At 34.3% G+C, this 72089-nt stretch overlaps 1 long non-coding RNA gene across 4 annotated transcripts; it reads left to right on the top strand.

Moving 5' to 3' along the window:
• Window positions 1-4895: 4895 nt before the first annotated feature.
• On the top strand, window positions 4896-43220 carry LOC132666482 (uncharacterized). 4 transcript variants are annotated; one of them, XR_009604684.1, is made up of 4 exons: window positions 4896-5239; window positions 37903-38084; window positions 39865-39983; window positions 43171-43220. It is a non-coding gene; the product is annotated as an uncharacterized LOC132666482 (long non-coding RNA). The 4 variants fall into 4 exon arrangements; XR_009604683.1 differs by lacking the exon at window positions 43171-43220 and having other exon boundaries at window positions 39865-40089; XR_009604682.1 differs by lacking the exon at window positions 43171-43220 and having other exon boundaries at window positions 4896-5157; window positions 39865-40089.
• The last annotated feature ends 28869 nt before the right edge of the window (window positions 43221-72089 follow it).

A 72089-nucleotide genomic window follows, 5' to 3' on the forward strand; every position in this document is an offset into this window, starting at 1 on the left:
CTTAATGTTGACATTTCTTTGGAAAAGGAAAAGTGTTCCTAGAATCTATTCAAGCATTCTTTCCCTCATATGCCCTATTAGTGAGAATTGGGTCATGTACCCATTTTAAAACCAAAAGCCAGCAAGAGGAATGGGGTTTAGATCAAGCAAGCCCAAGGGATTGGTCTGTGGCCAATTGGTTGTTATTCACCATGCTCCCTGAGAGCTTATAAGTAGATAGTTTGTTATTCCTAATGAGTGTCAGAATTTCTATGCTAGTTCATTTTTTCAAAAGGTTGTTTTTTTTTTCAAAAGTTGGTAGATGCCCTTCTCCGTACTAGGTCACAAAAAATGTTTTAGCCCCATGCCATCACAAAGGGTTTCAAGGGTCTTTTAATGAAAATGAATAATGAGTAGAAGAGAGAACTGTCATGAAGGGAAAATATTTAAACTATAAGGTAACTTATTGTTGCTTTTCCAGAGTATTGTGTAATAATTTGGGCAATGAGGAGAATTTTTGCCTACTTTGGTTCTCATTTTGTTTGCTGCTACTTTATGGTAAGCTGAGCAAAGGTATATCTATGGATGGGTGAAGATCGTTATTATGAAATACCATTGGAGTGGGTTATAATTTTATACGCAGGCATTTAGTTATATAGTATGTTTTTAAATAAAATGATGACTCTGTTAAGAACATTTACTTGGGATAAATGATAATTCTATATAATGATATCCAGCTCATATTAAAAATATATTTTATGTCATTGATAAATATGTTGATTCCAGAGGCTTTCCATTAATTCCATCTTAAGCACAGATGGGCTTCTTTAAACTTTGCATGTTTGATAAAGCTTAGGATGGCTTTCATAAAATCCTATCAAAATTACTTGTTTTCTGTACTTAAAATGTTTAGATGATTACGTAGATATTTTTTTTTCTTCTTAAAGTGTGATACCAAATTGTCTAATATGTTAGGAATATCATTTTTGTTATTATCTGATATGTGCTTCAAGAAGTAAATTATTGTGAAGAGTATTGCAGTAGAAACTTTTAAGATCAGAAGAAATTTTTGCTTTAAGGTCTTTAAAAATAGATATTAAACATGTACACGTTGTATATGAGTGGTAGATATATGTTTCTCATAATTTTGACTTTAAAAGAAGGTAGATAGGTATAGTATGCTAGGAAGAATAGCAGAAGAATTGTAAAGTGAATTTTCTTATCATTTTCTCTCATAACTTGCATGTTAGACCAAAAGATTCAGTAAGGCCTAATTATCAAGGAAAGAACAAAAAGTAGAATAAGCAATTGAGACTCTGGAGAAAACTAATCTTACATTTTACAAAGGAAAATGAGCAGCTCACATATTGTCTGAAAGGGTACAGCACTATTGAAATTCAAAGAAAAGTTAACAAGGTCTTAGAATATTAGGGCAATCTATAAAACTCAAATGTATTCTATATATTAATAAAGAATTCAAGTTGAATTTTAACTCTTTTTGTAATATGAATGAAAACAAGGAATACTTAATTATTAATTTTAAGAATATATGTAAAAGATCTATACATAGGAAATCACATAACATTGCTGAGAAAATGTAAAGAACTAAATAAATTGGGATATATACTATGTTCATGGATTAGATGACTCAATATTATCAAAATGTAAATCCCCTCCAAATTGATCTAGAGATTAAATGCAATCTCAGTCAAAATCCCAGCAGACTTCTACAAAAACTGACATACAGATTCTAAACTTTTAAAGTGCAAAATATTTCTCAGAATAGCCAAAACAATTTTGGAAAAAAATAAAAAGAACAAAATTAGATACTTATGCTACCTAATTTCAATATATAAATCTATAATCCTCTGATATAGGCTTGTGACCTTCAAATCATAGGACTTTGGTGTCTATGAAATGTCTGTCCTACCTCAAAGCATGTCAAAGGCATCAAATAAATACTGAGAGCACTTGGAAAAAAGATTTAAGGCATTGTTTTATTGACTTAAGTCTGAACATATGGATCAATGAAACAGAATATAGTGGCCAGAAATCGGCCATTTATTTTTAAAACACCATGAGAATAACTTAATGGAGAAAATATAACATTTTAAACAAAGGTTATAGGTATCCACAGAAAAAGTAAAAAATAAAACCAAAGACCACATCACACTATGCCCCAAAATTAATCTTATATGGGGCTTGTACCTAAACTGTATCCTTCATAGGGCATAGACCTAAACCAAACTTCTTGAAAAATATATAAAAGAAACACTTTGTTAGATTGGGATAGGACAGGATTTCTTTGATTGGATTAAAAAGCACAATTTAAAATAAATTTATAAAATGCATCCTAGCCAAAGTAAAATATTTTGCTCTGCAAAAGGTACTGTTAAAAGAATGAAAAGACAGGCTAAAGACTGGCAGAAAACGTTTGTAAATCATATTATCTGATGAAGGTCTTACATCCAGAATACATGATAAACACGCAAAGCTTAACAATAACAAAACAAACCCAATTTAAAAATGGCAAAATATTTGAATAGACAGTTCACCAGAAAAAGGCATACAGATATCAAATAAACATGTGAAAACAAGTTTAACACCATTAGTAATTGGGAAAACACAAATTAAAACCACAATGAAATGTTGCTTTGCTGAAATACCATGCCCACCAATAGAATGGCTAAATTTTAAAAGAATGATACTATTAAATGTGAATGTAAAATGGAACACTTGATTTGGAAAACAGTTTGATTGTGTCTTGTAAAGCTAGATGTATACTTAGCATATGACCCAGCAAATCCATTCCTAACTATTTATTCAAGAAAAAACATAGGTACAAAAAAAGACCCATACACAAATATTTGTATCCAGTTTATTAATAAAAATAAAAAAAGAAAAAGAAAACAATCCAAATTTCCATCACCAGGTGAGTAAAAAAAGAAAGAGGGAAATTCTCAGAAATAAAAAGTAATGATACATAAAGAATTATGCTGAGTGAAAGAAGGCAGAAACAAATCATACATATAAACTCTAAAGGTTGAATTTAATCTATTATGAGAGGATGCAGATTGGTGGTTGCCTAGGGAAAAATGCAAAAAAAAAGTGGATAGGGCAAGAGAAATAGCAAGAGATTCTGCCTTCCCTGATATGATTCTGGTCTTATTAGATCAACATTGTACTTTATCCTTCAGGATGAGAAGTCTTTCTCAAAAGCCTCCTCTGAATTTAATTAACCTGCTGCTCTACAAGCTTTCTAGACATATCCTAGATAAATTTAAATTCCAACAGTGAATGCATGGTTAAGTTCATTTGGAATATTGTTGACATGGTTACATACCAGCGTTCTACTTAATAAAAATATCCCAAGACACCTTGAACATCACTTTGAGTTTTAATTAGGGTGGAAGAAAACCTACCACATAGTAGGGAGATGAAATCCAATGACAAGACTGTGACCAAAGAAAGTATGTACAAAAAAGGGCCTTAGTACCCAGAAGTGATTTAATCTTTTAAAGAAGGGAGAGGGGATTTTTATTACAACGACCTTCACATTCTAATACTATAATTCCATATTAATATTCTAAAGTAAGTTTTTACTCCAAAAGTTAAAGTTTTGGGAATATTTCATAGTGTAAATGAAAAGCAACTTTTGTCTTAATTTCTATGATTACATAGAAATTAATGTCACAGGATTTTTGTACAAATAACTCCTGAATAAAACTTTTTTCTTTTGCGGGTGAAATGTGTTTTCCAAACCTTCCCATGAGTGCCCAAAATTCAATGGGGAAAAAATGCATATATTACCTGATGTTTCTACTTGAAACCTCTTTATTGCCTAATTTTATCCTTATCATCAGTATTGTCATTAGCTTAACATTTTACTCATGTTCAACTTAAACCCTCTGTTACTTTCTAAATCCTATTGTTTTAATTTCACATAACTTTCCCATTTCTTGTCGTCAGTAAAGCATTCATTATATTCTTACCTTCACATAATTAGGTCTCAAAATTTCTCTTGTCTGGTCATTTCTGTCTAAAGTTTGTTCTTAACTTTCTTCACAATTATTTTGTATGCTCACTGTTTGGGCCCAATTATTTTTCTTTCTGAAATTCCATCAATGAAAAATTGCTATCATTTAGATTAAATGCAGTCTTCTGTCAGTAAATGTCAAGGACCTTCTGCACTCTTATACTTTATATCCTATTCCATATTGACTTTTAAAATTCCTACCTTACACAAAACTCAGCATGAAGCTTCCTTTTAAGGTGAGTACCCATGAGCTGTCTCCTCATCCTTCTGGGTCTCCGCCTTTACGAAGTCATTCCTCATTAGAACTAATTCCTTATAATGTGGCCACAGTGAACTGACAGTGCTGATTTGATCTATTCAGGCTTTGGCTTTCTTTGGCAGCTCTAACAGAAATTCAAATTTTGAGCAGCCTGGGGAAAGTAGAAGCAGCAATTTGCAGTTCAATCTCAAGTTCACTCAGTTGCTAAAAAAAGAAAGAAAAAAATTGTTCATTTAAGACTTGTTCATATAAGACAGAACGAATAAGTCAACTGTAATCTTTCACTTCTGATTTTGTTTTTCAGTGTATATTCAGTTTTAAAGACAATATTCTAATGAGTTGGGTGTGATTTTGTTTTTTCCCTTTGTCCTTTTTCTCTCTCTTTAGCCCATTCTCATATTTATTCAGCAGAATGTGGGCTGAAAACGTGTACGCATACTACTTATAGATGTATTTCTGCTTCATCTCTTAAGTAGTGGTAGGATTTTAAAAGGTATTTTTTAATACTTTCCTTTCTCATTCTGTCATAAGTGAAATAGTACCTATAATGGACTGGATATTTGTGTTTTCCAAACTCATATGCTGCCCTAGCCTCCATTGTGGTTATATTTGGAGATAGAGCATCTAAGAAATAATTGAGGTTAAATGATGTCATAAGGGAAGGACTCTGATCTGGTAGGGTTAGTGCTCTTATAACACACACCACAGAGAGATTCCTCTCTCTTTCTCTCTCTCTCACTCTCTCTCTCTCTCCTCTCTCATTCCCTCTTCACACTTAGGAAAGGCGATATGAGCACATAGCTAGAAGTTGGCCAGGAAGAGAGATCTCACCAGAAGCTAACCATGCTGGCATCCTGATCTCAGATTTTCAGCCTTCAGAACTGTGAGAAAATGAATTTCTCTTATTGAAGACACCCAGTCTGAGTTGTTTTGTTAGGGCAGCCCAAGCAAACTAAAGATAGTGTGTAAGTTCCTGCAGGCTATTTTTGAAAGAATGGTATTTGGTTAGGGCCTAGCATTCCTGAACTTATTCAGTCCTTCCACAGCCTGTCCTTATCATTTAGGAAAATTTATATATGTATTTGGTATATATATATTTGGCAACCAGGAAGACTAAAGATTTGAAGTTTTGAAAGCCACTGAACTCTCTTGATTACCTGGGCTTGACCACAGAGAGGAGCCATTCAGCCTTGTTCATGGCAGACCTAAGCAGTGTATAATATTAGAGTATGCTAAGCAGTCCCAAGCAAATATAGAAGTCTTGACTTTACCACACAGGTAACAAGGCAAGGAAAAGAAGAATAAAGGAAAAGGATTATGTGCAGAAAGAGTATTTTCACTACTATTTTCTGAGGGTTACATTTTGATAATATCATGCAGACTGGATTTACACTCTGCCCTGACCTACTCAGCCACTTTCCAGCTCAGTCCTGAAATGTCTCCCATTAGACAGGCCTGGGCATTTATAAACTCGTTTTGCACAAGCACTCTACTGGTTCCCTAATGTTTTCTAGAAACTTTTTTTAGACAGGTAGAAATTATCAAACAAAATGAATTGGCCAAGGTCTATGCATTCTTGCTTCTTTGGAAATTAACAGTATGTTGCTTGGGTGGTGTTCTTGATATTTCCTGATAACAAAATTCACATTGTTTACATATAAGGAGCTCCAAGAAAATCATGTCATTGTGACAAAGTTTTGAGATTTTTAATTCAACACATGTGAGCTTGCTGAGAATTTTTGGTAAAGTACAGTAAAGTGTAGCTAACTTGTACACTGTAGGGTCCCAGGAAAACTAAATTTATTAGAATCCTTTTTCCCTGTTTGTCAGTTTCCTGTGTTTTTCTATTTATAGGACTCCAGAACTTTTCCATTTATCTCAATCGATTCTCGTTAGTGTGCCCTATGGATTTGAGCTTAGTTAGTGAATGTTTTCCTTTTATAAAGTACTGTATTAGCATCTGCTTTCTTATAGGACACAGAAGAATAAACTGTACAGATGATCACCTGAAAAAAAAAAAAACCTTTGAAAACACATAAAGATTTAGTGGAATTATTTAAAATTTACTATATATCTTTTAAAAAGATAGTAAACAATTGACTTCAAAAGGAACTTAGATTTGCATTTCCTCTTGTAACACAAGGAAATTCTAATTGACAGCTTTGTGGTTTAAATTTCAAGAAGTGATAAAAATTGCTTTTTTACTTAAGATCTTTTATTGTCCATTTAGGTTTGGGCTCACTGTACCCAAATAAATGTACAATATTGTACCCAGCCAATAGGAATTTTAAGAGAATGAAAAACAAATATGCTATACAATTAAAGTATAAAAATTCTTGACTCTAGGAATGTTCACAATAATTTATCAATGTTGCTAATATGTAGAAGTGCAAGTAATGAAATGACTCAATTTTATCATCCCGGGTTTATTGTTCTTGCTGGTAAATAGCTAGGTGAAAAATAAATTTTATCTAGGAATACAAGGAAAATTAGAATACATTTTGGTATGATTTTCCAGAGGGAAAAAAGAAAGCAAGATAACAGTCTTAATTCAAATTCAAAGAAGGTTATAATTGATGTAATTTTTCAGAGGTGTTTCTAGCAAGCATCACTCCTGGGCTTGGAATATAGAAGAGAACAAGGTGAAGAATATTAAAATGCTTAATTATAGTTCACTGGATTAAAGGCTCATTTATTCAAGAAAAAGTGAGAACCATCATTTATGCTACATTCTTTCTTTCATCTTCCTGGGATGCAGATAAACTTAACCTTGGAACAATATTATCAGTGAAGCCAGCTCTGAAAATGCGCTCTCTGTTTAGCATGGTCACACAGAAATTAGAACTATTTTCATGTGTCATTTCTTTAGTAGATGAGATGGAAAATTAATTTTGAAACAAAATTTCATGAAGCATTGGATTCACCCTTATTTCATTCTATAGGCTAATACTTAAAGAAAATAACTTAATTCCTCCTGTGAATAAACATTTTATCTGAATGGTATCAGAGGTGTTATTAGAATACATTTCATCTATTTTTCTATTATGATATTTTGTCACTCTGTCATTATATAATCATACTAAATTTGTTAAATGTTTTGTCATTAGTAAAGCAAAGAATACAAAAATAAAGTTTATCATTGTAATAGCCTTGTGCAAGGTCTGGATGAATTTACTCCTGTTGATAAAATTTTACAAAGAAAATTAGTTTGAAAGAAGACAGACTAACTGGAAAATATGATATACAAGAATAAACATTCTTAATTGAACTTGTCACTTGAAACCGGTAGCCAAATAAATTCACTTATTCTGTAATGTATCATAATTTATGCAAGATCATATTGACAGAGGATATTTTCTGTAAGTAGAAGAGATCTGAATAAAGCCCTTAGTCTTCAATGAGATGGATGACATAAACACTAATTTTTTATGATAAGAGATATCACTATTGTATCAAAGCCATTGTACAAAGGGTATATATTTATGTTGAGATTGCTTCTCATAATTTAGATGGTGATAAATGTATCAGTAATAATCAAGTGAAATTGAGGAGAAATTATCAGATATATATGACTAGGCTTGCAATATTTTAGACAAGTGGCATCCTATTGGTGATAACTCATCCAAAACAAATGATAAAATGCCAAAGAACTAAATATCTCTAAACTAGACCTCTTCTGGGGCACCCGAGTGGCTCAGTTGGTTAAGCAGCTGACTTCAGCTCAGTCCATCCTCTCACAACTTGTGAGTTCAAGCCCCACATTGGGCTCTGTACTGACAGCTCAGAGCCCAGAGGCTACTTTGGATTCTGTGTCTCCCTCTCTCAGTTCCTCCCCTGCTTGCATTCTGTCTCTCTCTCAAAAATAAACATTAAAAAAAATGTTTTTAAATTAAAAAATAAAATAGATCTCTTCCAAAATCTTTCTGACTTAAAATTGGTATTAGTCTAATTTTTCTTTTGCTTGTTTTTATTTGTTAACCAAATTATGTTCCCCTTTCAATAATAAACATTCAGCACAGGAATCCAATGCAATCTCCTCTACTGTCACCTACACCCCCATCACTCTTCCCATAACATATACAACTCCAAGACCATGAGGGAAATGGCCAATGACACTTGTCAAAAACTGTAAGTCCTCCTGAAAATTTAGGAAAGGAGTTTTTCATATGCCAAAAAGTTCCAAAAATTCCTGTGCCTAATGGTAGTAATCTGAATAAGAAATCACTTAGGAGGCGCCTGGGTGGCTCAGTTGGGTAAGGGTCTAACTCTTGATTTTGGCTTGGGTCATGATCCCAGGATCATGGAATTGAGCCCTGCGTTGGGCTCCATGTGGAGCATGGAGTGTGTTTGAGATTCTCCGTCTCTCTCTAAAAAATAAATTAAACATGAAAAAATTAAAATAAAATAAGAAAGTACTTAAGCCTAACTAAAAAATCCTTAATCCTGAGACAAACAGCATCTTGAGAAGTCAGTAGAAAGGATGTGGCAAAACCTAACTCCTATTTGAAGGTTGTAAGGCTGGAAAGAAATGTGAGTCATGAGGCTGGTATGAGCCCTACACCTAGAATCCATTTTCCACCGAGGCTTAGAAAATATGACAACAGTTTCATTGGAGGACCATAGATTTCTGCAGCAACCATAGTAACAGAAAACTGGGAACAGCGGAACTTCTCTCTTGTTGATGGGCAGACTTCCCCTGCAGCATCTGCATAAAACACAGAAAAGACAAAAATAGTGAAATGTCTGGCTCTGTTTCCCTCCAGATTACATAGGAATCTGTATAAAACTCAATCTCCGAGGTAAATTTGCATCAAACACCCATCCAGATTAACCTTAAAGAAAATGATACTAAAAGCAGAGAGAGGGACAGTGAAAGTAAACAATGAATGTTTGTTTACAGAAAAACATGAAGTCTTAAGTAAACCCCCTCATTTAAATATTGGTAGGATTGTGCAGCAATTAAGAGTAATACTCTTCATTTAGGATATGTTCAAAATCTGGATCTTCCACTTAATAGTTATGTAATCATAGGTAACATATTTAATTTTTTTGCCTGTTTTCTTGTACATTAATGCCACCAGGTATTTCTTCTCTATTTGTCAAGAAACAAAACAAAAGAAACTCTGAAGTCCCATATTGTCCTTCATCTGTGACCATATTATACTAACACACATAAGGCTCACACATCCTTTGTTTTGTTCCGTTTCCTACTTACCTCCAACACATAAAACCATTACACTATGTTCTTTGGAATATGTGTTCCATGTTCCATTAAAAGCATCATGCCTACTCAACCTCATCTCTGAAAATAGTCTTTATCATATTGCTCCAATAGAAGCCACCATTTAAAATAGAGGTAGGCGAAAGACATGGGTGTTGTTGCTCTTCCTTTATGAAATAAAATATCTTGAAAATTTTTTCTATATTAATTCTCTGATTTTCTCATGAATGCACTGTAGTCAGGTTTCACCATGTCATTCCACTGAAACTGCTTTTGTCAAAATCAGCAATGATTCAGTGTTACCAAACACAATGCTTGATTATCAGTCCACCTTTAATTTGATCAATAAGCAACATTTTTAACAATCTATCACTGTTTTCTTCTTTTTTTTCAGTTGGCATTTAAGTCACCAAACTTTATTTCCTAATACACATTTTATACTTTCTCCATCTCCTTTCAAGTTTCTACTCTTCTTCCTTAGATCTTTTATCTTCTCTATATACACATACTATCTTGGTGATTTCATCTGACATCATGGCTTTAAATACTATCTGTATTCCCTAATTTCCAGACCAGACATCATTCCTGAAGTCCAAACCAATATGTATAACTTTTAATTCAACAGTACCCCTTCAATGGCTGAGATATCTCAAAGTCAAAAGAACCAAATCCAAAATTCTCATCCCTTCCTATTCTTCTTATTTTACAACCTCCCTCAGCAGTTCATCATTCTAGTTCCCTAAGACACTTGTCGTCTTCACTGACTCTTTGGTTTTCCTCACAACATAGATCTCGTCCATTAATAGCAAAGATGTTATTAATTCTATTATCAAAATATGTCCAAAATCTTGTCAGCTTTCACTATGTCCAGACTTTGGCCAAGCCATTGTCTTATTTAATGAGCCAACTAGTGTACTTTCTTCAAATAAGAAGCAAAGTAAGGTCAATCTAACATCTGCTCTTGAGAGTGGCCAAGGTGCTTTTAAGGAATAATTCATATCATGCCAACCCTTCTGTAAAACCCCTATAACTGATTCTCAATTTCATTCTGTAAATGTCATTGTCCCAACAATGCTCTAAATGTTCTCATATTTTTCTGGCTCTGATACCAGTTGGACCTCAACTTTTATTACTTATCTCTTACTACTATTCTCAAATTAGTAGGAAATACGAACTTACACACTTCGGTTTTATACAGTATTTATTGGGGATAGAGGATAGAAATTCGGCAGTGGATAAAAAAGAAAATCGAATGTGGTTATTCCATGACCAAGCAACTCTACTTGCACACCATAGCTGGGTTAAATGCACACTGCAGCTGGGTTAAATAAGAGGAAATACACACTGTAGCTGGGTTAAATAAGAGAAAATGTTAACCTGATTTCTAGAATCATCTGGATAAACTTTTTAGCCTCAATTACTCTGCGTTAAGCTCCTAAGTGTTCTTGGATAAGTCTGAATGTGTCTGGGAGTGAGGTTGATGGCAAAATTGAGTTTCTAAGTATTTTCTGTATGCTGTACACTGACATACATATTTTGCATTGTATAAATGAAATTTGTGCGTTATACAAGCCCCAGTCAGTTGGTCTCTAGCATGTATTCAAACAGGGTATGTATAGAAAATTCACCTAGCTTTATGTCTGAAAAGAAGGCTTGGCATAGAAAAGTAGATATAACTCTAAAGTTTCAAGGGTCACCCTCATCTTCACAACTGTTATCCTCTACGCTGTGTAACTACTGGTGATGTATAAACTCCTTGACACTTGCACCTCTTTTTGAGAACATTGTTGACCTCTGTGCAGTTAATCTTGAATGTCTTTTTTCCTCAGTGTCCTTAAATAAGCAAACATATTTGACTTACACAGGCAGTTTCTGGGCCTAGATTTTCTCTTAGTCCTTTTTCTACTATTTATATCTCTCATAATCATTTTCATCAAGAAAAGGGATTTATGCAAAAATATCAAAATCATTTTAGCAATTTTCCTTGGGGAGTGAACAGGAATAATGAAGACATAAGAGATGATATTGTGGTTACTATTTGAGATATATATGTTGAGATAGTCTAGTTTCATAGATAGATGACAAGAGAAAAAAAATCTATCCGGGGTGTAGGAAGATGATACTTTTAGTAACTCCTAACTGGGAAGGAAAAACTGAAAATGAGAAGGAAGGTGAAAGTTTTACAGTGGTTTTGTGTGGCGTATTGTATTATTTACTAAGTATTGTCTATTCAATATAATAATATGTTTATACTAATATATTAGTAGTGCCACATTAATAATATATTAAAACTATTTCATTATTTTCTGGGCAGGAAACAGATTGAGAAAGGGTCTCAGGTGTCATGGATGTTTTGCTTTCCAGTTCCCCCTACACATCTATTCAAGGAATATAATGTGAGTAACAGTTTCTCCCAAAAGCAAAATCAAAGCCATAGAGAACAATGGGCCAGGGAATTGCTCTCAAGGAGAAGAAAAAGTGCTACGTAGACAAAATATTGGAGAGTCATTTCTCTTTTGACTCCAGCATTTTAGAGTGAGTGAGAGCCAAATAAGTTATTCCTTTATACAATAAATAGGTAAGAGCTGTTTGATTTACACAAGATTCTCAATTCGATGTGGCTTTCATGCATGTTTTGATAAATGAGACTGTTTAGTGAGAGAGGTGAAGGACTTCATTCTTGCCATTTTTAAAACTGAGTTGGGAACTCATCATGTTTAACATTAAGGGGAAATTTTGCTCAAAGACCCGACTGCACAAAAATGGGAAATACCTTTTGAAGTGCTGTATTACAATTGAGGACAATTTTTCAAAAGATAAGTAACAATGTTTGAAGATTATGGTGGCCTAAACATGCCTTTTATTCAGTCTTTTAAATAATCATTGTAAAATTATTTATTCATGTGCTCCAATGATAATTTTATGAGTTATACAAGAAGCATGGTTTACCATGTTTGACTGTTTACTAGTTTACCCTGCATAGATTCAAATTACAGAGAAAATATTGTTCTGACCTTAAATTCAAAGAAAAATAAATAACATGAAGTTGATTTTAATATCTAGGACAAAGGCTGACTTGCTTTAAATATAGAGGCTGGGCCACTATTTAGGAAGGTTGTAATAATGATTATGTGTTTTGGGTGAGTGATGTTTGGGCACCCAAAGAATGGATATAAAAGAGGTTATTTATAGATATAAGGTTCCAGTTGAGCTCCCAAACCTCAGACTTATATTTGGGATAAATCATCATAGAAATGGTAACACAGACCACGGTAATAAATAAGACCTCCCAGGACCATTGTTAAAAATGAGAATCAGAAGCGTTCTCATTTGAGATATATACTGATATGTGAGAAACCTGCAAAATAGTTGAAGTGGAAGTCAGAATATGCTGTCATGGAAACCAAGGAAACAGAATTGAAAAAAGAGGAAGGATTAACTATGTGAAACACATTGATAGTTAAAGGAAGATGAAACTAAGAGCAATCCATTTTAATAACAAGGAGGTCCTTGGTGACCCTGATGAGGGCAATTTCCTTGAAGTGGTGAGGGTTGAGGGAGACTATGGAGTACTGCAGAATTCTCAATGGTTGAAGAAATGGAGAAAGTAATTGTAGATAAATTTTTAAAATAATTTTGCCTAGGAGAGGGAAAAGTAAGAAAAAAATAGAAGGAAACATAGGCTCAAATATTGTCGTTCTTTTCATGTATTCTTTCACACAAGACAGACGAGGATATTTAAATACTGATAGAAAGGATAGACAGAGAATAAGAAGTCGATAAGAGAGGATACTTGTTGAAAAGGGGCATCTGTTGGGGTGGACAGCACATAGTGCAAAATGAGGGATAACAATTCAAACTTTAAAGTGGAATAACTAGGATGGATACAAGTGCAAGTTTGCTGCCAGGAGGATCTCTTCTCTATGTCTTTTACCTCTATAATGTACAAATGGAGGGGGGAAAGTATAGGTGAGGTATTTGTGAAGAACAAAGGCAATTGGAATAATGACTGGGGAGAGTGTATCTCGTTTGGAACAGGCATTTTGGAAGATGAATGAAAGATATAAAAAAGAAATCAGAGAAGGATTTTCTGGAAGCATGGGGGACTAGCTTTAGTATAATGAACATGAATCTTAGTGACAATAATGTGATGGTAATTCCTGTAGTGTCTGGCAGCTTGGATGTAGGCTCTGAGAAAAATAGACATTTGGATAGATCCAGTGTTGTGGCTTTGTCAGAAAAGGGAGACAGGAAAGCAATGGGAACAACTACATGATTTTGGCCAGAAGGTGATTTAAATGATGGCTGATTCAACCTCAGGGGAGAAAATGAAAGCAGACTTCATTTGATAGGTAGTAAGTGGAGAAGTCAAAGGAATGGAGACCCCACTACTTAGCAATAAGACAAAGATGAAGGTGAAGAGAAAGAAGAAGATGAAGAAGAGGAGGAGGAGGAAAAGGAAAGAAAAGGAGCAAAATTAGGGGAAGGAGAGGAGGAGAAAGCAAAAGAAAAAAATCAGCTGTAATGCAAATAATTGGTAAGAAATCTGAAAGGAGAATAGGTGTGGCAGAGTTCAAAGTGTCGGAGTTTACTATTTTGCAGGTGTTTCAGAGTCCAGTATTTAGCCATTGGTGAGGATAAATGAAGTGCAGTGTGGGATGACAGATTCTTGCAAGTGATTAAGTGAATGAACTACAATTCTAATGGTCCAGTTCCCCCAGACTATTCATCCTAAGGAGGGAGAGGCAAGCCAGAAAATTGGTGACATCCAAAAGCTGGTGTGCAGTGGATAACGTCTGGAGCTGGGATCTGGGACCAGGCAAGGACTGCTCAGAATACGTATCAGGAATTTTCTTTGAAAGCATCAGAAGACCACTTGCTTAGACTAAGCAAAAAGAGTATTCCAAGGACACAGAGCTGTCTTCTTTGATCTTCAATCAGAGCTATCGTGACATACTCAAAAAGAGGCAAGAATGAGAAATTTTCACGTCATCTGGAATTTCCTTCGTACCGTTTTATACCTCCTTTTGTAATGTTTTCTCTGTTCTTCTCTTCGTGAAGGCTGTGTTTCTCTGCTTTCCTTTCCAACAAGAGTTGCCAGTTTAATATTCTCTGTAATCAAGGGATTACAACAATGGCAGGTGGATGTTATGTGATACATAAATCCCTCTTTAAAAGAAATCTAGGTACATTAAACTAATAATAAACACACTTTTGAATTCATAGCGAAATATGAAATAAATTAAAACAAATTCTTAGTAACCAGATTAAGAAGGAGTTGAAATAGGGGCTCCTGGGTAGCTCAGTCTGTTAAGTGTCTAACTTTGGCTCAGGTCGTGATCTTACAGTTTACTAGTTTGAGGCCCATGTAGGGCTCTGTGCTGACAGCTCAGAGCCTGGAGCCTGTTTCAGATTCTGTGTCTCCCTCCCTCTCAAAAATAAATCAAAACATTAAAAAATATTTTTAAGAAAAGGAGTTGAATTAAAAGGAATTGATGTGCTACTGAAGCTGTAGGTTCCCTGGGGGTGTTCGTTATAATCACATGAGGTAGATGTTAAAATGAAAGTACTAGAAATATATAGGATCTTGAAGAAATATACCTTTAGTATCTCTGTGTGTAAATTCCATTAGCTGGCAAAGGGATATTTAAAGAAATCTTGTCTGATAATGATCTCAGATCCAAGTAGGAAACACATCACTTCTCTGAAAACTCTTAAAATCTCCAACCTCACATATCTTGAGGCTTCAAATATACATTTCTTGGCCAATAGTTAAGCTAAAATGGTTATATATTGTTATCTTACTAAATATCTGGAAGAAGCAAAAATCCATTATCTCTGGAGAAACATATTTTAGGTCTTACAGAATGTCTATAGGTAAAGCCCAAATATTCGGAATAAATAGCACAAGAAAAAATAATACACCATCAGCAAGAGTCATCAGGAAGACATGCAAGTAATAGACTCAGGTTTACAATGACCCAGTGTCTTGACATTTCAGACACAGAATGTAAAAATAAATAAATGAGGAAATAGGAAACAGGAAAAGAAAAAGAAACCAACTTTCCGAAATGACTACCAAGATTTTTGAATAAACAAATAGAATTTCTAAGAACAGTGGATATAAGAACACAAAGAATAGGTTAAGAGCACAAAACACGTTAACAGCAGAATACATATGAAGAGAAAACTGTGAATTGGAAAATAACTGTGACAAAATTACTGTTAAGCCAATTTAGAGAGACAATGAGATAGACCCTATCAAGGACAGATTAACGGAAGATGCGGAAGGCAAAATTGATAAGGTGTGATCTCTGTCCCCTAAAAATATTTTAAAAAGAAGAACAATGATGGAGGACTCACACAACCTGGTTCCAAAACTTATTATAAAGCAACAGTAATCAATATAGTGTGATATTGGTAAAGGGATAGATAAGAGATTAATAGAAAAGAAAAAACAGTAAATTTTCAGTGGATTTTTCACTTTCAGAAAAGTTTTGCTTTTCAGTGGATTTTTCACTTTCAGAAAAGTTTTGCTCAGTGAAGAAAGAATAGTCTAATAGGTCATACAACAATTGGAGCTGGAACAAATAGGTATCCATATGCAAAAAAAAATCATACCTCACATAATACACAAACATTAGCCAATCTGGATCATAGAGTCAAACTTAAATCCTACAACTATAAAACCTCTGGCAGAATATGTGGAATAAAATCTTGGTTACCTGGCATTGGTAAAGATTTCTTAGATACATCAGCAAATACAATCTATTAAAGAAAAAATTATAAATCATACTTGATCAAAATTAAGAGTGTTTGTTCCTCAAGAACCACTTAACAGATTGTAACAAGGCACAGATTGAGAGAAAGTATTTGCAAACTAAATATCTGATAAAATACTTGTATGTATAATATACAAAAAACTTACCAAACAACAAGAAAAAAGGAACTTTGCAAACTCAGAAATAAGAAAACACGCAACTAATAAAAAAGGAACAGGCAAAAAAAAATCAAAAAGACACTCCAACAAAGAAAATATATACATTATAAATAAGCACATGAAAAGGTGAAAATTGATACTATAATAAGATACCACTGTACACCTATCAGGATGACAAAAAAAAAATAATAAGGGCAAGCTGACATTGTCAAATATGGGAAAAGATTTGGAACAATAGAAATTTTCAAACATTGGTGACTGGATTACAAAATTGTATAACCACTTTACAAAACAGTTTGGCCTTTTCTTTAAAAGTTAATCATACATTAACCATATAATTCAGAAACACAGCGTCTAGGTATTTATCCAAGCAAAAGAAAATTTTATACAAATCCTAATGTGAATGTTTATAGCCATTTTTTATAACTGCCCAAACTGGAAACTATCTAAATGTCTTTCAACTGGTAAATGATAACATACTGTGGTATATGTATATAATATAGTATTATTCAGTAATGAAAAATGATACAATTATTGGTACAGGACAACATGGGTAACCTCCAATGCATTATGCTAAGTTAAGGAAGCCAGACTCAAAAGGCTACATAAGATTACATTTACATAACATTCCTTAAAGACATAATGAAAGGGACAGAAAAGAGGTCAATGGTTGTCATGGATTGAAGGTTTGAGAAAATTTGAATTACAAGCAAGAATAGAATAAGAATTCTGGAGTAAAAATGAATACTCTAATTAAATTGATAGTTACACAATTGTGCCTTTGTTAATATCTCAAACTGCTTGCTAAAAGGGATGAATTTTACTCTATTTAAATTATGTATGAGTAAAACAAATGAAAAAATGTCTGATAATGTCCATAGTATTTAGGTTTAATTATATGACAGTGTCATTATTCAACCATTTTGATTTACAAAAATTTTATATGGCTAAACCAAAAACACTTCAAAACTTGATGCATCTTGGTCATGATTTGAAGAAAATTTATAGCTCTTAATGCTTATTTTAAATAAAAGAAAGACTAAAATTTAAATAATTCAGCCTCCTACTCAATAAACTATGGTAAGATATGAATAAATCATTAGGTGCCAAGATTATCTTAAAATAACTACTCAACTAAAGACACCTTTAAAAAGTGAAAAACATTGCACACATTTTGGAGATAATATGCATGTCATACAATGTTTACAATATGTTATATTCCCAAATAAATGAACAAGTTCTACCAATCATAAGAAAAATTCCAAGAATGTAGTGGAAAGTTGTGAACTGAAAATTCACCGAAGTGGAAATATGAATGGGCAATAAAACATGAAGTGACACTTTTCTTGATATGAAATCAGTAAATGCAAATTAAAACTACAGGAATTTCCTTCTGGATATGACAGAATGTCATATAGAAGATGGATGCTTCTGTCACAAAAAGAGAAAAATGGATTTAAAAAAAAAATCTCTTTGAAGTTACATTAAGAGCTGCTGAGGCAATCAGGGCTTGAGGAGCAAAGATCCCTGAGCAAAAAAGGAATTTTTGTGTGTGTTTGTTAGGCATGACACACTGGCATTGCCTTTGCCTTTGAATCATTGGGTGTTTTTTTTTAATTTTTTTTAATGCTTATTATTTTTGAGAAAGAGGGAGAGACAGAGCATCAGCGGGGAGAGGGCCAGAGAGAGGGGGAGACATGGAAACAGAAGCAGGCTCCAGGCTCTGAGCTGTCAGCACAGAGCCCGATGTGGGTCTCGAACCCACAAACTGTGAAATGACTTGAACTGAAGTCAGAGGCTTAACCGACTGAGCCACCCAGGTGCCCCTCATTGGATGTTTTTTAATGGAAGCAAAGCATCAAGCAGAAAACATAATCAAAAGGAGGATAAGAAGCAGAGACGCCACCAGAGTTGTTTGTTGGCAACCTCATGGGGATAAAGACACAAACATTGGAAATTGACTCCATTGAAAGTAGCCAAGGCTTATAGAAAAGGGAAAATCCCAGAGAGAAGGGAAATGTAGAGAGATGATTGTTAATAATTTTATAATCTGTTTCTCCTTTAGCCATTTTACCACTTTAATTCTAGTACACATGGCAACAACCTAAGAAAGCAGTAGAAATAGCTAGAAAGCTGAGTTAACTTTATATACCAATACAATGCACAATTGACTAAAAGGGACTACCCAGCAAAAAAAATCCTGGTGAAAACCCTAGGCTCTCAGCTGGGACAGCTGGAGAGCCATATGGCTTGGAATTGGTGTTCGCCAGTAATAGAAATAATCTCTGAATAGATGGTAAAAGATGAGTTTGGATTTAGCAAACAACAGAAAACTAATACAGGAAAAGCAAAGAGACACATAAGACCCATAAAAATGTCAACAGTCTGTGTAATTGAGGCTCTGGAAGAAGATAAGGAAGCACAAGCAATATCTGAAGAGCTGATGATTAAGAATTTGTCAAAACTGATGAGAGACAACGATCCAACAATCCACAGACACAAAAAGTACTATGAACTCTAGTAAAATAAATGTGAAGAAATCCCAACCAGGCACATTTCATAGAAAACTTCTAAAATCAAAAGACAAGGGGAAAACATAAAGATTGACCAGGGAGCAACAGTAAGACAGCTGGCCTTCTAACAACACTAAATTACAAAAGCAGAAGATAATTGCATAGGATAAAGTGCTAAAAACAAAAAACAAACAAACAAAAAAACTGCCAAACTAGAATTGCAAACCAAATGGCAGTGTCCTTCAAAGCAAAGATGAAATGAGGGTAATTTCAAACAAATAAAATTTGAGAGATTTTGTTGCTAGCATGCTAGCATTAGAGCAAATAACAAAGAGAGCTATTAGGTTTGGTTGAGTTTGGTGTGATTTTACCTCAGAGAAAAGGAAAGTTATCCTAAAATGAAATATAAAAGTAAATGAAGTAATGACTAGCTAAACAGCAACGGAACTAGTAATTATGTAGATATGTCTTCAACTCTAATCAAAATAAATAACAAATAGCATTGGGCACACACACACATATAAACAAAACATTTTACTTATTTTGTTTATTTATTTATTTTTGAGAGAGAGAGAGAGCACAAGTCAGGGAGGGTCATAGAGAGGAGAGAGAGAATCCCAAGCAGGCTCTGCACCATCAGCATGGAGTCCACCACGGGGATCGAACCCACAAACTGTGAGATCACGACCTGAGCCATAGTTGGACACTTAACTGACTGAGCCACCCAGGTGCACCAGCAATGCATTTTATATGCAAAACAATATCACAAAAAGCAGGAGGGTGTAAAAGGCACAAAATTTTTGTATTCCTAACATTGTTTCTAATACATTAACGATATATAAAGTAATCTCAAGGTAACAAATAGAGGAAGGATACAAAAATGATTTCTTCATCAGTGTATAGCAGAAAAATGCTAAAAATATTTGAATATTGCAGATAAGGAAAAAAGATCATAAAATGGGAGGCAAAGGAAAAAACAGTTCAAAGATAGACATAAATCTAGTGTGTTGAAGTTATCATCTTATGAAATCTAATTCTGAAATATTGTGACTGACTTAAAAATAACAGTAATAATAATGACATGAAAGTCATGGTTGTCATATAGTCACAAACTTTTCTTGCTATAAAAGCCTTGTAAACTGTTAATATAAGAATTCATTTTTAATTCTGTGAGATATTAATCTTCTGGATTAACAGCCCTAGTATTACAGTGGAAGTAAGGATATTGTTGAAAGAAGCAGCTAACTTGGAGGAGCTGGGCTTTGAAGCTTAACAACCCCCAAAAGCATTAATGTATTACAAAACAACGTATATAAAAAAATAAGTTTTGGATGGAATTTTAGGACTAGCAATCCACTTCCCTCACTTAAGACCAAGAAAGTCAAAAAAGTTTTCGAGATCACAAAACTAAATAATGAAATAGAATTTTTAAAAACTGGTGTTGTTTAGTATTTTTTTAACTTAAAAAAAGTGCTCACATGTGCACTTGAGCAGGGAAGGGGCAGAGAGGGGCAAGAAAATCCCAAGTAAGCTCCATGCTGCCAGAACAGAGCCTGATGCAGGGCTCGAACCCATGAACCCTGAGATCATGACCTGAGCCAAAATCAAAAGTCGGACACTTAACCAACTGAGCCACGCAGGTGCCCCCAAAACTGGTGTTCTTAGATTTATTTTCAGTTCCAGAAAATAATTTGTTATGTAATAACAGATGAAGAATATTTCCATTAAATTTAATAGAATATTAATTACCAGTAATATTATTAGACTATATTCAATTGCTATTTGAATGAGGTCCTCTGGCACTTCTCCTTATATATAATAATATACTTCCAAAGAACACAAATAGTTTTGAAATGGTTTTACAATGATGTAAATAAGGGAAGGAATGCATTATCCACACACATATACCCCCAAAAAGCATTACTAAAAACGTTTCAAGTGACAATTCTTACCTGTATAATATATGTGACACACAGGGCTATTTTCTTTTCTATTGTAGTTTGTGATTTTATTTGCATTAACATGCTTGTCGTGTCCCACTAAATTCATCTAAGGATGCACTGAATGGCTTGAGACCTGCATTTGAGAAATGGTGCTTTAGATACAATTATTTTTCAAACCTGCATCCTTCCTTTTTCTTTCTCCCTCTTTCTCTCTCTCTCTCTCTCACAGTCATACACACACACACACACACACACACACACACACACACACACACACCAGAGTCAACCTTCAGTGGACACTCATGTAAATAAGAGATAAAGTTTTATTTCTAAATAAAATCTTTGGGCTTTTGTGTTATAGGTTTACTAATTTTAGGTTTGTTAATCCTAGATTTGTTAATTCTAACTAATAGGTTTGGTAATTCTAACTAGGAGAATGACACTAACATTCTGAGAATCTAGGTCACCAGAAATTTCAGTAATCATAACCATTAGGTTATCGTTGGGTTTATAGTCAAACAAATAATTATCTGGAAATCTGATGACTTCTTGTTGAGAAATGCTTGTAGAGAAGAATTGCTAGCAATCTTTCTTTTTGTAAAAGAAAGTTCATTAATCAATGTTTAATTTCCATGCATAAATTCCACTAACAACAAGGAAAAGGGCATTTATTAAACTAGGAAATTATTAAGGTTCTATTCATAAAGTATTTCCAAAATGTCACTTAGATAAATACTACACATTATGAATGAAAGAACAAAAATCTCAATCTAAATGTGACTGACCTTTACAGTGGCAACAAAAATCCTGAGACAAGTATCATAAGGATAATTTAAAGAACAACAGGATTATTGTATGAAATGATATTCCTGTGATTCATATATTGGACCTCATTAGTTTTACATTTCAGGTTATTGATGTATTTGTTTGTATATTTTAAAAAATATAGTACTTGTTTAATGAAATGTAAAATGATTAATCTTTGCTAAACTGACACTTAGAAAATAATGAATAAAATTAATTTAATTTTTCTCAGCTATATCATGTGGTTAAAGCCAACCAGTGTGACACAGAAATCTACTGTTAAGCAAGACAAAAACTCAGGAAGTCACTTACTATCAATTAAATATTAAATTTAAAATGTTGATTTCAAAATTAGAATCAGTTAAAATAGACTCTTGTAGTTTCTCAGAAGAATTTTTTTAATCATAAAAGATTTTTAAGACTATAGACTAAAAAACTATACACTATTTTACTTCATATCTCTTTATAATATTGGTCAGAAAAACAGCTCTTCTAGAGGTAACTCTCTACACTAGACTTTCTAACTAAGTTGTTGGGAAATTCAGAGAGCTTCCTATTTAATTTCCAGAGCAAACTTTATGCTATGATTTCTGTATTTAACATGGTTGAGACTTGAAGAAACAGACACAGCTTTTAAGGAAGTGTAACCATGTTTCTTCTGTATGTTTCCAGAAATGAGTATGATGATTTTGAGAGAAGAAACACAATAGAAATTTTTTCCTATTGTCTGGACATTTGTAATTCTGGAGGGTAAACCATTTAAAACTGAAACGCAATGTCCTATGAATAAGAGATACGCAACACATTGTGTATTTACAACTATATTTAACAGAAAGCCTAACATTTAGTGGCTTAGTCTCTTTTTAATCAAAAAGAAACTATTTTAATTATTTTAAAATTTCATTCTGCCAATTTCTTTTTTTTTAATGTTTATTTACCTTTGAGAGAGAGATAGACAAGGGGGGTAGGAATAGAGAGACAGGGAGACAGAATCTCAAGCAGACTCTGTGCTGACAGCACAGAGGCTAACATGGGGCTCAAACCCAAGATTATGACCCGCCAAAATCATGAGTTAGATGCTTAACTGACTGAGCCACCCAGGCACACCTCACTCTGCCAAATTCTAAAATATTTTCAAAAAATAAACATGAAATCATTTCAATGGCCACTGCAGTTTAAATTTCTTTTATTTAAAAAAATATATTTTCTTGTTTAAATTAAATTATTTGAATTTTAATTAACATTAAAAATGTTAATTTTTTAGTGTTTATTTAAATTCTAATCTAGTTAACCTACAGTGTAATTTTAGTTTTAAGTGTACAATATAGTGACTCAATACTTCCCATACAAAGCCTGGTGCTCATCACAATAAGTGTACCTCTTAGTTTTCAGAGTACAGGTCTTTCACTACTTTGGTTATGTTTATTCCTAGATAGCTTGGTTTTGGTGCAATTATAAATGGATTGATATTTTAATTTCTTTTTATTCTGCCTCATTTGTGTTTAAAAATGTGACACGATTTATATGTGTTGATTTATATCCCTTATTTGTATATCAGTTCCAGTATTTTTTTTTTGGTGGAGTCTTTCTGATTTTCTATATTGAGTATCATGTTGTCTGCAAATAGTGAAAGTTTTACTTCTTCCTTGCCAATTTGAATGTATTTTAATTTCTTTTTGTGGTCTGATTGCTGTGGCTAGGACTTCTAGTACTATGTTAAATAACAGTGGTTAAGATTGACATCCCTGTCTTGTTCCTGACCATAAAGGTAAAGCTCTCAGTTTTTCCCCATTGATGATGATATTATCTGTGGGTTTTTCACTGATGGCATTTCTTATGTTGAGGTATGTTTTCACTAAGTCTATTTTGTTGAGGGTTTTTCTCATAAATGATATTGTATTTTGTTCAATGCTTTTTTTTTGCATCTATTGAAATGATCATATGGTTTTTATCTTTTTTTATTAATGTGATGTATCATGTTTATTGATTTGTGAATATTGAACCACCCTTGCAACCCAGAAATAAATCTCACTTAATTGTGGTGGATGATTTCTTGGAAGTTTTCCTTCTTTTCTATTTTTTGGAATACTCTGAGAAGAGAAGAAGCTCACAAATAAATACAATCATAAATGAAAGAGGAGAAATAACAACCAACACCATAGCAATACAAATAAATAATTATGAGAGTATTATGAAAAACCATATGCCAACAAATTGGACAACCTGGAAAAAATGGATAAATTCCTACAAACATATAAACTACTAAAACTGAAACACGAAGAGATAGAAAACTTGAACATACTGATAATCCACTAAGAAATTGAATCAGTAATCAAAATTTCAACAAACAAAAGTCGAGGGCCAGATGGCTTTACAGGTGATTTCTACCAAACATTTAAAAACATTTAATACCTATTATTCTCAAACTATGCCACACAATAGAAAAAGAAGGAAAACTTTGAAATTCCTTTTATAAGGCCTGCATTACCCTGATACCAAAACCAGATAAAGACTCCACTAAAAAAGAGAACTACAGGCCAATATCCCTGAGAACATGGATACAAAAATTCTTAATGAAATACTAGCAAATTGAATCAAAAATTAATTGTATTTAATATAAATAAATAATAAATGAAATATTAATATAGATAGCTTAAAATATAGTTCTCAATTATCTAATCTAACATTTAAAAATCATGAGATCCTTGAAGTGATGTGTCTCTGGACCAAATATTTATAAGGGATAATTCCTTTATGTACTGTCTTTCTAATTAGAGGTCAAATAAAATGGCTTATATTTGTATGTTTTAGTGATCATCATAATATTTAACATAAGCCATATATCTTCTGGACATTCAATAAATATTTAACTGAGCATAATAGCTCTGCCTATTGTTGTTAAAATTACTATTACTGAATGTGGTTGAAAGTTCTACTCCCATGCATTATATCAGAAAGGGTTAGTTTGTTTATAAGCACTTGATCACTGTTCTGTTATTTTCTTAGGATAGGTTTTTAAAAGGAAAACTGAATCAAAATACACAAATAATTTTAATATTCTTGGCATATAGGTTCAAATTTTTTTTCTAGAAACTTGCATTATTTTGTAAATAGCTACTAGGAGGAAACAATTTTCATATATGTCTCTTCGGTGAAAAACATAAACCTACAGATTAAAGAATATAACTGAACCCCAAACAAAATGGAATCAAAGAAATCCATGCCAGACACATCATAATCAAACTGGTGAGAAATTTTCAACATGAAAATTTGAAAACAGCCTGAGAAAAATAGGGGTACTATGATTTGAATGACAGTAGATTTCCTATCAGAAACTGTGGAGGATAGAAAGAAGTGATGGAATAATTTTAGAGTATTTTTAGAAATAAGCTAACAATCTAGAAATAATACGCACACATGTAAGAATCAGAAAGCAAAACAACAACCATGGTGGTTTACTAGAAACTTATTTTGAAAATATTACCATAGATAGCTTAAAAGATACTTCTCAATTGTCTAATCTAAGATTTTCTCTGATGACAAAATTATATATATATTATTAAAAAAAGAACACTAGAGACCAGTCCCTCATAGACACAGATGAAAATACAAAAACAAAGAAAATAAAGATTTAGACCAATTTATCTAGACATGCACATATAAAATATTAATTTATGTTTTAACATTAAAGGTGTAAATAAAAATTCTTATAATTAATATTTAATATTTCAAATGTGCTGTTTGAACCCAAATTTAAAATAATTTGAAAATCTGTTTTCATCTTACTGAGGAAATTATTTTATTATTCTGTTAGTTACTGACCTTTTGGTATTACCATCTCTTATCCAAATGTCCAAAATGATGCAAATTCTGGCCTCTGTGCTACATCTTTCAGCTATTTGCAAAATTGACAGGTGCCAGGGATTTTGAACAGGGAAACAGTTAAAAAGTATATTCTGAGAAAGCTGAAATCATTGTCTTAAGGCACAATGTAGTATGAAGAATAAGGCAGTTTATGTATTTTTGGTGTGAACACTTTTTTCAAAGTATGGTATACTAGTCAAATATTCCATCCTTAGTCATCCTTCCAAGAACAATACTACTCCAAGGTGCTGATATTCTGAAGTTTAGAACTGAGCTCACTAGAATGCACTTATTGATGTGCTTATTGATTTGACTTCCACCAGTTTGGCAGTTAAAGAGAACAAATTGTCTTCAAGATAGACAGACTAAAATACAATAGTGGATCCATCTTATGAAGATGATGAATTCATTTTACAAGTAGAGGAATCTCTAGAATGTCATTTGATTTGGAGCTTAATGTTTTGTGTTTAATATTGTGTTCAATATTTAAAAACAGCATTTTAAAATATATTAGCTTCCCCCCTTTTCTTTTTTAAATTAAGACTTTATGTTTTTAAAGTAGTTTTGTTGTCCACAAATAGAAATAAAAGTCATCCATACTGGTAAAGAAGAAGCAAAACTTTCACTCTTATCAGATGACATGATACTCTGTAGAAAATCTGAAAGACTACACCAAAAATTGCTAGAACCGATACACAAATTTAGTAAAGTTTCAGGAAACAAAATCAATGTACAGAATTCAGTTGCATTACCATACATCAATAATGAAGCAGCAGAAAAAGAAACCAAGGAATTGATCCCACTTAAAATTGTGCCAAAAAACCATAAGATACCTAGGAATAAATCTAACCAAAGGGGTAAAAGGCCTGTATTCTGAAAACTATTGAACTCTTATGAAAGAAATTGAAGATGACACAAAGAAATGGAAAAACATTCATGCTCATAGATTGGAAGAACAAACATTGTTAAAATGTCTATACTACCCAAAGAAATCTACACATTCAGTGCAATCCCTATCAAAATAACACTAGCATTCTTTACAGAGCTATAACAAACAATCCTAAAATGTGTGTGGAACCACAAAAGACCCTGAATAGCCAAAGCAATCTTGAAAAACAAAAGCAGACCTGGAGGCATCACAATTCCGGACTTTAAGTTATATTACAAAGCTGTAGTCATCAAGACAGTATGGTACTGGCACAAACATAGACACATAGATCAATGGAACAGAATGAAAAACCCAGAAATGAACCCACAACTATATGGTCAACTAATCTTTGACAAAACGGGAAAGAATATCCAATGGAAAAAAGACAGTTTTTTCAACAAATCGTGTTGGGAAAGCTAGAAAGCACACGCAGAAGAATGAAACTGGACCAGTCTGTAACACCATACACAAAAATAAATTCAAAATGGATGAATGACCTAAATGTGAGAAAGGAAACTATCAACATCTAGAGAAGAACACAGGCAGTAACCTCTTTGACATTGGCCATAGTAACTTCTCACTAGATAAGTCTCTGGAGGCAAGGGAAACAAAAGCAGAAATAAACTATTGGCAATACATCAAAACTAAAAGCTTCTGCAGAGCAAAAGAAACAATAAACAAAGCCTTTTATCCACCTTCAGAAAAGATATTATTTGAAAATGACATATCTGATAAAGGGTTAGTATCCAAAATCTATAAAGACCTGATCAAACTCAACAGTCAGAAAACAAATAATCCAAGAAATTTCCATCAAGAAATGGATGGAAGATATGAATAGACATTTTTCCAAAAAAGACATACAGATGGTTAACTCACACATGCAAAGATGCTCAATATCACTCATCATCAGGGAAATACAAATCAAAACTACAAGGAGATATCACCTCACACCTGTCAGAATGGCTAAAATTAACACAGGAAGCAACATATGTTGGTAAGAATTCAAAGGAGAACCCTCTTACAATGTTGGTGGGAATCCAGACTGTTGCAGTCACTGTTGAAAACAGTTTGGAGTTTCCTCAAAAAGTTAAAAATAGAACTACTATATGACCCAGCCATAGCACCACTAGGTATTTACCCAAGCAATACCTAAATACTTATTCAGAGGCACATGCACCCTGATGTTTATAGCAGCATTGTCAACAATAACCAAATTATGGAAAGAGCCCAATTTCCATCGACTTATGAATAGATAAAGAAGATGTGTTACACACACACACACACACACACACACACGCACACACACACAATGGAATATTGCCTGGCCATTGAAAAGAATGAAATCTTGCCATTTACAGTGATGTGGATGGAGCTAGAGTGTATTATGCTAAGCTAAAAAAGTCAGAGAAAGACAAATACCATATGATTTTACTCATATGAGGAATTTAAGAAAACAAAACAGATGAACATAAGGGAAGGGGGGGAAAGAGGAGGCAAATCATAAGAGACTTGTAACTATAGAGAACAAACTGAGGGGTACTGAAAGGGAGGTGAGTTGGGGGGTGGGCTAAGTGGGTGATATGTATTAAGGAGGACACTTGTTGTGATGAGCACTGAGTGTTACATGTAAGTGATGAATCACTAAATTCTTCTCCTGAAATCAATTTTACACTGTATGTTAACTAGAATTTAAATAAAAACTTGCAACAAACAAAACAAAACAAAAATTAGTTTTAAGTTTAAAGCAAAACTGAGGGAAGATACAGAGATTTCTCACATACCTCCTGCTCTCCCAAATGCACAGCCTCCCCCATTATTGACATTCCCCCTCCAGAATGATACATTTGTTACAACTGATGAACCTAAATTAACACATCATAATCTCCAAAGTCCATAGGTAACCTAGTTTCACTCTTAGTCTTCTACATTCTATGGATTTGACACAGTGTAGAATGAGATAAATCCACTATCGTAGTATTATACAGAATATTTTTATTGTTCTAAAAGTCATCTGTGATCTACCTGTGCATTCCTGCTCACTCCAATACTTGGCAAACACTGATCCTTTTGCAGAATGTCATATAGTGGGAATCAAGCAATGTATAGGCTTTTTGTATTAGCTTCTTTTACTTAGTAATATGCATTTAAGTCCCCTCCTTGTCTTTTCTTGGCTGAATAGTTCATTTCTTTTTAGTGCTTAATGATATCCCATAGTTGGGATGTACCACAATTTATTTATCTTTTCACCTGCTGAAGGATATCTTGGTTGCTTTCAAGTTTTGGAAATTATGAAAAAAGCTGCTGTAAACATCTCTATGCCTTTTTATGCTTAGATATAAAATTTCAGCTCTTTAGGGCAAATATTAAGGAATGTGACTGATGAATTGTATGACAAGAGTGGGTTTAGATTTTGTTAGAAACCACCAGACAGTTTCCAAAGTGACTGTACCATTGTGCACTCCCACCAGCAATGAATGAGAATTCATGCTGTTCCACATCTTTGTCAGCAGTTGGTATTGTCAATGTTCCAGATTTGGGCCACTTTGTATAGTGGCATCTCATTGTTTTAATTTGCATTTCCCTGATGACATATGATGTGGAGCATCTTTTCTAAGCTTATTTGCCATCTATATATTTCCTATGTTGAGGTGTCTGTTAAGGTCTTTGGCTCACTTTTCAATCAGATTGTTTTCTTATTGTTGAGTTTTCAGTGTTCTTTCTATATTTTGGATAACCATTCTTTTTTTTTTAATTTTTTTATAACGTTTATTTATTTTTGAGACAGAGAGAGACAGAGCATGAACAGGGGAGGGGCAGAGAGAGAGGGAGACACAGAATCTGAAATGGGCACCAGGCTCTAAGCTGTCAGCACAGAGCCCGACGCGGGGCTCGAACTCACAGACCGCGAGATCATGACCTGAGCCGAAGTCAGACGCTTAACCGACTGAGCCACCCAGGCGCCCCTTGGATAACCATTCTTTATCAGATATATCTTTTGAAAATATTTTCCCCCAGTCTTGACATTATCCATTTTTTTCAAGTAGTAAAATTAGAGGAGGTTTCCTTACTTATTGTATTTTTCCATTAATCTATTTTATATCATTGCTAATTATAAAAAAAATTTGTGCTCATTTTTTTCAAGTATGTGAACATTATGCTTGTCATATATACATTTCATTATATACCCTGAATATAGAATTAGTAAACTGGAAAAGAGTAGTAGTTTGGGCTAAGGTTTGTTCATCCTATTTGGAGAGGAAAGCTAGGGGAGGGAATTACCATTTAAGTATGCTAGTTTACTGTGGGCTAGATATTGTCCTTATTCACAAAATACAACACCTCATTTCATCTTCATCCCTCCATGAGAATGTATTATTCCCATTTTTAAAAAATAAGATGTTTTTAGAGTAGCTTTAAGTTTGCAACAACTTAGAGGGAGGTACAGAGATTTCCAGATATGCCCTGCCCCTAGACATGCGTAGCCTCCCTCATTATCTGACATGACTCTCCAGAATGTACATTTTTTCCCTAAGGATGATTCTACATTGACACATCACAATGACCCGATGTCCATAGTTTACCTTAGGATTCACTCTTTATGTTGCATATTCTATGAGTTTGGACAATGTATAATGGTATATATCCTTCATTATAATATAATATAGAATATTTTGCTGTCCTAAAAAGACATTTCTTTTGCAGAGCAGAAGGTTTTAATTTTAATAAAATCCAGCTTATCAATTATTTCTTTCATGGATTGTAACTTTGGTGTTGTATCTAAAAAGTCATCACCATACTCAAGGTCATCTATGTTTTCTTCCTGTTATATTCCAGAAGTTTTATAGTTTTGCATCTTATTTTTAGGTCTTTGACCCATTTTTGAGTATGCATTACCTTTTTCAGGTCCATTTTGGTTCATGAGACTCTTCATTATTTAATTCCTGGCCTCCTTTCTCTACATTCCTCCAATTTTTCCCTATGATTTTCTTGAATTACTCTTGGTGATACTACAATGCACCATTTTCCTTGGGTCATTTAATATGCTGACATATTAGTCAGAAACCTGACAGGAACAGATGAAACTTTCAAAGTAGTATTTGAAGACAGTTTAAACAAATAGAGTTTATAGCAGTGTAAGCAACAAAATCGGAAAGATGGGATCCAGCAACAGTGGGGAATGATCCCCACTCCCAGGCTTGAAAGGTCAAGGGGAGGGACAATCACTGCAACCCAGTGAAAGCTTTGTTCTTGAGAATGAAGCCTAGACAGAAGCTATAGCATGGGGAGAAGAATGCAGCGACAATCAGACTACAGAGTGAACGGTAGAAAGCAGAAGGAATAAATACCGATCCTCTCTATCCTCAAGAGGCTCTTATTAACTGAGTTCAAATGGAAACCCTGGAGGCCAAGCCATCTTGTACACAGTGAAAAGGCAGAGAAGGAATGAGGATAGACGTAGAGGTGCAAATAGAATATGCAATACAGTATACAAAATGTACTCCTTAATATGTGCTCTAGCTTTTTTTTTTTTTTTTTTTTTTTTCGAAAACTGATCCCTCAGTATAGGGAAACACAGGCCTGTGGAGAATAAGCTTAGGAATTCCCTGAGCTTTCACTGATGGGTTAACAAGACATAAAGAATTAGAAAACCACAGGATGAACACACCCAAGATTGGGTAAACAAGATTAGGTAAACAGGGCAAAGGCCCCCAGTATAGGACAAAGATATAGGAATAGAAAAGCCTCATGAAGAAAGCATCAAAAATAAGATAAACAAGTATAGGTATTCAGGGCAGAAATGCCCCCACCCCCCTCTCCCTACTTGTTACAATAGCAGAAATCTGCTTTCACAGGAAGGAAAGACCAAATTAGGTAAACAGGGCTATAGACTACAGCAGGACGAAGTTGCCCAAAGCAGAGCTAATTATCAAGAAAAAGGTGCCTTGTAGACCCTGCGGTAGCATGTTCTTTCTTTCTTGTCCCCTGGGCCAGTTTAGGTAAACAGAGGTGGCGCTTCAAGTCTGCTGTAAACAACCTTCTGCTCAGCACCAGAATTTTATTTTGTATTGATCCAAACCCCTAACACTGCATATCTTCAAAACCCCTTTCCCCCATGCCCATGAGTTAATGTTCACGGTTTCATTGTCTCTTTGTGCACTGCCATCGTGTTTGTCAGCCTTCTGATCCTAATAAAAACGGAGCAAGGACTCTTACTTGGGGGCTCTTGTCTCCTCCCTGACATTAGTCTGCCTCACATTTTAATCCTGCATCCCTTCTCTTGCTGGATAAGAGAGCACTTCAGACCCAGAGTTACAGCAAAGGCCTTAGTAGTCATATCATCATTGTGTTTCCACAGTTTTCCACTGATAGTATTATCAGGCATGAGGAATACTAAGTGGCAATGAAGTCAATATTCTGATTCTAGACATTGTTCCTCCTGGCCCCCAATTTTCTATCATGACTGGTAGTTAGGATCATTCACTAACTTCTCTTTGGTTTAGTGCTATGAAGATCTGAAAAATTGCAAAGTGGCTCTCTCAATTTTTAACTCATTAGAATCAACTCTTTGCTTTGGTAGAAGCATTTATCTCTTAGGCATCCCAGGATTATGAGGAAAAAAACTTTATATTTATTATTATTATTATTATTTATAATTATGAAGAGGGTCACTTTTACTTCTATCTTTTGGTTCCTGGATCTGGGCAATCTGCATATGAGGGAAATGCCATCACATACTGACCAGTGGTTTAAGGCATAAAATGTATCCTATAGCACAGTGCTTCAGCCTTGTAAGATGTTTTTTCCTAGCACATTCTGCAGTTGAGCCTTCACCATTCTGCCTTATCTTTCTGTCAAGCTGCATGCATTTAAGAGCACATGGTAAGATGATTGAATACCTTGAGTATGAGCCTATAGATGTACTTTTTTTCATATAAAATACAATAAAACCTTGGATTGCAAGTAACTTTTCTGCTTGTGCAGATGAGCAAACATTTCTAATAAATGTTAACTTGATGAATGAGAAATGTCTTGCAATCCAAGTAGTGTGTGACTCTGAATGTCACATGATCACAACTGAGCTAATGGTTCCTCTCTGTCTCTCTCTCTGTCTTTCTCACTGCGGGATTGTGGGTGATTGTCTCCAATGCTCGGATGCTCAGTCTCAGGCTGCAGTGTTTGGCAGAAATCAGTGATTTTTCATAATGTTAGAAGGTGCTCACAACTGGCACTAGTGTATTTTTTGTGACTTCAGAGCACCTAAGGCCACTCCTTTGCTTTTCCATACAAGAGTAAGCTTAGGAATGCTTTGCTTCATTCTGGGTTAGGCTGCCTGCAGATATAGACCCTTTCCTCTACTGCCTTATTGCCAGTTACATTAAATACAGTATAGGACAAGAGTTTATTAATACTACACTGTAGTCAACATCCATTAATGATAGTGAAAGTTGTCCTACACATTTACCCTCTACTCTCTTGCCTCCCTCACACCAGCCACGAAGGTTTTCAAAGGTAAATGCCAGGTTAATTTGTTTAGTTTTCTTTGTATCTTGTATTTTCTTTATTATTTTGTATTATATTACAGTATTATAATCGTTTTATATTAATATTTTGGGGTTGTGGAATGAATCATCTGGGTTTCCATTATTTCTTATGGGGATATTCGTTTTGATATACAAGTGCTTGGGATTACAAGCATGCTTCAGGAACGAATTATGCTTGCAAACCAAGGTTTTACTGTATGTACTCTAGTCAGCAGCAATATTGTGTGGTGAAGACTCAGACATTCTGTAGATCCGCAAATGATGATGTCAGCATATGCAGTGAGGCAGGAAAAGCAAATTTATGTCCTGTTTATATGTTACGTTGAGTGTAAACTCTGCCCCTTCCAAGATGGAAACCATTATGTAAAATAAGCCTGACAACATCCTGTCACGAAGGGACATGTTGACCCTCCATCCCCCAGTGAAGAGTGTCATACAGACTCAGTGTTGGTGCCTTATACTTTGTGCCCACTCTGGATGTTCAGCCTCATATCTCTCTCCTAAGATACCTTGTCAGCAATCTTATTTTGTCTTATTTAACATCCTGATATTGTCTCAACTATTTCTCCTACTCAAAAGGCACAACCAGATATATGCACTTAAAGTCACAAGACAAGACAAAGCCCACTCTATTCTTTCTCCGTCTTTTTCCTCCATCCTTATGGCCTATAGATATCTCCTCTCAAGTTTCTAAAGCAACTCAACTTTGTGGAAATGACAAAATATCTCTTTATTACAGCTGAAACTGTTCTGATATGAATACCAAAATTATCTTCTCACTGTTTTACACAGTGAATATATGATTGAATCATTGAAAGAGAATTTTAGTCACATTTTCAGAAGATATTTTATCCAGACTCTGCCTGACATTAACTGCAATGTTTCTTCTTCATGCAGCTATATCTGCTATATTCTGGTTTTTCATAGCAGCGGATGAAGTGTGGCAAAATGTGTATGTTTAGCTGATTAAAATTTGCTATAAAGATTCGGGCAATATGAGCTGTACACATTGATTTATGAATTTATCTGCACATGGAAAATGTGACATTTGCTGTGTAAACCCTAAGGAATGGGAACCAGAATTTCTCTGGGATGAACATTAATGCATAACCACTGCCTGAGGAAAGTTGCTAAGAAAAAAGTTTACCAAATTACACTCACAGTGATGAACAAAGTTCTACTTTCCTTTTCAGCCAATTATCATCTTTCAGTAATGAAATTAGAAAATATTTAAAATGAACTTTACCTGTTACATAAAATAAATCAGTAATACTGGATGAAGATTAGGAATATAATATTAATATTCAGTTCTTTACATTTGCTGATCTTTAAAATACATTTATAAGCTATTTATAAAGTATAGTTTATAACAGTTTATACATTTATAAACTATAAGTTATAAAAATCAAAACTTCCATTAGACATTTGAAATCTGGCATTTAATTTTGTCAGCAGGAAAAGAAGATGTGCTTCCTCCTTTCATCTATAGGTATCGCTGAGCTATCTTGAAATTTAAGCAGCTTGGAATGTGAAATTTGGGCAAGATTTTCTAATTTTTTATGAGACATCACCTCTGGTTAACAGCAGTAAAATGTTAATTTAGTCTTTGCTAGGACATTAGCACTATAAATCAGAACAGTTTGGGTATGCTAATTCTTAAATTAAAATGGCTCTGATTAATGCATGAATCAATATAAAAACTATTAGTTGTCTGCAGTGACAAAGCTGATCAAAGCTGCCAAAGTGGTATGGGAATGTGCTCCCCGTGTTATGGTGCTAAGTGATTCAGGGAACTATTAATGAAACCTCTAATTGATAACATCTGAAAGCATGCACATTACACCATTTTCCATGCTATCACCTGGCTATTACACATTTTTAAACTATGAAAATAAATATTTTGAAATTTATTGTTCTACTCTGCTGACTTTAGTTTGCAAGTGATAAGAAACAAAACCTGATGAAAAACATAAAATGTTTTCTTCAGTGTTTGCTGGTTAAGATCATACAGTTTTTAAATAGATTGTTAATAAGAAAATATGAGGCTAACAATAAAATATTTTCTCCTGCTTCTGGTTAGTCGGTAGCTAAGAGAGACTTATTCAATTGATTTTTTACTGATATCAAATTGTCTCATAAGTGTAGGAAGAATCTAATAGCCATCATGTGTTTTTTCTTCTTTACTTTTTCTTACCTCACTCTTACATTTACTGTACTTTTCCTTATTCAATGTCATACTTTTAGAAATGTGCCATAAGTCATGTTCATGGTTATTTCTTTTTTTTTTTAATGTTTATTTATTTTTGAGAGAGATAGGCAGAACATGAGTGGGGAGGGGCAGCAAGAGAGGCTCCAGGCTCCCAGCTGTCAGCACAGAGCCTGATGAGGGCCTAGAACTCATGAACCACGAGATCATGACCTGAGCCAAAGTCAGACACTCAACCAACTGAGCGCCCAGGTGACCTTGGTTATTTCTTTCTCATTCAGAATATCCCTCAACCCTAGTGTATTTCCTGAAACATTACAATCATTGATGGTTGCTAGCCTTATTTACTTTAAACTCTACTGCTATGTCTTAAGTCTGTATAAAAACTTTTCACTTTGGATACTTTGTATGAGGCAAATGTTTGTATGAAATTTAAAATTTAGTATTTCTAGTAATTCTTTATCACAGCTTTGCATTGGATTTATAGGTTTATGTTAAAGAGTTATTTCCACCTCAGCAGAATCCATTCAATTCTACAATATTATAGTTAATCTTCACAGTACTATTGGTAAGGGTATTCTAGTCACTTCAATCTTAAAAGTCACACAAAATAGTCACGTAATTCAATGTGTTTTTCCCTTGAATTCTCTGTCAGCAACAGTTAGGATCTTATTTCTCCTGTTAATAACATTCTTACTAAGAGGAAATTATCTGAAAACTACATGTGCTCAGATGATCAGGGGGCATGAAAAATGAATGGGCTATCGAAAATGTGAAAGTTAAACAAATTACTGTGTTACAAATGAGACTTAAAGGTCTGTACCTGCAGTCTTCTTTTATGGGGTTGGGGCTTATAATATTAATAAAATGATCCTTTACTTTGGATGTTTTTCTGAATAGCTCAAGAAATTTTAAATTTATACTCAATTATCTGACCTTTTGATTATTTCCACTCTCTCAGAACACAACATAAATTCCACCCTCCTCATAACACCTAATAGAATCACATATTCTATGTACTATTTTTATATCATAAATATATTTATTTTCTATGTGACTTGTTTGATACATGATTATCTGGGTTCAATCTTAAATATCATGGCTGAAGACTAGAAGAGTAAAAGACTATGACCATACATTTTTTCGCATTATTATTTTTAATTTTTCTATGAGTGTTCACCTCTCTGGAAAAGATTATCTTCTTCCCCCTTGCATAAATAGCTGTGATTTCCCAATCCTCCTGAAAATGTTATATCCAAAACATTAATTTTTGTAGCTATACCATAATGTCGCATTTGTCACAGTCTTATCTCTTAGTTTTTATTAAGTAGTAACTGTATGTAGCAACTGGAAGGACAAGTGAATGGGGCATACAGAAGAGCCACAATCTTTGATAGGAAAGCTGAAAGTAAAAAAAGATGGGAGTGTCTCACACAGCAGGCACGTCTGCATCAAAAATGGTCACGACAATTTCTGATATTGCAGAAGATGCACAGAGGAATTCTCTCTGAATACGGACTGCTCTCTAAATTTTGATCAGACTTTTAATTTTATTCAGCCATTAAAAACATCTTCCATATATTGTGGAAACACCCTTGTTAAATTCTTTGATAAATATATCTGGGACAGGTAATACATTGAAAACGAGGTAGTATTTCTCACATCATTGCATAGGTTAATGCTACCCTGGAAATGCCTAACAGATCTTTCTCGCCAATTTAAGATCAGCTAGTTCTCTATATTGGTTGAAGTATACCACATACAGTTGCCTGTGGTCATGGAAAGTTATGTAGCAGCATGGTGGTTAGTCCTGGATGCCAGTCTCATGAGCATATTTAACGTATATAATAATCTTGAGATAAATAGCTGTACATTTATGTATCACTTCATTTGGTTCCATATTGGCAGGAAACACATGTACTGAGAAGCCACCAAGGAGTTGCATCATATTTAGTGTACATACTGTTCAAAACCCTGTATAAAGCAATTTCAAACTAGGTCTCAGTATCATGCCCTTCAAGGATATGAAAATATCAAAGGCCATCTGAATGTATGTGGACATTCTATGATAAGTTATATTCTGATCAGTTTAAAGCTCAAGACTCAAGAATTTGATACACTCTGCATATGTCTATGAAGATTTAAAAACTATAGTGGAATAAGAATTTTAAAATAGACAAAAATTTCAGTTTAAATGACAATCCAGAAATTACAAACTCATTTTCTTGTCTCTCTGAAGTGATATTATTTGTTTTAAGGGAGAAGTGAAAATCACAGAGTCATCTATGATTTCCACTGGTATTCATTTGAAGTTATTATAGTGTGGTAAAATGTATTCTGGATTCTATCTATCTATCTATCTATCTATCATCTATTACTTTAATAATGTATAATTGATATATAAAGAACTTGTACGTATGTAATATATACAATTTGATGAGTTTGAACATATAGAACACCCATGATACCATCACCAAAATCAAGGTAATAGACATACCCAACACCACCTAGTTATATATATGAAATCACATCTTCCTTACTTTCTCATGTGTAGATGACAGTGGGTTGTTTCCATATTTTGCCTATTGTGAAAAATGCTGTAGTGAATATTAGAGTATAGATATCTCTTTGAGATAATGATCTTATTTCTTTTTGATAAACACTTAGAAGTCGGATTGCTGGGTCATATGAAAGCTCTATTTTTAAATTTTCAAAGAATCTTCATGCTGCTTTCTATAACTGCTATGCCACTTTGCATTCCCACCAAGAGTGTATAAGGGACAAGGATTTGAATTTCTTCACGTCTTTGCCAACACTTGTCATTTTTTTGAATAGCCATCCTAACAAATGTGAGTTGATATTTTGTTGAAGTTTTAATTTGCATTTTTCTGATAATTAATGATGTAGGTATCTTTTCATATACTTGTTGCTCATTTGTATGTCGTAAGAAAAATGTCTGTTCAAGTCCTTTGCCCAGTTTCAAGTGGCTTTTTCCCCCCACATTGTTGTATAAGTTTCTTACATATATTGGCTATTAACCTCTTATCAGAGATCTGATTTGCAAATATTTTCTCCCATTCTGTAGTTGCCTTTTCATTCTGTTGACTATTTCCTTTGATGTACAGAAGCTTTTTACTTTGATAATAGTCCTACATCTCTATTTTTGTTTTTGTTGCCCGTACTCTTAGTATCATATCCAAGAAATCATTGGCATGACCAATGTCAAGAAACATTTCACTTAAGCTTTCTTCTAGGATTTTTACAATTTCAGATCTTACGTTTATGTCTTTAATCCATTTTGAGTTGATTTTTGTATATGGTGTAAAGTAGAGGTTAAATTCCTTCCTTCTTTGCTTCCTTCTTTCCTTCTTTCCTTCCTTTCTTCCTTCCTTCCTTTTTTTCTATTTCTTTTTTTTCCTTCCTTCCTCTTTTTCTTTCTTTCTTTCTTTCTTTCTTTCTTTCTTTCTTTCTTCTTTCTTTCTTCTTTCTTCTTTCTTTTTTATTTCTTGACATGTGGATACCTAGTTTTCCCAGCACATTTGTAAAGACTATCTTTTCTCCTTGTGTTCTTGGCACACTTGTCAAGGATCAATTGATCATATGTGCATGGGTGTTCTGGATTTAAATTAGACTATCTGTTGATGTGTGTGGGTAAATTAAAATTCTGCCCTATCTTTTGACACGGTTAATATTTAAGTACCAAAGGAAGCCAGATAAAAGAAGGTGGCTCGGGGACCTAGAAATAGATTCATGACCTAAGGTAGTGAAAGCAGTGAGAAGGTAGACCCAGCCATAGTGTTGGAAGAAAGTCAGGTGCCAACAGAATGCAGTGTCTGAATTTTGTCAGGGTGGAAGTTGGCAGCTGGTGTTGATAAATCTGTCAATAGTTGAGTGTGGCATATTGATAAGTATCAAGCTGACAGATTCCTGAAATGTAAAATCATGGGGGATGAAATACTAGACTATCAAAGCAGACAAACAGGCTTTTTAAAGGTAATCTTAATAGATAGCAAGGTTTTATTCTGGGTTGGAATTCAAGAGGAAATATTTCATATATTTTTGGGAGGCTGGAAAAACAGGCCAGGTTCTAAGAATTTGTGCCTTTTGTCTAAGACAGGCTATAGAGGCAGAACTTCATAAACAGGGAAATACAGCAAAATAGGAATGCAAAGCCATACTTGGATTAATTACCTGACAAAATTACTTTATGCTAATGACAGTGATATGTTTCTTATGTTGATCAGGTCTAATTTCCTCTAGAAACTGAGATAATGTTTTGTGACAAGAAGGTGAAAAAATGGGAAAATTCTATAAAGGCCTCAAAATTTCCTCAGCTGCAAAATATATATGATAATACTTCCCCAAATTACCTTACAGAGTTGTGATAATTTTTAATTTTTAACATGATCCACACATGTGGTTCACACTGGCTTATGATGAAGACTGCTAGATGTTCATTGAAGTCTATTTTCCCCTTCTTTCTGAGATTATAAGCACACTGAGTTTCCCATCCACTCTGCAATTATTTTTATGACAATGGCTCTAGTGGAGAAGTGATATGTGCCATTTGTGGACTACACATTTAATAAACAGGTCTTCTTTCTCCAAAATCTCTTCCCTTTCTATTAGGTGCATGTGGATGTAACCAGACTCCAAAGGATTGTATAACAACATAGCCTACCTCATTGACTCAGTACCTGCAAGGAAGCTACCCACCAACCTTCATATCCACACCATACTGTGAATATGTGAGCAAGAAATAAACATCTCCATTGCTTGATGCAATCCACATTTGGATTTGCTTGTTAAGTGGTTTCAGTGCAGCTACTTAAATTGGGCCCTGGATTTCTCATACTCAACCTTTAATTAAATTTTCTATAATTGCATTCCTATTTTATTTTTCTTAAATATTATACCTTCTATCATCACTAGGCCAGCTTTCTTCTCACTAAATTATAGCCCTTTATTACTCAATTTCACAATAAGCAGCTCAACCATATGCCATTGATCGTTGTCATATTTTATGTGATTTTATTTTATGTTATTTTATTTTTGTTGTCATAATTATGTATATAAATTTAAAAATAAAAATTTTAAATTTCTCAAGTCATATATTCATTGATTATAAATTTTTGATTCATGAGAGATATAGATGAAAAAATATCTATCAGTCCATATAAAAATATCTCAAGGAAGATAGATGTTAACATTAATAAAGGTATTGGTGATGTATTTCCAACTATAACTGTAATTTATTGTGTGTGGCTGGGACTTCCCTCTCCTAATGATAATTTAATATACTTTTACATAGTATGCCTTTCCTCTTACCCTTAAAACAGATACACAAATAAAAATAGGTATTTTTAATCAATTATTATGTGGGATTCTGACTGATAGTATTAATGGCATCTATTCAAAATATTGATTTATTTAGTTGTTTGTAGTGTCATTTAAAATTCCCCTTTGCCAAGTCTCAATTTAAAAAACTCTTGGGGTGCCTCGGTGGCTCAGTCAGTTAAGCTTCCAACTTCAGGTCAGGTCATGATCTCACAGTTCATGTGTTTGAGCCCTGCATCAGGCTCTGTGCTGACAGCTCAGAGCCTGGAGTCTGCTTCAGATTCTATGTCTCCCTCTCTCTCTGCCCTTCCCCCACTCATGCTCTGTCTCTCTTTCAAGAATAAATAAACATTAATAATTTTTTTTAGGGGCGCCTGGGTGGCTCAGTCGGTTAAGCGTCCGACTTCAGCTCAGGTCACGATCTTGCGGTCCACGAGTTCAAGCCCCGCGTCAGGCTCTGGGCTGATGGCTCAGAGCCTGGAGTTTGCTTCCGATTCTGTGTCTCCCTCTCTCTCTGCCCCTCCCGTTCATGCTGTGTCTCTCTCTGTCTCAAAAATAAATAAACGTTAAAAAAAAAAATTTAAAAAAAATAATAATTTTTTAAAAAAATAAAAAAAACTCTTAAAATCAGTATTCCACATGAAACATTAAGGTTCAATGATCTAACATGCAGAATGCTAATTCGCACCTACAAGTATTTTATGTCATAGACATCTTTTTCAGCTTCTCTCTATGAGGTTGGGAAAGCCTCCATTTAGAAAACGGTTCAACTTGGACACTACATGTCATAACCTGAGGATATGTTATAAAGAGCATATCTCTTCAGGACTCAAAACAATAAATATTTTATAGTATTGGGTAAAGACATGAGTTGTTAAATTCCCGCTCCATCTCTAATTAAATATCCATTTAAACATTGATATTTGAGACAGTTGTCCAATAGCCACTGTGATGATCAGTCTTTTAAGATCTCTATAATCACTCTGTCTTCAATATATGTCATGAAACCTGTGTAATGTGACTATATCCTTTTAACTCCAAGGAAATATGCTTTCACAGAAATATGGTTTAATTGTATACCCACGAATGTTCATGACAAGTGGTACAATAAATGGCCACATAAAACCAATTTTTATTTTTTGTACTTGCTCCTGAGGATATTGCAAAACATCCTTTACAGAGAAATCAACACCACAGATTCTCTTAACATTTGGGGGAAAAATATTTCCCCCTTAAAAATAATATACCTGGAAAATTCATATTTCTAGTTTTCCCTGGTTGCCAGTATCTTCAGGATATATTAGTTTAAGATTACAAAAACATGACATATATTTAGAACTTTGATTCATTATTTTCCTTTCTATTGCCATTATTGTTTCAATTATCTTAATGAGATCTTGTCACTTCATATTATTTTATTTCTATTTATTTTACATAGATTCAATTTTTACATATATTCAATTCAAATGAAAAATGTGGTATTATTTATTAATTTGTTAATATTTTAGAAAATATTAACTAAAGGATTGTAATGCATTTAAATATATTGATATATAATATATATTTATCTATTTCTATATATAAAATTGAAAACAATTATACATAATTGTTTTTAGCAAAGTAAGATTATAATAGTTTTATTTTATTAAGTATTCATATAACATTACTACAAAATATTGTTAATATTTTTAATTCATTTCTACTGATCTAGTTACATTGCCTCATGTGAATGAAATAATTTTTATTTTAACAATATCCAAACCATTGAATATTTAGCCTTTTTTTCAATTTTGTGTTAGATGAAATATAGCAATGGGTTCCTCATCCATCATTTTTTTGTGCTAGATTTTTTTCTTTGGATATATTATTATAGGTGAAATATTGGGCTAAAAGCTTTCCACCCTTTTGAAGTTCTTAAAACATAATGGCAAATTATTTATGTTAAAAAATCAAATCATATTCCAAAGATGAATGTTTTAGAATTAATACCTCACCACATTTTCAACAACTTTATTATTATAACTTAGAAATATATCTAATTTGAGAGTTTATAAATATTTTACTGATATTTTCAAAAAATATTTTGTCAGTTACTAGTAACATTGTGCATGCTTTCAACTGTTGTTGTTAGAAATCTCACACCTGTGTCTGTGAATCCTTAATGCATCCTTTTGTCATTTTCATTTGACTCATTATATTTTATTTACAAATATATTTATATATTAGGGAAATTGATTTTTATATTCATTATTAATATTTCCAAGCCTTTGGTTTGTATATAAATGTTTATACTATTTCCAGTGCAACTATGTTTGCATATTTAAATATATTAACTTCATTTACATTATTGTCTGCTCAAAAGTTTCTTCTGCCTTCAAGCCCTTATTGGATACCCCAGTTTACAATTACTTCTCAATATTTGATTGAACTCATAATGAACATTATACTTCATTTCTATCAGCTTTTTAAATTTTTGTAGTTTATACATGTTATTTACATATTTTATTTAATATATTTATACCTTAATTTTATAACTAAAGTTCTAATTTTCTTCAGAATATAGATTCTTCATCACTATTCTTTTTTATTATATTTTAGTCCTCTCACAGTGACTAATGCATGACTTTGCACATGAAGTTACTTGGTAAGAGCATCTTTTTCATTATTTCATATATAGTAGGTAAAAATAGATGTTTTATACACAAACTTTCTTTTAAAAATGCTCATTCATTTTAATGCAATTCTATATGACATATCTAATTCATATTTTTCTGAATTCATATCTAATTCATGTCTTTTTTGTATGAATATATATATATAATTATATTTTATTTTTAATCAATTAGAAATTATATGCTTTAAGAATTTTTAGTATTGGGGCACCTGGGTGGGTCAGTCAGTTAAGCGTCTGACTTTGGCTCAGGTCATGATATCCCGGTTTATGGGTTCGAGCCCCTCGTCGGGCTCTGTGCTGACAGCTCAGAGCCTGGAGCCTGCTTTGGATTCCGTGTCTCCCTCTCCTCTGTTCCTCCCCCACACATGCTCTGTCTCTCTCTCTCTCAAAAATAAATAAACATTAAAAAAAAAAAAAAAGAGTTCTTTAGTATTATATTTAAACTTGTGTTACAATTACCTAGACAGTTATTGGAGCACTAAAGAATAGTGATCTTTGCAAAAATAGATAAAATCTTAAACTTTATCCCAAATAAGATGAAATAAGTATTAATAATAAAATTGGAGCTTAAAATTTAAATCTTTTAGGGCATTTTATGAATCTGTGCAGTTTAGAAAACTATGTTGCTTTACACTGAATAAAAATTTGAAACTTTCAAGGTTCAGTAGCTAAACCTTGAGGGTAGCAACATATGCGGTCTATGCTTACTGTGCAATAGTATTACTTTTTTTTTTCTTTATAAGATCTCTCTCTCTCCCTCCAGCATATTTTTTGATTGAGATATCTCTTTCCTTGAAAGGGAATATACTTCACTGCTAAAGAAAATGTAGCTCTTCCTAACTAGCTTCCCTGATACCAAGTGAAGAAATTAGCTATTAAAATTAAATAACATATTTGTAAGAAAAATTAAGACTGTCAACAGAAGTAGATTGCTTTTACAAAGCTGCTTCAGTCCTGAAAAATATTATTAGATAAGACCCTGATGACTTTGACTGGTGTTCTTCTTGATTAAGTTTGAAGTGAACCCACTTAATCTTAATGTTTAATGATCTTTTACTTGTTCCTTTCATTCTTGTAAAAAGTAGTAGTTATAGGAATAGACATTTACAATTACCCAAAAGAAAAAAAAAGACATTAACTGATAAAGTTGTTTGTAGAAATGGAACTCCTATCCTTAATATTTGAGGTTTATTCTAGGATATAAATCATGTTTTCAGTTACCAAAAAGAAACCATTCTACTACTATGAGATTGAGAAGAGTCTTCCAAAGCTGTATATTTTTTTTCCTCTAGCACTTAGGTGAGAATTATTTTAAGGATTGACTCATGCCGTTATGGTGGCTGGGAAGTTCTAAATCTGCTATACAGATCAGCTAGGTAAGTTGATGCTCTGGTCTTGAAGCCAAAGGCAGTGTGGAAGCAGAATTCCTTACTCTCCTGGGGACTCCAGTCTTTTCTTTTAAAGCCTTCAACTGAGGGAGCCTGCCTGGGTGGCTCAGTCGGTTAATTGTCTGACTTCAGTTCAGGTCATGATCTCACAGCTTGTGAGTTCAAGCTATGTGTCGGGCTGTGTGCTTGACAGCTCAGAGACTTGGAGCCTGCTTCAGATTCTGTGTCTCCCTCTCTCTCTGCCCCAACCCTTCCAAATAAATATTAAAAAAATAAATAAATAAAGCCTTCAACTGATTGGATGAGGCACACCCACATTATTGAAGGTAAGAAGTCTACTTATTTGAATGTTAACCACATTTTAAAAAACACTTTTGCCATAACATCTACACTGGTGTTTGATTAAAGAATTGGGAACTGTAGCCCAGCCAAGTTGAGACATAAAATTAACCATTACAATGACTTATTTTAAGCCAATTTAGTTAAGATTTCTAATACTTTCAAAAGCGTGTTAACAGAGAGAAATTGAAGAAAAAAGCAAGAGTAAAAATGGATGAACAAATACGAGACAAAAAAAGGAGTTGACTAGTGATTTGCACTCTGTCACAATATCCCCTGTATTATATTTCAGTGAGTTTCATAACACTGTAGATATCTTCTTCAAGTTAATGTGCAACTGTAGAAATTCCCATACACTCAAGCATTAGAAAAAAAATTCCTTTGTCTCATATTCTTATGTGTAGTTCTGTAAATTTAGGAGGGAGCTGGTTCAGTTCATCCTGAATTTTAGCTCTCATTTTAAAACTTGTAACAAATTTTTATGGCTTAAGTAGAAGGTAGACAAAGGCAAGAATGATCATGTTAGGATTTACTTCACTAGATCCTTGATCCATACACTTCTTTTTTCATATTTAACTTTAAAAATTTGTATATTCTATGGGAGAACAATAGTGCTGCCTCAGTTTCTGAGGAAATTCCCATAGCAGAGGTTGATGCCTCAAAATGAATGAAATCTAGCCCATAATGAAATATCTGGCCCATGTCTCCTTTTGAAACTCTGACCTTAGAACAATGCAGGAGAAAAATAAGGTTCTATCTTGCAGCTATGAATATTCATTATTGCCAACCATATCTTTCCTACATACACAGTCATATTTTGCTTAGAAAGCTGAGTTTTGTGTATAATCTATATGATTCAAGAAATAGTTTCTGAATGTATTAACATATTTATTTGCTCCTGATTTCCCAATTACTAAATCGATTTATTTTTATTTACCCCTACTATAAATTTCTTCCTTTTCCACCAAAAACTTATAGGACAAATGTTAAGGTCACTTTTTAAAAGACATGATATATTTGGAGTACCTGGGTGGCTCAGTCAGTTAAGCAACCAACTCTTGGTTTCAACTCAGGTCATGATCTCACAGTTCCTGAGCTTGAGCCCCGCATCGGGCTCTGTCCAGACAGTGTGGAGCCTGCTTGGGATTCTCTCTCTCTTCCTCTCTCTGCCCCTCCCCCACTGATGCTGTCTCTGTCTCTCTCAAAAATAAATATATTTTTTTTAAAAACATACAGTTTTTCTTCAAATTCCATAAACCCATAAATCTAAGGATTTAAATGGAATGTTATAAAGAATATCACAGATAGTCTTCTTTTCAAATATTTCTCTCATGAATCCTTGTTCCAGAATGTAACTATTTCTGAACAAAAAACAGAGCATTTCCACAAGCAAGCAGCAAGCAGTTGGATTTCCTGTGAAAATTTCCTATGCTATTCACAAAAACTTATGAATTATACTTCTAAAATTATATTATTAGAAGCTACTACAGCCTACATTTGCCCTGTCTTCAAAAAATAGAGTCACAAATTAAGTTTCTTATTTGAATGGGAGCTCAAGGGTTCTTTCATCAACCAGGGACTTCTGAAGGCAGAGGGATAAAGGTTTCCTATAATGCATCACACATATAAAAGATCTCATGCAGGTTTGACATAATAGGTCAAAGTAAAAATATGCCACTTTCTTTCTGTGGGTGGATTTTATGTTAAGGTAACTTTATTGTTCCTGGAAAGACTTTAATTAAGAAATCTTAATAACCTTCTTAACTCCTTTTGAAAGTAATATGATATTGGCATAGCAGAGAAAATCATAGCCCAATTATCATCACTTAGCACTTCCTGAGCTAAATGTTTTACAGACAAGGAAGGTTCTTGTTTGTAAGGGAGGTCCTTACCCAATATGCAAATTCTAAGCTGTAAATTTCCCACAAGGGCTGACTACTTAGTCTTTTAATGTACAGCTACTCACCATCTATCACAATTATTCTTAGTTATTTAATATAGCCAATCTTTTTTTTTTTTTTTTTTTTTTTTTTTTTTTTTTTGCAGTTGAAGTAACTGGAAGTTAAATAATTTGTTCTGAATGAAAGGTCAACTTGACAAAGATCTCAAATTAGATTTTGGTGTGCCTAAGGTATCATTAGGATATATTTTTATTTTCAAAGGCTTTTTTATATTTACTCAAGTGTGAGGCATACTATAAAATTTTAGACTTTCAATGCAATCTAAGCCAGCAACTGAGTAATATTGAGATAAAACAGTTCATAATACATATATCTCTGATTACAAAAAATAAATTTTCAGTTTTGAATTTTTAGGTGATCTGATCCCTTCATTATGTGAGGGAACAAACATACGCATCAGCACAGTAGTGTTTAAGTAGTCAGGTCAGTTTCATAATAGGCAGAATAAAAAGGAGATTCCAAGTTCACGTGTACATCCCACGCACCTCAGAAATCTAGGCGCCAGCACTACAAATACTACAAGAACAAAATGCCCAGGAACAGACATCACCCTTGTGTAGGTTCCTACTGGAAATGTATCTCAGAGGACCTCAGACTCTCCAGTGAACTTAGAGTAGCCATTCAGTGGGAGGGAAGGGGGGAAACAGAGACAAGCCACACAGTTTATTCTACTGTCCCTATACTCTCAGCATCAGCAGCGATCTCCACTCGGTGCTGTGGAAACATCTTAAAAACTTTACAACAACAGTGGCATGCATTATTGTTCTTATTATTATTATTTTTGTATCTATTAAACAGCTTATAATCAGACCTTGAGAGAAATCAACATAAACTACAATTTTAATAGAAATGTGCTAGAGGCGACTGGTGACTCAGTCCCTTAAGTGTCTAACTTCCGCTCAGGTCAAGATCTCATGGTTTGTGAGTTCCAACCCAGGATGGGGCTCTGTGCTGACTGCTCAGAACCTGGAGCCTGCTTCAGATTCTGTCTCCCTGTCTGCCCCTCCCCCCACTCCCATTCCATGTCTCTCTCTTTCTAAAAAATAAATAAAACATTGAAAAAAAAAAAAAAGAAGGAAATGTGCTCAAAAATAAAATCGGTTGACCACACACATGAAAACAGAGTAAAAGTCCAGACTAAAATAACGCAAGCCTCTTTTCATCTCCGTTCATTGCCACTTAAAATGTACTGAGATAATTAAAATCAACAGTACAAAGTATGATTTCAGAGTTGACGATGAACAAAGGCAAACCACTGATGTGGGAAAAAAATGCAAAACCTTTATCTAGGATTCAGAGGAACAAGGCTATGGATTTTAAAGTAGGAGACAGATGATAATAGAAAAGATAATAACTTAGATGTGTTTAAAACTGGCCAGAGAAGGTGGAGTAAACTATTCATGGAATGAATTAAAGGAAACCCATAGCTCTATACACAGTGACACAATTTCGAAATTAAAATTCTATAGAAATTATCCTACAAGCACACATATTGAAAAAAATAATTAAGATAATCACTTTCTTATTTTCCATCTGTAGAATAAATATCAGAAGAAAATGATGCAACTTTTATATAGAGAAAACATTTCTGAAACAAGAAATTTATTTACACATAAGTTTCCATTTGCAAAGCAGGAGGGGTGCCTGGGTGGCTCAGTCAGTAAAGTGTGAGACTCTTGATTTAGGCTCAGGTCATGATCCAGGGTTGTGGATTCTAGCCCTGCGTCTGGCTCTGCACTGAGTGTGGAGCCTGCATAAGATTTTCTCTCTCTCCTGTGCTCTCTCTCTAAAAAAAAGTAAGAAAAAGAAGTCCTCAAATATTTTAGTGGTCAGAAACTACAAAAAAGAAATATCTTTCACAACAATATTAATCAACGGTGTTCCTCACATAACAGTAAGATAAACCAAAATAAGAAATCCAAGGAGAATATTTTTATTATCCAGGAACTAAGAAAGAACTAAAATTTGCTAAATAAAAAATTATGTAAATAATTATAGGTTTAAAAATTATTTTATTGGTAGAAGAGATACATATTTTTAAATAATAATTTTATAAAATGAACTTCTAAATTTTTAAGTTAGTTCTTCCATTAACCTTTACATATAATTATATGTAGACATTAATTAATGAGTTCGAATAAATGTATAAACGCCCAGTCCAAGCATTGTACAGAAGTTTTTATCACATTAGAAATTACTCTCATGCATTTCCAGGAAATTCTCACCCCTTAGCAATTAAATTTCTAATTTCTACCATAATAGATTAGTTTTGACTGATTTTGAACTCCATATAGATAGATAGAATCATATACTAGGTACTCTTTTTATTTCTGTGAGATTTATTCACCCTATAGCATGTTTTCTCTTTATTGCTTACAATAACAAAATACTTCGCCTGAGTCTCTGGCTGATGGACAATCTGTTTTTTCTCTCTTTTTCTGGTTATGATTAAAGATTGTACTACACCCTCACCAAATTCTGATTATACAGGTTTTGTTTTGCTTTTAAAAATTTAGCCTTTCTAGGGGCGCCTGGGTGGCTTGGTCGGTTAAGCATCCGACTTCAGCTCAGGTCACGATCTCGCGGTCCGTGAGTTCGAGCCCCGCGTCGGGCTCTGTGCCGACAGCTCAGAGCCTGGAGCCTGTTTCAGATTCTGTGTCTCCCTCTCTCTGTGACCCTCCCCCGTTCATGCTCTGTCTCTCTCTGTCTCAAAAATAAATAAACGTTAAAAAAAAAAATTTAATTAAAAAAAATAAAAAAATAAAATAAAAATTTAGCCTTTCTAGTGACAGTGAACTTATACCTAGTTGAAGTTTTAATTTGCTTTTAATAACTATTCATGTTGAGTAACTTTTTATATGCTTATTGGGCATTATATATCTTCTTTGAGTGTCTCTTTATATGTCTTAAACAATTCTTATTAAGTTTTTGATGTTTTTACACTGACTTATAGAAAATAAATCCTTCTTAAAACATATATATATATTGTAACTATGTTCTTGTTAAAAAATATATATTTGCAACTATGTTTTATTTTCTTCATAGTGTCTTTGTGAAAGTAGTCTTTAATTTTGATGAAGTACAATCAACCTATTATTTTCATTATCTTTTGTGATTTTCTGTTTTTGTCCCAATCAGCAAATTTTTTCTTATAATATGGTCATGAAAATATTATCAGATATTTTCTTTTAGAAGCTTCTTGTTTTAGCTTTTACAAATTTTTTTTAAGTAGGCTCCACGCTCAATGTGGGTCTTGAGCTCATGACCCTGAGATCAAGAGTCGCATGCTCTACTGACTGAGCCAGCCAGGCACCCATTTTAACTTTTATAGTCAAGTCTCCAGTTAACCATCAAGGTTATTAATTTCTTTTCATATATTTATTCACTATTAATGACAATATTATTGAAAAGACTGTACTTTCCACCTTTGTCTCACCCTGGTATATTTCCTGAAAATCATTAGGCCATGCATGTATAGGTCTATTTAAGACTATCTGTTTGGGGGGCAACTGGGCAGCTCAGTGGGTTAAGCCTCCAACTCTTGATTTCAGCTCAGGTCATGATCTCATGGTTAGTGAGTTCTAGTCCACGTAGGACTCTGCACTAACAACATGGAGCCTGCTTGGGATTCTCTCTCTGCCCTTCCTCTGTGCATGCGCACATATTCTCTCTCTAAAAATACATAAATAAACTTTAAAAAAATAGGCTACCTGTTTGGGTCTATTCACTCTTTGTCAGTGCTTATATCAACTTATGTCAACACACCCTTTTGATTACTATAGATTTATAGAAAACCTTGGAATCAAGCAAGGTCACGTGAGTGCTATACCTACATTTGTTATATTTCCACCCAAAGCTCGTTGGGAATTTGATTGTGATTATCTTGAATCTATAGACCAATTTGTGTAGAACTGACATATTAACAGTGTTGTTATCCCAATTCATAAAATGTTCTATATTGTTTTTTCATTCTTTAATGTACCTTGACAATATTTTGTAGTTTATTTGTGTAGATGTAGACACACAAAAGACTAAACATATTTCATGGTTCTTGTTAAATTTATTCCTTTATATTTTTATTTTTGAAGTTCTTGCAAATGATATTCTAACATTTTATTTTTTGATTATCTGATTGTTTTAGAATGTAAAAATGCAGTTGACCCTTAATAATAAAATCACTTTTGAATTTATATATTTTTTTGTAATTTCATCAGGATCTTCTAAGGATAGAATCACATCATTTGTGAAAACGGAGTATTTTAATTTTATTTTCCAACTGTTTTGCTTTTTAACCCCTTTCTCTTGCCTTTATTGAACTGGCCATACTGATCCCGGACAATGTTGAATATAAGCAGTGAAAGTGAATATTCCAGTCTTGTTCTCAATTTTAAGAATATATCCATCATCATTTGTGTTATTAACTGTAGTTTTGGCAAATCCATTTTTCAGATTGATGAACTTCCTTTTTATTATATTTATTTTTATTATTGCTGAAATTAATTTTTCATAATAAATGTTTTCTGGATTTTGTTAAAGGCTTTCTTCTATATCTGGTGATACGATCATTTTTTCCCTCTTTTACCTATGTGTGAGTTGCATTGATTAATTTTTGAATGTTAAACTAAATGTCCATACTTTGAATAAAACCCATTTGATTATTATATGCTATGAATGGAACCCAGTTTCTGGTTTATCCCTGAACTCTCAGCCTTTTCTCCCTAAGGTACAAAATGTAACTCTTATCTGATAATGATTTTGGAATGGAAACTAGTTAAGAGTTGCTCAGCTATATTCCCCAAATAAGTTGTATCAATAATAAAGATGACATTTTGACCCATCACTATTTACTCTTTCTTTTTATTTCTCAGGTTTTTTATCTCATAGAAGAGGAAGAAGTGTGGTATTCATTGAATCCCCTAAATATTCCCATGGAACGCTATTTTTATCAGAATTCAGTAGGACCAAAAAGGAAATTCTAACCAAATTAAGCAGATAGAATTGGGCTTTGTAGTACTGATCCTGATGAATTGGATATGAATACAGATTTAATCTGGCAGCAAAAGAAAATAGGGTCCTCTAAGAGGTCCTATATTTAATTTGTATAGCAATAGAAATTTCATCTGATTGTTCACTGATTGGTTTTCATTTAAAAGATGGAAAATGAAATAAAAGTGTCTCTGGCTTATAAAATGGACACAATGTTGTAATTGGCACCATGTTACTTGCCTAAAATTAAGCAAACGTACATTGCAGTTATTTTGGAAATTTTGCATATACCTGAGACAAACTGTGGGCCTTTACTTTTGTTTCACATCTGTTTTTAAAAGCACGTATGGACAATTGTTTTATCTATTTCAGTTTCATTTTAATTGTAGCACAATGAGGCTAACCACATTCTTTTTTTTTTAAGTTTATTTATTTTGAGAGAAACAGAGATAGCATGAGTGGGGGAGGGACAGACAGAGAGGGAGAGAGAGTGAATCTGAAGTAGGCTCCATGCTGCCAGTGCAGAGTCCAACATGGGGCTCAAACTCATGAAATTATTTTACCACATGCTATTTATAATTAAGGATCACATGATACTTAATTATAAATAGCAGCTGGTGTCACATTTGGTATGGAGGGTATTAACTGGGTTTTTTAACCGATTGACCCTAATTTTCCACACACAACTTCTTAGCAACCATATTCTACTAAGCTTCATGTAGATTTGTCTTGTGTGTGTGTGTATGCAGCCTATCCTTCAGTCAGGAAGTCTTAGAGGACTCCCATCTAGACCTCAGAGGCTATTTTCTGCACAGCTCTCTCTTCATCACCCTGCCACATGGGTTCTAGTTGCTTTGGCTGACTTGGATATTGATATGTGTTGTCCTCAGCTTAGCTCGACCCCCTTGTTCTGCTTGAAGAGCACCTTGCTGTACGAAGTCAGGAAATTGTGTCCAGGCAAACACCTAAGGTGATGACGGGACTCCTTTGCCATCACTTCTCTCAGTGATCATGATCTTCACAGCCTGTGATTCAATGCCTGATTGTTGCTGTTTCCAGTGGGCAGGGTAGTGGGATACCAGATACTTCATCAAAGCCAGAGCTAGAAGTCTCTGTATTTAACTGTTTTTCCTTTGCCATTGCCACCTAACCAAGCTATCTGCATTGGGTTTGTATTATGTGTGTGGTTAAGTTTTTTACATCAAAAGAGACGAATAGGATCTTATGAAAGTAAGTCCAGTGTAGGTCTAGTTGTTTTGTTGTGTTCAAGTTTTCTCTGTCCTTTTTCATCTTCCTAGTTGTTCTGTCCATTACTGAAAGTGAGGTATTAAAGTGTCCATCTATTTATTGTAGAAATTTCAGTTCTGTACGTTTTTTCTTCATATATTTTGGTTAGTTTGGACGAATTATAGAATGTCTGTATTCCCTGCCATGTGCAAAGTCTGTCTGGTCTGCTCTGTAGTCATCTGACTGAACAGGTATTTCCTTAAATGCCTTGAACAAGTAAGTCCATGTTTGACAGATGGATTGTGTGTGATTTTAGCATATTTTCTACTTCCAGCAGTTTACAACTATTCCTTATTCTTTACTTACTGCTTGTCAAGGGACTCAGAATTAGAAACAGATGAGGAATTGGGACCTTTCAGACTCTTCTTAAGTATATTCATAGCCCTGCATATGTCTGCAGTGATCTGTACTCCAAATAGTATGCCCTAGTGTTTTCAAAGCCCCACATAGATATCTTATTCCCCAGCTCATCCTTTTATGTTTTTTTGGTCACATTCTTTTTCCCCTGATATCACTTCAAACAGGTGTGATGTTGAAAAATTGCCAAACACCCTGGGTCTACAGGGCTTTACCACTGAATGAACCCTGAGTCAGGTCGAATTACAAGCCCTGTGAACAAGGTGTTTCCAGTGAGCTGACAAACAGCTCATCTCATTTCCTATGGGTAAGGTTTTGAGTAACTACAAACTCAGTCTTCCCATTTTGGTGATTTCTAGGCTGCTAGTTTTCATAACTCCCATGGTTCCCAGGGTGATGGTTTTCAAGGCAAATGTGAAAGTAAGCAGTGAAAGAAGAGACTAAAGCAAATTGAACACCACAAAGCTTACCATTTTTACTGAGACTCAGTAGCTTCTCCTGACTAAATGCTCCTTGGATTATTGTCTTTGACTGATTTTTTTCCACTTTTTAAAAAGGTGGCTTTGTCCACTTTTTGGTTGCATTGATGAAGCGGTGAATTTTCACTTATTTTGATCTGAGCTTAGTTGACACACAATGTTACAATTAGTTTCAGATGTACAGCTTAGTGATTTGACAAATTTATACATTATGCTGTGTTCATCACAAATATAAGCTGTTATCTGTCTGTCCCATTATATCACTATACAATGTCACTGACTGTATTCCTTATGTTCTGCTTTTTATTCCTGTGACTTACTCATTCCATAAACTGGAAGCCTGTATCCTATCTCCCCTTTAACCATTTTGCCCAACCACCTACCCACCTCCACTATGGTAGCCATCAGTTCGTTCTTTATATTTATAGTTCTGATTCTACTTTTTGTGTATTCATTTTTTATATTCCATTTATGAGTGGAATTATGTGGTATTTGTCTTTCTCAGTATGAATTATTTAACTTAGTATAATATCTTCTAGGTCCACCCATGTTGTCTCAAATTCTCAAATGGCATGATCTCATAGTTTTTTTTTATAGCGGTGTAGTATTCCATTATGTATATATACCACATTTTTCTTATCAGTTTTTCTGTTGATGGACACCTAGGTTGCTTCCATGACTTGGCTGATGTAAATAATGCTCTAGTAAACATACAGGTGCATATATCCTTTCAAATTAGTATTTTCATTTTCCCTGGGTAAAAACACAATAGTGGAATTACTGGATCATATGGTATATCAATTTTTAATTTTTTTAAGGAAACCATACTCTTTTCGTAGTGGCTATAACAATTTACATTCAAAAGGTCCTTTCTCCACAATTTTAAAACAGTCATATCAAATTATTGATATAAAATTAGCAAAGTACTGAAAAAAACACTTAGTATAATTTTCTCCAAATGAATTAAGATATCTTTATTATCTAATATTTATTTAAGAAATTAAATCAGTAGTCAGAAAAATTCCCATGTAGAAAATGCTGGCCTGTATGACTTCACTGGTGAATTATTTCAGATATTTCAGCTAAAAAAAGAAAAAAAAAAGTCTAGGTTTATCCAAAGTCAACAAAGATTATTCATGTAAATTTATAAAGTTACCATAATCTTATAGCAACACTTGCCATAGACAAGGCAGGTGTTTAAAGTTTAAACTTCATTCCTAAATATATATGCAAAATTCCTAAAATACCCCAGGAATAAAAAATGTATTGTCAAATGAGAAATCCAGCAAGAGAAACTTGCCATAAGTATTAGGAAAACAAATTATAGAATTGTCTTTATATATGCAATAAAAAACATTTAATAAAATTCAAATCCATGCAAGATCAAATAACTCATGGTAAGCTAAGAATGTAAGAGGACCTCTATATTCTGATAAAGCTTATCTACAATAATACCTAAAGTAAATATTATTTTGTTAATGGATCTTTGAAAATATTCTCTTTGAAATAATGGGACAAGGCAAAGTTTCTCCTTTTTTTAAAGTTTAATTATCTAATTTGAGAGAGGGAAAGAGCTAGGGGGTTAGAAACAAAGGGAGAGAGAGGATCCCCAGCAGGCTCTGCACTGACAGTATGGGGCTCCACCTCATGAACCATGGGATCATGACCTAAGCCAAAATTAAGAGTCAACGCTCAACCGACTGATCCACCCAAGCCCCCCAAGACAAAGTTTCTCTTGATCATTATTGCCATTTTACTAAATGTCACAGCCAGTATATAAGGCCAGAAAAATAAATATAATGAATATGGATCAGAAAGAAAGGAATACAATCCTTCATTATTTGGACAGTACATGCCTGCATTTATAGAAAATAGATAATAAAATATTAAAATTAGTAAGAATTTAGGGGCACCTGGTTGGTTCAGTCGGTTAAGCATCTGACTCTTGCTTTCAGCTCAGATTACAAACTCACAGTTTGTGAGTTCGGGCCCCCTGTCTGGCTCTGCACTGACAGTGTGGAGCCTGCTCGGTATCCCCTCTCTCTTTCTCTCTGCCCCTCCCCTCTTCATGTGTTCTTTCTCTGTCAAAATAAATAGACTTTAAAAAAAACTTAAAAAGAATAAGAACTTACAAATTAGTATAGAATGTATTTATAATTCTATAGGTCTCAGGGAAAAAACCTTAAAACTTTACTGGTATAAATACTACCACATAACTAAAAATAAATCTAAAACCAGATTTACAAGCTCTCTTATTTAAAAATATATATGTAAATAATTTTTATTTATATATAAATGTTGGTATATTATAGACTTTATATCCTAAGTATATCATCTCTACCACAGTTGATATATAGATTCAGGGCTATAGGAGAGTATGAACAGGAAGGGACACAAAGGGAGTTTTTGGGAGTAGCTTCCAATGTTCTAGTTTTGCCCAGTTGGTGGTTACATGAAGATCACTTTATAACTATTTATTAATCCATACGTAAATATTTTATGCACATGAACTTTTTCTGTGTATGCTACATTTCACAATAAAGTCATTAAAAATAAAGCAGAAAAATAAGTTTATAATTTTAGCTGACTTGTAATCAAACTATAATAACATGAAAATGTTTGTAATATAATTCCCGAAGAGAAAGCAGAATGTGTAGGTCATCGTAATTCATTCAGGGAATTTAAAGGATAACAAGAGATATTTTTCACGGAATCGGTTCTATTTCTACTATTTCCTAAATTGGGAGCTGCGCCTTCATTCTGTGTCATCCCTTGCTGTCTTTTCTCTGTTGGCACTTTTTATCCAGAGATCCTGGCTTGCCCCACCTCACTCATCTTCTGGCCTTCCATCTATTCACCTGTGGAGTGGCTCTTTCAACTTCAGCGCTTTCCTCTTTCTAATCAATCTCTGCCTCTTTCTTTCTGCTTTCCAACATTTCAGTGATCCTTTTGTTTGACTTACTCACCCTTTCCACTTATTGTTCTCATTTTATTTTCTTTGCAATTTGAAATACTTAGAGTGTATATTCTTTTCCTGCAATTTCCCTTTGTTTTTATCTGAGCTCATTCTCAATTGGTTTGGTCTGAAACCACACATGTAATGTGTCCAGTGACCTCTTCAAAAGCATCTCCAATACCTTCTTCTAAACTGCCTTAATGTTCATGCTGCAAACAGCATGGTGAGTCATGCTTCCCGACTTTTAGCCTTTCTCCCTAGGATCGATATTTACTCACTGTCCTTTCTGACATATTTTTGTATTTGCTTTAATAACTTTCTCTTTACTTTCTAATTAGAATGAGAAGCTAGCCAATGCTCTATCTTAAAATCTCAGTTCTCCTCACATCTTCTCCCTTATCTTGTTAACAAGTCTTTAGATTTTATTAACTGCATAGAATTGAGCTATTTATTTCCTTTCTCCATTAAATCTGTAGAAAACATCCTTTTAAAAATATTGAAAGATTTTGCATTTAGTATTGTGCTTGCTTCTTTCATCCTCCATACACAAACTAAATATTTTACTTCTTATTTTATGCCAGTACTCCCTTACTATAGCCAGATTAAGTCATGACATGGCTGTGCAAGGCTGTGTTCATCAAGGTTCAGGTTAAGCATCTTAAATTGGCCAAGATAGGGTACAATATGCTGCAGCCACAAACAACCTCCAAATCTCAGTGGCTTATCATAAGGTTTTTTTCTTGTTTACACACTAAGTGTCCATAATGGATTCGCATAGGTATTGTGGCATGTTGTCTGTAGTCCAAAGCCTGATTTGACACAGAAATCTCTATCTGGAATATTGATGTCCTGTGACACAGGAAAAGTGATACAATGGAAAATAAACTGGCTTTTAAAACATCCTGAAAGTGTTTCATCCCCAGGCACATTGCATTGGTCAGAGCAAATCACATTGACTTCAAGGGACCATGGGATTACAATCCAAACAAATGTAACATAGTAACTGAATACAAATAACTTAAGGGAAACAACTTTCTTACATAAGAGTTCCTAGTTAAGCAATCTATGTATTAGTGATGGCTCTGTAACCTATGGTTAATTAGGGTTTTAGGTTGTTTCTCTCTTGGTTTTCTAAAAGTATTTTCATCATCTGCATGACTGAAATGGAATGTCTATGTCCAGGTACAGACAGTGGAAAGACGAAAGTGGATTTAGAGGAATTCATTCTTAAGACCCAGCCCAGGAAATGGTTTAAATCATATTGCTTACATTTCATTACTATAAAGTTTGTTATAAAATTTTCATGCGAAATTATTGGGATTTTGACTGAAATTGTATCAAATCTGTACATAACTTGTGAAGCTCATATATTTATGATATTAAGTTTTCCAAGCCATAAATATGGCATTTCTCTCCATCTATATGTTTGTTTTCCATAACACTCCAGAAAGTTAGGCCACATGTAACTCCCAAGGACAATGAGAAGTGCAGTTTTGCTAGCCTAGAAGGAGAGAATGAATTTTTATTTTATTTTATTTTATTTTACTTTTTAAACCTTTATTTTTATTTATGTATTTGAGAGTGAGAGAGAGTGCAAGCAGTGAGGGATAGAGAGAGAGGGAGAGAGAGAATCACAAGCAGGCTCTGCACTGTCAGCACAGAGCACGATGCAGGGCACAAATCCAGGAACTATGAGATCATGACCTGATCCAAAATCAAGAGTAAGACGCTTAACCAACTGAGCCACCCAGGTGCCCCAAGAATGAATTTTTAAAACATCTCCAGTGATTCAATGATAAAATAAGGCAAAATTAAGAGTAAGCTTTGTTTTGCTGAAATGTACAATATGGGGACCCATAGTTTTCTTTTTTTTTTTTAAGTAGGCTCCACACCCAGCATGGAGCCCAACACAGGGCTTGAACTCACAACCCTGATATCAAGATTTGAGCTGAGATCAAGAGTTGGATGCTTAAAAGACTGACCCCCCCCCCCCAGGCACCCTGGGACTAAGGCTTCTTCTATTGAGTTTTCAACATTATATAACAAGGAACCTGAATGTTTTAGAGTATACAAGACATTAAGACATTGTATCTAACTCATATTTTTTTAATGTTTATTTTTTATTTTTGTAAGAGTACAAGTGGGGGAGGGGTAGAGATAGGGGGACAGAGGGTCCAAAGCAGGCTTTGCACCAACAGCAGCGGGCCTGATGTGGGTCTCAAGCTCACACACTGCAAGATCATACCTGAACCTAAGTCAGACGCTCAACCAACTAAACCACCCAGGCGCCCCTAACTCATCATTTCGATTTATATTTACAGATATTCTTCTCATTAAATGTGATAAATTCTTTGGGATATATACTTTTACTAATTACTTTAAAAATGTGCTTATTTTCCATAGCAAAAAGATAAAATATTAAATAAATACATACATACATACATATATATGTATATATATAAAGTGTATTTATTTTGAGAGAGAGAGAGAGAGAGAGAGAGAGCGAGCGAGCGAGCAGGGGAAGGGCAGACAGAGAGGAGGTGAGAGAGAATTCCAAGCAGGCTCCATGCTGTCAGTGCAGAGCCTGACATGGGGCTCAAACTCATGAACCGTGAGATCGTGCCCTGAGCTGAAATGAAGAGGCGAAAGCTTAACCAACTGAGCCACCCAAGAACCCTTTAAAATATGTTTTTAATTATATTCATTCTTTTTCCAAGGTTTGCACTTTGTTTTAATATTTGGACAGTAAAAATAAAATTATAATAAATAAAGGATTAATGTCACTAAACAATACTGAATGTGACTACATTATTGTCTTTTTTCCTCTCAACAACAAACAACTTCAAAGTTCTATACATCTATGATGAGTTCAAATTCTGTTTTCCCTGTTTCTATTATTGCTAATTCCCTCATTGTTTTCATAGCATTTGCCTTGCAATTTATATTTTATATCCTGACTTTTTGTTCACCTGAAATAGCTGTTCCTTCTAGAGTCTGAATGCTCTTTGCCTCCAAGATTTTAAACCTATTCTCTCATGTTATTGTATTAGTCTTTGAGACATCTCAATGTTAGTATTAGAACAAGTTTATTGTTTTATCCATTGATCCTTTTAAACAAAGACTTTGACATATTATTTAACTACATTTATTATTTCATTGACACCTACAAATGTGGGAATTGTGAGGTTTGTTTCTAAATTGCCACAAAATTTACAATAGAAAATATTAATTAAAAAAATTTTTTTGTTTATTTTTGAGAGAGACAGAGAGATAGAGTGCGAGCTGGGGAGGGTCAGAGAGAGGGAGACACAGAATCCAAAACAGGCTCCAGGCTCTGAACTGTCAGCACAGAGCCCAACATGGGGCTGGAACCCACAAACCGTGAGACCATGACCTGAGCTGAAGTTGGACACTCAACCAACTGAACCACCCAGGTGGCCCCGAATATACTATTTTTTTTAACTGAGTGCTATCACTAAAGAAAAAGTGTAAAAAAGAATTAATAAGATGAAACCACGTTTTCTTCTAACACATAATATTGCATATTAGTGACAAATGTCCCACAACAATATTTTGTTTTTCCCATTAGTGTTTTTATAGCCCATTGCAATAGACAGTTTCCAGAAAATGCAGTATTGCCTATGCAATACAATTGTAAGCTACAGCATAAATCAGCATAAACACTTTTAGACTTTATCATAAAAGAACTTAATAATACATTAATTCCAAAAGCCACTCCTCTAACCATAGCTCTGTAAAAGATGTCTGGGAATGTTATTTAAAGCCTTTTGTCCCTGTCCTATTCATTTACACTGAAAACAAATCACAATTATGATATTAAGGCAGCTTTTTTATATTTAACAAGAAATAAAAGGTTCATTTAAAGTAATAACACTTCGTGTTTTTCTACTATAATTGCCATCAATGTGTGAAATTATTCTGAAAGGGAAAATGATTTAATAAAGATTTACATGGAGCTGAGAAGAAACATTGAGCGTTGCCAATGGTAGATATTTTTGGGAGTATTCTCTTCATGTAGAACAATATAAATAAAGTGGTTGCTCTGTGGTAACATCTAAATTCTAGAAAGACAAGAATCATAGATACTGCATTCCTTACAAAAACCGGTTAATATCAGGAATAATTAATAAGCATTCACTCTTTGCTGACCACTAGAAAATGACTGAGAAAAGGATAGATTGGAGATAATAAAGAGAAACCAAAGATACACTATTTTTTTTTTAATTTTTTTTTTTTTTTTTTTTTTTTTTTAATTTTTGGGACAGAGAGAGACAGAGCATGAACGGGGGAGGGGCAGAGAGAGAGGGAGACACAGAATCGGAAACAGGCTTCAGGCTCCGAGCCATCAGCCCAGAGCCTGACGCGGGGCTCGAACTCACGGACCGCGAGATCGTGACCTGGCTGAAGTCGGATGCTTAACCGACTGCGCCACCCAGGCGCCCCTACACTATTTTTTTTTAGTTTCAAGTTTCTACTTCAATTCCAGTTAAGTAACATACAGTGTAATATTACTTGCAGATGTAGATTCTAGTGATTCATCACTTAGATACAACACCCAGTGGTCATCACAAGTGCCCTCCTTAAAACTAATCACCCATTTAACCCATTCTTGCACCCATGTCCTCAGCTTGTTCTCTATAGTTAAGGGTCTGTTTCTTGGTCTGCCTCTCTTTCCCCTCTATGTCCATTTGTTTTGTTTCTTAACTTTCACGTATGAGTGAAATCATAAAGTCTGCCTTTCTCTGACAGACTGATTTTGTTTAGCATGATACTGTCCAGCTCTACTCATGTCCTTGCAAATGGAAGGATTTTGTTCTTTTTTATGGTTGAGTAATATTCCATTGTATACACATACCACTTCTTTTTCCATTCCTCAGTCCATGGACATTTGGGTTCTTTCCATAATTTAGCTATTGTTGATAATGCTACTATAAGCATTGGGGTGCGTGTATCCCTTTCTAATTAGTATTACAATGAGTACAATTGCAGGATTATAGGGTAGTTCTATTTTTAACTTTTTGAGGAACCTCATACTGTTTTCCATTTCTGTATTATCCGTTCATCCATCCATGGACATTTGTGCTTTTCTCATAATTTGGCTATTGGTGATGATGGTGCTATAAACATCAGGGTGCATGTATCCCTTCAAATCAGTATTTTTGTGTCCTTTGGTTAAATACCTAGTAGTTCAATTGCTGGATTTCAGGGTAGTTCTATTTTTTAACTTTTTGAGAAACCTCCATATTCTTTCCCATAGAATCTGTACCAGTTTGTATTCCCACCAACAGTGTAAGAGGATTCCCCTTTCTCCACATCCTCTCCAACATCTGTTGCTTCCTGTGTGTTAATTTTAGCCGTTGTGACAGGTATGAAGTAATATCTCATAGTTTTGATTTGAATTTATTTTATGATGAGTGAATTAGCATCTTTTCATATGTTTCTTGGCCATCTGGATGTCCCGGGAAAAATATCTATTCATGTCTTCTGCCCATTTTTTAACTGGGTTATTTGTTTTTTGGGTGTCCAGTTTGATAGTTCTTTATATATTTTGGATACTAACCCTTAATCAGATACATCATTTGCAAATATCTACTCCCATTCCAAAGTTTGCCTTTTAGTTTTGTCACTGTGCAGAAGCTTTTTATCTTGATGAAGTTCCAGTAGTTCATTTTTGCTTTTGTTTCCCGTGCCTCCAGAGACTTTCTAGTAAGAAGTTGCTGTGGCCAATGTCAAACAGGTTACTGCCTGTGTTCTCCTTTATGATTTTGATTTCCTGACTCACATTTAGGTTTTTCATCCATATTAAATTTATTTTTTTGTATGGTGTAAGAAAGTGGTCTATTTTCATTCTTCTGTATGTTGCTGTCTAGTTTTCCCAACATCCTTTGTTGGAGAGACTTCCTTTTCCCCACTGGATATTCTTCCTTGCTTTATTGAAGATTAGTTCTGTTTGTTTTCTATTCTGTTTCATTGATCTATGTGTCTATTTTTGTGCCAGTACCATACTGTCTTGATGACTATAGCTTTGTAGTATTATTTGAAGTCTGGAATTGTGATGCTTCCAGCTTTGCTTTGCTTTTTCAAGGTTGCTTTGACTATTCAGTGTCTTTTATGGTTCCGTACAAATTTTACGATTGTTTGTTCTAGCTCTGTGAAAAACGCTTGTGTTATTTTGATAAGGATTGCATTAAATGTGTAAGTTGCTTTGGGTAGTGTAGACATTTTAACAACATTTGTTCTTCCAAACCCTGAAAATGGAATGTTTTCCATTTCTTCTTTTTTTAATACATTTTTTTATGTTTTATCTTAAATTTGAGAGAGAGAGAGACAGAGAGAGAGAGAGAGAGAGAGCAGGGGAGGAGCAGAGAGACTGAGACAGAATCTGAAGCAGACTCCAGGGTCCAAGCTGTCAGCTGACATTTCCTTTCATTCTATTTCATGGAATAATTTGAGAAAAATAGGTATTAACTCTCTTTAAATGTTTGGTAGATTCCCCTGTGAAGCCATTTGGCTCTGGACTTTTGTTTGCTGGGAGATTTTTGATTATTGATTCACTTTCTTTACTGGCTATTGATATATTCAAGTTTTCTAATTCTACCTGTTTCGGTTTTGGTAGCTTATATGTTTCCAGGAATTTATCCATTTATTCCAGAGTGCCTGATTTGTTGGCATATAATTTTTCATAATATTCTCATAATTATTTGTATTTCTGCAGTGTTGGTTGTTATTTATCCATTCTTATTTATGATTTTATTTATTTGGATCCTTTCTTATTTATTTTTGATAAGTCTGTCTAGAGGTTTGTCAATTTTATTAATATTTTCAAAGACCCACCTCCTAGTTTCATTGATATTGTGGGGTTTTTTTCTTTGTTTCTGTATAATTTATTTCTGCTCCAAACTTTATTATTTCCCTTGTTCCAATGCCTGTAGGCTTTATTTGTTGTTCTTCTAGCTCCTTTAGCTGTAAGGTTACGTTGTGTATTTGGGATTTTTCTTACTTTTTGAGGTAGGACTGTATTGTTCTACACTTCCTTCTTTTCACCACTTTTGTTGCACCCCAAAGGTTTTGGATCATTATGTTTTCATTTTTATTTGTTTTCATGTATTTTTTTCTTTCTTATTTGATTTTCTGGTTGATCCACTCATCCTTAAGTAGGAGGTTCTTTAGCCTCCATGTATTTGTGGTCTTTCCAAATTTTTCTGTGATTGATTTCAAGTTTCACAGTGTTGTGATCAGAAAGTATGCATTATATGATCTCAGTCTTTTTGTATTTGCTGAGGCATGATTTGTGACCCAACCTGTGATTTATTCTGGAGAATGCCCCATGTGCCCTTGAAAAGAATGTGTGTTTTACCTCATTAGGATGATATTTCCTGAACATATCTGTTAGGTCCATCATGTTGAATGTGTCATTCAAAGCCATTGTTTCCTTGTTGATATTCTGCTTAGATGATCTGTCCATTGATGTAAGTGGGGTTTTAAATTCCCTTACTATTATTATATTATTACCAATGAGTTCCATTATGTTTGTTATTAATTGTTTTATGGATTTGTGTGCTTTCAAGTTGGGGACATAAATATTTACAATGTTAGATCCTCTTGATGGATAGGCTCATTTATTATGATGTAGTGCCCTTTTTCATCTCTTATTACAGTCTTTGGTTTAAAATCTAGTTTGTCTAATGTAAACATTGCTACTCTGGCTTTTAAATTTGTATGGTAAATATTTCTCCATCTCCTCATTTACAATCTACATGTATCCTTAGACTCATTTTAGTCTTTTTTAGGCAGCATATAGATGGATCTTGTTTTTTATCCATTCTGACACCCTATGTCTTTTGATTGGAGCATTTAGCCCACTTACATTGAGAATAATTATTGATAGATATGAATTTAGTGCCATTTTATTACTTGCTTTGTCATTATTTCTGGAGATTTTCTCTGTTCTTTTCTAGTCTTTGTTGCTTTTGGTCTTTCTTTCCCACTCAAAGAGTGCCATTTAATATTTCTTGCAGGGCTGGTTTAGTGGTCATGAACTCTTTTAATTTTTGTTTATCTGGGAAACTTATTATCTCTCCTTCTATTCTGAATGACAGCCTTGATGGATAAAGTTTTCTTGGCTGCATATTTTTCCCATTCAGCATGTTGAATACATCATGCCACTCTCTTCTGGCTTGCCAACTTTATGTGGAGAGATCTGCTGCTAACCTTATTTGTCTTCCCTTGTTAGTTAGGGACTTCTATTGTCTTGCTGCTCTTAAGATTTTCTCTTTGTCTCTATATTTTGCAAGTTTAATTACAATATGTCTTGGTGTTTGGCCTGCTTTAGTCGATTTTGTTGGGAGTTCTCTGTGCCTCTTGGATTTGGATGTCTGTCTCCACCCCCCTCCCCCCCAGATTAGGGAAATTTTCAGCTATAATTTTCTCAAATAAACCTTCTGCACTGTTTTCCCTCTTTTCTTCTTTTGGGACTCCTATGATACAAATGTTATTACACTTTATGAAGTAACTGAGTTACCTAAGTCTATATTCAGGATCCAATATTTTTCTTTTTCTGTTCTTTTCAGTGGCATTATTTTCTACAATTTTGTCTTGTGCATCACTTATTTATTCCTCTGTTTCTTCCATCCTCGTGGTCATTACATTCAGTCAGTTTTGAATCTTGTTTATTGCATTTTTCATTTCTGCCTGACTGGTTTTTAAACTGTTTTATCCCTATAGTAAGGGACTACCTGGTGTCTTCTATAATTTTCTTAAGCCCACCTAGTATCCTTATTGTTGTTTTAAATTCTGGATTAGGTATAGTACTTATATCTGTTTTCATTACATCTCTGTCTGTGACCTTTTTGTTCGTTTGTTTTTTCTTTTGGGATGAATTCCCCCATCTTGGCATTTCATTGAGGTCTCATCTTCTGTGTTTTCTGAAAGCCTGTTATGTTTCCTGTTCCTGAGAGTAATGGCTTTATGAAGAAGAAGTCATCTAATGTCCAGGGCCTGGCTGTTCAGGGAATGTCTCTGGTGCATGCTATGTACACTCTGCTGCTGTGTTTTGGTGGCTCTTTTCCTCAGGTCAGTCCTTTGCAGAGTTTCTCCTTGCCTGCGGTGAGGAGTGTTTGGACCTTTGCCAGAGTGTGGTAAGTTTTAACTAGGTGTGCTCTGGTTTACTTGTTAAAAGAGACCTGATGCTATTTCCACTAGACCTGCAGTTTTGCAGAACTCTATGATCAGTTGATATACAGGCCGGGAGTGGGGGCGGTTGTACTGGCCTTCAGAGGAAGGAGCACTCTGTGCTGGGTCTCACACACATTTGCCTGAAAAAAGCAGCACCAGCAGAATGGAGGGGGTGGGCTTGTTGTAAGCAGTTTAGGCCACCAGTGTTGGCATTGTGCTGCTTATACTGAAATTAGTTTAAGCTGAGGGTTGGGGAGAAAAATGGTGTCAGCCAGCTCCCTAGTCCTCAGAGAGTAGAATTTGCACCCCACACTGTCTGGAAAACACTCATGAAGGAGAAAATAGTTTCCCCTCATGTGTCCCAGGTGTTCTTCATATTGCTGCCTTCAACCTGTCTGTGACTGAGCCATCTACCAGGCAGCACAGTGCACCTTGAGGTCTGTTCCAGGCAGGCAGGCTGAGTTTTAAAACTCCAAATTTTAGGGACCTGGCATAGTGAAGACCCACGCTCGTCCTCTGGGGGACCATCTAGCCACAATAGGATTGATGCAGGTTTGTCTCAAAAGGGCAGTCCCACCAGAGCAAAGGGCCATGGAGTTTGAAGTAAAGCACAGCAAAGAACCAGTGTCCAAGTTAGTTACCCCTCAGCAGGATTTCCTGTGCCTATGCTGAGGGGTGGAATTGGGAGTCAGTGGTGCCTGTCAGCTCTTTTGTTCCCAGAAAGGCAATACCACCTCTCCCAGATGTACTCCAATAAGGGGAATCTGTCTCTCCCAGTGCATCCCAGGAGATCCTCAGATTGTGCCATCTGCCCCTTGGCTATCTGCCCTCCTCCACAGGAGCACTGCAGCACCCTTGGGGCTCCACATGCTATGCTATAGACCTCTAAAACTCCAGCCTTTGAGCACTGCTGGTTGCAAAAACTAATGAAAATCAGCACCTCTTGTCTTCCAAGTCAATGGCTCTGGGAAAGTGTTTTCCTTGTGTGATCCCCTGTGCTCTTCTCTCTCTCTCTCTCTCTCTCTCTCTCTGTGACCAGGACTCTCTCCTGTCTATAGCACCTGCAATTCGTTTCTCCCTCAAATCATGTCTTTGCACCTCCTGCCTTCCACAATGTGGCCTCTTCTCTCCCTCTAGTTGTGCAGTTTGTTCTGTCAGTCCTCAGATTGATTTCTTAAGTGTTCAGAATGATTTCATACTTATCCAGCTGTGTTTGAAGGAGGAGGCAAGCCAATGGTGTCCTACTACTCCACCATCTTCGATCCTCCTATCAAAGATACACTATTTTCTTCTATCTTCCATTTTTTGTCGAATATATGAGAAAGCCTAAATTCAAAGAAATACATTCAACATTGAATGTTAATATACAAGCAGTATACAAATGGTCAACAATTATTTTTTGTATCCTCAATTCTCTTTAGAAAGTGGATTTTTCTTGAGATGAGGATCTTAACTGGATATCACTAATTCTAAAAATGAGCTAGTAACAAAGCATAATATTATTTTTTTATTTTTTATTTTTAAAAAATTTTTTTAATGTTTATTTATTTTTGAGACAGAGAGAGACAGAGCATGAACGAGGGAGGGTCAGAGAGAGAGGGAGACATAGAATCTGAAGCAGGCTCCAGTCTCTGAGCTGTCAGCACAGAGCCCGATGTGGGGCTCGAACTCACGGACTGTGAGATCATGACCTGAGCTGAAGTCGGCCGCTTAACCGACTGAGCCACCCAGGCGCCCCACAAAGCATAATATTATTGTGTTCATCTTTTGTCTAGTGTCATCTTTCTTATTTTTTTGTCTTGTGATTAATATAATTTTATTTTTTTCCTATTACTTACCTAGTCCAGTCTTCTAGGTAAATATGGGCATCTTTCACTTCTATTTTTAGCTTTGTCTTTCTCAGTTTATGTCTTTGCCATTTTCTGTATTGCAGGCAAAAAAAGTATCGTGTGAAAAATCAAAAAAATTATGTCTCACAGAACATTGACCAACAAAACAGTTCTATAAGAATATGCAGAGGTTAGTTGGAAATTAGTGAAGTGGGAAGCTGAAGAGACTGTCAGAGGCCAGTTTGTGAAGGCTCTTACGTGTCGTACTAAGAGCCATATAATTTAACAATGGAAAATAAGCTAATTTAGCAGAGGAAAGGCAATGAAGGATTCTAAACAGTCATAATCTTGTTTGCATTTAGAAATATCAGTGCAGCAGCTGTTGTTGAGAATAGGAGAGAATGGATAGAAGCCAAAAGACCATTTAGGAAACTTTACAGCAATCAAGGGGAGGAATTATGGAACAGTAGTGGCAGGAGGGGGAGAGGAAAAACAAATTTGGTAGGATGTGTGAATTATGTAACTGGAAATTTTAATGGAATTGCCTAAACATAAATGATGAATGAAAGAGAAAATCAAAGATTAGTTTAAACCAGGGTTCTGAAATCTCTTTCTGTAAAAGGCCATGATTTGTAATGCTGGATTTAAGCAACTGAGCGAATTTTGGTGGCATTACCTGTTTTCTTCTGAAAGTTTTATGGGCTTTAGGTCTAAAGTAAACTCAGAACTATCAGAGAAAGCATGACAATTCAAGCAATCACATAAAGAATGCCTCGACAAGTGACAACAAAACAACTGAAAAGGCCATACATAAAATGAGAATACTACTTCATGTTTTTAAAAACCTAGCTCTAATTAAAACAATTAAAATCATATTTCAAGCATTTAAAACAATGTCATTCAGAAAAGAGTCAAATAAAATACATACTAAATGTGGGGTATCTGGGTGGCTTAGTCAGTTAAGTATCTGACTCTTGATATCAACTCAGGTCATGATCTCACAGTTTGAGATACTGAAGCCTGCATCCAGCTCTGCACTCTTATGTGGAGTCTGCTTGGAGTCTCTGCCTCCCTCTCTCTCTGCCCCTCCCCCACCCGCTCTTTCCCTTTCTCTCTCTAAATAAATAAATAAACTTAAAAATACATACTGTAACTTTTTAAGTCTTTGAAGTCCCTGTAAGTTTTATATACTACAAAATTAGTATTAACCAAAAGATCATTTGCTTATTTCTATTCTACTTCTCCTTTTGTGGTCATGCTGTTAAGAGTATTAACTTTTATCTATTAGCTCCTGTTCCTGAGTTTTCTAGTGCCCAGTAAATGCATCTGGTCTTCCAAGCAATTTAATTTGTGATTTCTAAAATAGTTGCTACTTTTTCAATGCCAGTCATAGTGAATATTCATGATAGGTTTGTTCTATTTTGGTCTAATAATTTTTAATTAATTTAATTTTATATAGGTAAGACATTCACAGAGTTCAAACCTAAATATATGTTCTGCACCAATTGTATGGAAGATTCTATTTTCTCCAGTATCTTCTCACTGCAAAACAACTAAATTTTGAAAAAAAAATACTCTTTCTTTGTTGGAAGAGGTAAAGAGGTGAATCAATTACCCAGAGTAGATTTATATGTGTATCATATGTGTATCCTATTCCTATGTGTATCCTCTGAATTCCCATAGAATTTTTTTTATGAAAAATTAAAATTGGTATGGGAACACAAAAGTATTTTTGGGTTTTTTTTTTTTAAATGCCACTAAGATTCCTGAGAGAAAAAATAGGTAGTTAATGATAGGCCCTATTTAAGATATCAGTAATCCTTATCCCAGTAACTTCTTTATTTCTAATTTTTAAAGTTTATTTTTTCTGTTCTGAAAGTCAAATATGGGAAGAGCACATTTTCGTTTGAGTGAATAAAACAATTTCAATTACTATTTTCCTTTTACTGTTAGTTCAAAATAGCAAAATGCTTGATAAGTGTAATGTTTAGCACCATTGAATCCCTGATCTTTTTTGAGGTTTCAGTTGTTTATTTAACACATCAAACTGGGAACAAGCCATTGCACAGAATCAGTTCCTTGGTTCATTCTGCCACACTATCAACCTGTTCTGTTTGTAGTTCTAGCCAACAAAATGACATGAATTGGGCTGAAAATATACAGTTTATAGACATTAACCACTTGATCACCTTGAATTTCATAATTAAGAACATTAAACCATTTATTATTCAAGAAGGAACAGTTTGGCAATTCTCATCTTTACTTTGATAGGATTTTTCTTTTAAATACATACTGACTTTGATAGGATTTTTGTTTTAAATATGAACTGGAAAATTGCTTTGTAGTTTAAAATATTCTGGGATTTTTTTGTGTGCAAAATTTATTTTAATAGTGTCATGTTATAATGTTCCCACTTTCAAGTTTTTAACTGGTTATTTTTTATAAAATAAAAATTCCTATCCCAAGTCTATTCAGTTTGATCACTCATCTTTCCTTCTTTATTACCATATAAACACATATTTCTAGCCATCAATTTTAAATTTTCTATCCTAACTTGTCATATTTTTCAATAAGTATACTAGATTAAAAAACTGCCCTGCATGGGGCATCTGGGTGGCTCAGTTGGTTAAGTGTCAGACTTTGGTTCAGGTCATGATCTCACAGCTCATGAATTCAAGCCCCCCATTGGGCTTTCTGCTGTCAGCACAGAGCCTGCTTCTTACCCTCTGTTCCCATCCCTCTCTGCCCTTCCCCCACTGGTCCTCTCTCTCTCTCTCAAATAAACTCTAACAATATATTTAAAAAAATATATTAAATTAAATACACTGCCTTGCAATAATGTTACTAGATTCCTTAGTTAGATGATATAAAACTAGCATTGACCTTTTTTATGGCGAAATTCATCTCATGTTTATTTCAATATTTCTTGTACCTGTTTTACAATGCTCAATCAATGGAAAATCAATGAATAAACTCAAAAATATATAAGTGATTCAGTGGAATATGTTAGAATAGTGAATTAATTTTACCAGCATGTGCTCATTTAAATCCATCATCTTGCCCTTGATAGTAAATATAGACCTCAATGGTGGACAGAAGCTAAAGCTGATGCCCAAGAGTTATACCCTGTTCTTCCTGATAGTCTGCCCTACAGATTTTATACTTGCCTGTCTAGTCCCCTCAATTGCATAAAGCCAGCTGCTTGCAATAACTCTCTGATACATCATCTATTGATTCTATTACCCTTGTTAAACTTTAACTGATACAGGGGCTTTAGAATCAGAATGCCTGATTCAACTCCATACTCCACCCCACATTACCTCATTTTAAAAAGCTAATTAAACTCTCCAAGCCTATTTCGTGGTGTGTTATACTGTAATAGTAACACTATCTACTTCTAGGCTTGTTGTGAAAAATCAAAGCCTATTGGTTAATACAGTGCTTAGCACAACATTATCCACATTAGCTGCTATTTTATTAAACCACTATTACTTAAAATGAGATCTACAAAAGGTAGTTGGACGAATGATTCAAGCTCAGGAAAGACATCAGGATATGGTTGAATTTTTTTTTCAATATATGAAATTTATTGTCAAATTGGTTTCCATACAACACCCAGTGCTCATTCCAAAAGGTGCCCTCCTCAATACCCATCGCGCACCCTCCCCTCCATCCCACCCCCCATCAATCCTCAGTTTGTTCTCAGTTTTTAAGAGTCTCTTATGCTTTGACTCTCTCCCACTCTAACCTCTTTTTTTTTTTTCCTTCCCCTCCCCCATGGGTTTCTGTTAAGTTTCTCAGGATCCACATAAGAGTGAAAACATATGGTATCTGTCTTTCTCTGTATGGCTTATTTCACTTAGCATCACACTCTCCAGTTCCATCCACGTTGCTACAAAGGGCCATATTTCATTCTTTCTCATTGCCACGTAGTACTCCATTGTGTATACAAACCACAATTTCTTTATCCATTCATCACTTGATGGACATTTAGGCTCTTTCCATAATTTGGCTATTGTTGAGAGTGCTGCTATAAACATTGGGGTACAAGTGCCCCTATGCATCA

The sequence above is a fragment of the Panthera onca genome, chromosome B2 (genome assembly GCF_046562875.1).
Source record: "Panthera onca isolate mPanOnc1 chromosome B2, mPanOnc1 haplotype 2, whole genome shotgun sequence".
Lineage (NCBI taxonomy): Eukaryota > Metazoa > Chordata > Mammalia > Carnivora > Felidae > Panthera > Panthera onca.